At 36.3% G+C, this 72,089-nt stretch overlaps 1 protein-coding gene across 1 annotated transcript; it reads left to right on the top strand.

Annotated features, from left to right (window-relative positions):
* Positions 1 to 17,556: 17,556 nt before the first annotated feature.
* LOC116162996 (protein TANC2) lies at positions 17,557 to 36,234 on the top strand. The gene is made up of 10 exons (XM_031476814.1): positions 17,557 to 17,742; positions 30,749 to 30,912; positions 30,973 to 31,195; positions 31,327 to 31,455; positions 31,756 to 32,091; positions 32,143 to 32,382; positions 32,438 to 34,642; positions 34,696 to 35,047; positions 35,095 to 35,290; positions 35,379 to 36,234. The coding sequence occupies exons 1-10, from the start codon at positions 17,622 to 17,624 to the stop codon at positions 35,661 to 35,663; spliced, it is 4,251 nt and encodes a 1,416-aa protein (XP_031332674.1). The 5' UTR covers positions 17,557 to 17,621; the 3' UTR covers positions 35,664 to 36,234.
* The last annotated feature ends 35,855 nt before the right edge of the window (positions 36,235 to 72,089 follow it).

Below are 72,089 nucleotides of genomic sequence, written 5' to 3'. Positions count from 1 at the left end.
TAGTGGTTATTTATGGTCAACTTCCCAGTCTCCCATCAGGCCCAGGGACTCTGAAATTGGCAATAATCCAATAATAAATTGCTTTTCAAAGATAGCTGAAAAGTGTCAGGATTTTTATGATTTTGTATCTTTTTTTCTGAAAGTCTGAGACATTGCTCTGGTGTTTCAGGATAAATTGAATCCAATGACAGCAACTTGTCGGTGCATTTTTTTCCATTTTTGAGGAATGGGTCAATTTTTTCTCATTTTTACGTTATTTTTAGCACGAGTTTTTGTGTGTTTTACTTTGAATTTTTTGCATTTTTACGGTATTTCTCTTGGCGAGCTTATAAAACTTTAACAAAGTTTTACTTTTCATGCAGTCTTAGATTTCTAGAATACAATGCAATATTTGTCTTTTCTCGGTAGTTGCGGGTATTTTTACCTGTTCAGAAATGAAGCCTAAAACCTCCATTATAAGCTAAATGCATAGTTAATGTTTTCTTGGAACGTGCTTAAGTCATCCGCAAACGAATGGCCACTAAGGGATTAAATTTCTTTGGGATACGGTAAGCGAGTCGGTAACTTATATACCTTTCTACGACTGACCTGCAGAGGATGGAAATGAACCAACAATAAAATTCCTGTGTTATCTTACTTAATTGCTTCCTAAAATAATTTTGCGGTCTTATTCAGTTTCATCAATAAATTATTAAAATGTTTGCGAAATTTTTAAGTCATAATTACATTTTTTATTTTGCATTTTCGCTGATTTTTAACGTCATTAAAATCTTAGCCCTAGTCACTAGTATCTCGGTATCGCCTACTTTATAGCTTAAAATATGCTCTGCAACAAAGGGTAGTACCGAGTGTAAAACCAGTGTTGGACAGTTATAAAATATAGAGAAGACATCCAGTGATTCACTGGCATCTCCATAAAACATCCAGTAACATCTACTCCTCGGGCGCGGTTCGATATCGATAAGACAATACCAGGTCTAAAACCTAGCTGGAGCATGGATCTATTGACATATAAACCGACAAATGAGGCCATAAACGGCACCTATTTTAGAACGACTGAGTGAAATAGTTGCAATATTTGTTCGTAAAATAATAAACACTTAAAAATTACAATTGGGTTTTCCGTGTTTTTTCAAAAACCTTGAAAATGAACTCAAGCACATTATAAAAATTATTGGTACTCATTTTTTTGTCAAGAGAAATCGTTGTGCCTAGCAAACACGATTTTAAAATGAACGGCGTTTGAAAAGTTTCGAATGACCGCCACGTTGCTGTGACGTCACTACGCACGTTGGCGCTCAGCCGTAGCATTGCTTACAATCGATTCAGAGAAAGAAAACGTCGTTTTGACGGAAAAAAGCGTCGAATAATTATTGCATTTGTGCCTGGGTGTGATAGCAGAAGTCATTGCGAACCTAATAAATTGTATATAAACGTCCCAACAGGAAATATACGAAAAAAGTTCGACGTGATACCGCGAGTTAGACATCCCATTTGTATTGTTGTGAAGACGATTCTAATTAATTAAAGTACATAATGTCGATTTACTTTCAGTCAGTTATCGACGAAAATCCATCGATACATAATATTGTAATTATAATTCAGAATATAGTTTACTTGGAACTCTGTTCTGGGCATATCTGTGCCCTTACAGTGCACACATTTTTCTCTAGTTTCACTTCCACATATCTAACACCGAGTCCAACACCCTAATTTTCTCGTTGAAATCCGTAAGGCGCATACTTTATTAGGTACCTACACTATACCTTGCACTATACACACAAAACTTGATGTTATACTTCCTATGAACCATAACAGATTTGCTTCTGGGTTTTGACTCCACTCAAACGAGTGGCATGGAAAAACTCACTTTTCGAGAAACAGGCGGCGACCATAACACTTCAACCTTTGGCAGACTATCTAACTGCCCCTTTACGAACCAGTCAGAATTCAGTTTATGGCAGATTGCCATAATAAGTCGAATCGAACTCCTATCAGTGTCATGCACTAATATAACTCCCGATCGGCAACCCGCGTAGTGACGTAAGCGACGCTCGGCCAATATCGGCATGTCGTCGGTTGCATGACAAAATTTGAAAGTTTTACGATATTATATGTTGTTTATTGATTAGGAATTAGGAAAAAATGTTTTGTATATGAGATGTTTAATTACAGGTTATAAACTTTACAGTAAGACACAAAAAAGTTACAATTTTTTTTTCAGGAAGACCCTATTCAGCTTAATAGGTAACTATTCTCACCGGTTTTCACTGTTGAGGACACCAAGTACTGATGTACCTATGTGGAGAAAATTCCAAAAAATAATGTTTTGTTTTGATAAAATCCGATGTAGAAAGCTACAAAACAAGACGAGGAAATAGTTATTAAATATTAATGCCAACACGTAATTAAATACCCATATATGATATACGACAGATGCATTTACACTACAATTTGCATAATACGTATTTAATTATTTTGTGTGAACTGGAAAAGAACCGAAAAATAATAAATTTAATAACAGCTAGACAACCTCATATTCCGTACAAGGTATTACGGCAAGGAAAATAAAGTCTTGTAATTATTGAAACTTGTTAAATCGGTCTGCATCCGGTAGACTCTGGCGCAGAAAGCAATTTTATTTCAGATTCATGAAACCAGTAAGAGAAATATCCATACATATGTGACACAACACATACATACCCTTTGACATACGCCATCAAAAGTTAGCTCGCAGTCTATATTATAATTACCGAATCTGCGTGATACCCTCGGTGATAATAACGGGCGATCAAAAATGAGTTGCTTTGGAAATTCAAGTTCAATACGATTTACCATGTAAACCGAGATGTAAACAAAAATTCCAAAGGTGACTCGACAGCAACTCATTTTTGATCACGTAGTATCTACTTCTTAGTGCAGCGGAGAGCCGGCGCTATATCGCTTATTTGAGGTAGTTTTTTTTTCACAGTAGAAAGAATTGGGAGCCACATCATTTTGTTTAGAGATGTTTGAACCTTCAGAATCTCGCTTTACGACATTTTCTCGTGGTCCTGACAAAAGTTATAGGCCGCTAAAGTTGAACTTTACTCATTTTCGCGCGTGCGACTAGAAGACCACCGAAAGTATTTATTTTCTCAGCAACTAAGCGATATACATCAATAATTCCTTTTGTAAATGAAAGTACATTTATAGCAGAATCTGAAGCACTCATATTTACCTACCTTGTTATGCACAGTTTTTAGAAAAATGACGGTCAACTTCCAAAATTCGTGTAGCAGATGAAAAGTGCGCCCTTTGAACTATCTTAACTTTTTATTTCACGATATCGATTTCCAATATTTATAGCTCATTCGATGCTCCAAAGCATTGTGATTATTTTATTCTCTATAACATTACCGTGAATTTTTCATAATAAAAAAGTTACGGTCAATTAAGTGAAAACCTACCGAGCTCGCCGAGTCGGAAGTCACGAGTGAGACGGAGAAGGAAGGATAGTCAGCGGTGTTCGCGCAACAAGGAGCGTCTTTATAACTAAGCAAGTATCAGTGAAGAAGAGTACCTACGCGAGACGTTGTTATAATGTAGCCGAAGCTGCGGCCGCCGTAGTGCAATATTCGCTCCCCACAAAGTCAAGAAAGAGGTACGAAAAGGCATACAAACCTTTTAATGACTGGCGCAACACTAAAGGAATAATTACTTCCACACATATTCCATTAATTGTTATAGTAATAAAAAACCATTATCCTTTGTGTAGGTACCTATGTTAATACAGTGCGATCAATATTGAGTTGCTGCGCCGCTTCAATAAATTATGACGTTAGTAATCATTTGCCGCAACAGGCCTGGTGCACCAATACTAAAACATAACCTTAAAGTAAACTTTTGACGTTTAACCATATTTAACCTAAATCAACGATTTAACCACCTTGTAAGTTTCCAAATTATGTGGAACTACACGAATAGCAAATTACTACAAAAATTGAAACGATTTTATTTCTTTTACAACTCGTTAATATCGAAGTAATTGGATAAATTACATGCACACTATAACAACTGTTCGAAGTGCTCGCCACCATTATTAAGACAGGGATTCACTCTTTTCTTCATGTTTTCGAAGCCGGCATGTAAGTGCTGTTGCGTAATGTTTCAAACGGCAGCTTCTATACCTGCTCGGAATTCGGCAATGGTGTGTAAACGATTTCGAATACGTTGCCATCTCGTAAATTTGCATGCAATAATTTAGACGGCTTTGCAAGTCTGGACGATGAGTTCTTGTAACACGGTTACTTTAAAGGATAGAAGTACAATTTTCTCCAGGCAATAGCGTCACACGTTCCGTATGAGATGCCCGTTAGTGGGACAAATTGTCGCAGCTGCTTTTTCCGACTTTGCTCAAGACGAGCAAGAACATCTTTTACAACCTCCTTATTAGCAATCACTAAGCGGCCAGGTGACTTCCCAGAAGCAAGACTTCCTGTATGTTAAACCGCTCAAGTAGACGATGAGCATTTCGGCGTATATTGTTGTAATCCTCGTCATGGTTGACAATCGTTTATCGAAACTCCTGTATACACAAACGTATCGAGTACTCCCAAACTCCACTTTCGTCTTTAGTCCCATTACGGAAACAGGACAGCAAACGCATCTTATTCTCTTCTAAAGTAAAAGGCTTGTCGGAGTAAACCTATTGCCTATTACACGCTACAACTAAAAAAACGTTTGTTTGTAATTTACAAGTAATTTACCCACCTTGTAAATATTCGAAAGAAACTGGTAGTCTTGAAAAAAGCCGTTTTGAAAGGGACGAAAGTATTCGAATAAGAATCACAAATCATGGTTTTGGTTTGTAAAATTATAGGTTATGTTTTGTATTGGTACACATATACCTGGTTGCGGCAAATGATTACTAATGTGATATTTTATAAGAGCGGCGCAGCATATGATTATTGATCTCCCTGTATTTAAAAATATCCACATAGTCTGCATTATAATTATCCAATCGTTGATTGAATAACTTATTCATTGAATCATCTAATTGTTATTTTGCATGTACTAGGACTGTAATGGGGGTCAGGCAAAAATATTACAGTACTAGTCAGGTAAATAATCAACTTTCTAATGTCAAAATAGCCCTGAAATTTAGATTTTCTTGACGGTTTCAGGTAAATAACTATTAATTAAGGGTAGTCGTGATTTAATTTTTTTAGGCAACCCATTTGCAATGTGTTTGTTTGCTAAAAATGTATTTCACTTGGTAAACAGATATAAGCGAAGAATTTCCTTTAGTTTCGTCCATCATTTCCTACAATTTCCCAGATACTTCATCGAAATTTCCTATCGAATTCAATATATGAGGGGCAAGAATTTCTCTCCTAATCAACCCGGTACGCATTTGTATTCTCTTGCGTGACCGGTGGTCAATTCAGGGAAGTTATGTTTTGCTTTTATGGCAACAGCGTTTGTTTTGATCATGGGGATTATACACCATGATTTTGATCTTATGATTCAGTTACAAAACTTCCATAATTAATTATGATACACTCTGCATAATTTTGGCCGTCTTTTTTTGTGAAATATTTCTACACTTGGGAGCCACTTTTAACGAATATTCTCTGACGAGGAGCGCTATGTAGGTATAACTGAGCAGCTTCTGCTTACTATACGAAAACTCGCAAAACAAAGGGTGCTGTGAGAAATAGACTGGAGCATCATTAATTGTCATATACATATAATCAGACAATAGATCCGAAAATTGTCTGGTAATTTTGCGAACGCAGGTAGGTAACTCGTATTTGTTGCTTTGATCGCCAACAAATCGTATCTGCAGTGCAACAAATTACCAAAACAATTTTCGATTGCTTGTTGTATTATATATTGACAATTAGTGATTGCTCCCATATATAAACCATTCATGTTTCCGGCCTGTAACCAACATAATTGCTTAAATCGAACCTTAAATATGTAATAAATTATTATTCCGCGCATATCGAGTAACTACGTTCCTCTGTTTAATTTTTCTTACATTCTTTTGAACTTTCGCCCTTAACTATAATGTTCATATGTTCCATTTCAAATATACCCAAACAGCACACATTGGCGTCAGTCTCAGATTGCATATGTTTTACATCCGGATCTAAAAATGGACTTCTGATAGGCAATATTGGTAACTCGTATTAAATCTTTTCATAAATAAATACACATACAATGGCGTAACCAGCTGTACATTATTAAACAAACAATGACTCGGAAGAGTTACGCAAAAAAACAATAGCTTGGAGCACTCTATTCTGTTTCCAATAAACAGAAATATGCCAAAATCTAATGCAAATGTATATTGTGACCTGAAATTCAAATGATGGTTAGTACGAAAATGACTATCTGTAAATTACACTAACAAGCCCCTTAGCCAGTTGCGTACCATGTGCAGTTAAAAAACGACATAACTTGTTCCGTTTTTAATTAACAACCCGCATTCTCACGATTTACCACTATTGTAGCGGATTTCAAACCCATATATGATAACCCAGTGTCTACTTCCTTCAAATTAAAAAGGATTGATCTGTAAATTAGTCTAGGCGATGAGACTGTAAAATTGGCAAACGGACATTTTTGAGGTGAAAAAGAAAAAAAATGGTGGCTGGAATATGTTCAGTTAGGTGTCAAAAACAACATATTAAAAATCCCACCCTCCAGACCCTGTGCTAATGGCTCCAGCCACCCCACCATCCCCCAAAAACCGTGTTTTCGCTCTTTTTGGCTGATATCTCGCGATCTATGAGGTCTATATGAAATATTTTTAGCTGAAAATATTTCTCGGGAAATTTCATACAAGGTAGATACTCAGAAGTTAGCCTAGGTGTACCTCTTAGCCAAGGAAATTCATAAAAGCGGCGAAAATCATCAATTTTCGTGGCTTTTTGCAAATATATCGCGACCTTTAGGGCTAGATGAAATATTTTTAGCTGAAAATGCTGCTCGTGAAATTTTTACAAGGTAGATACTCAGAAGTTAGCCTAGGTGTACCTCTTAGCCTAGAAAATTCATAAAAGAAGGCGAAAATCATTATTTTCGTGTTTTTTTTTGCGGTTTTTTTGCAAAAATATCGCGACCGTCAGGGCTAGATGAAATATGTTTAGCTGAAAATGCTCTTCGTGCAATTTCATACGAGATAGGTAACTGAAGAGTTGGCGTAAAGTCACCTTTCACCTTCAACTTTCATGTGTGAGGAAATATTCATTGTAAAACAAAGTATTTCTATGTACCATTTATTCACGTAAAAACAGTATTTTCATATTAAAATATTCACACATTCATTTATACCTCAACGTAATCATTATCCTTATACTTATCCAAATCAATTCGTACTTTTTCGATCAGACTTCTTAATCAAAAGTTATAGACTAGAAACCAATTTGAAAAAAATTCAAAGGGCTGTAACTTTTGAACTAGTAGCCCAATCTTGGAACTGTTTGAAATTATGGATTCTACAGGCCACATTCTATAAGAAAATTTTTTTTTCCGGGTCGATCTGAGACAATTTTTTTTTCGGGGCTCAAAAAAAGGCAGTGTATAACCTTCCTTTTTTACCAAAAATCGACTACACCAAAATTTCTCGGGAAAACACTTTTTCTTATTAATTTTGGTGCGTAGAATCCAAAACAATTCGTACTTTTTCGAACAGACTTCTCAATCAAAAGTTATAGACTAGATGCAGATTCCACTTCTTCAGGCTCTTCGACGTCCTCTAGTGGTAGTGGGTCGTCTGAGATTACCGACTCGTAGTTCTCGTCTTCCGCTTTACCTGATGGGTACCCTGAAGAGACGACGTGGCATTTAGGCACGATGCTCCATGACACTGGACGCAGAGTTCATTACACTTCAGACCTACAACAAGAAGCATTATGTCAAAAAAATGTTTATAATTATGTATACGATTATAATATTCTCTCGTGTGTCCTAAGTGTCCGGTAGAGAAGGTTTACCTGATTTCCTGCAACTGTTTCAGAAAATCAGGTAAACGAAGAGCATTTTCAGCTAAACATATATCATCTAGCCCTGAAGGTCGCGATATATTTGCAAAAAACCGCAAAAAAACACGAAAATTGATGATTTTCGCCTCCTTTTATGAATTTCCTAGGCTAAGAGGTACACCTAGGCTAACTTCTGAGTATCTACCTTGTAAGAAATTTCACGAGGAGCATTTTCAGCTAAAAATATTTCATCTAGCCCTAAAGGTCGCGATATATTTGCAAAAAGCCACGAAAATTGATGATTTTCGCCTCTTTTATGAATTTCCTAGGCTAAGAGGTACACCTAGGCTAACTTCTGAGTATCTACCTTGTATGAAATTTCCCGGAAATATTTTCAGCTAAAAATATTTCATATAGACCTCATAGATCGCGAGATATCAGCCAAAAAGAGCGAAAACACGGTTTTTGGGGGATGGTGGGGTGGCTGGAGCCTTTAGCACAGGGTCTGGGGGGTGGGATTTTTGGTATGTTGTTTCTGACACCTAACTGAACATATTCCACCATTTTTTTCTTTTCCACCTCAAAATGTCCAGTTTGATGTCTTTATCGCCTAGACTAAATACTGACAACTATTACATAATAAATAGTCTTATGATTTATTCATATACATTTAGGTACTGCAACAACGAGTGCAACAATAATTAGATATTATCGACAGTGCTATAATGTTTAAACAATATTGTTTACAGAATTTGCATGTATAATCAAATTAAAATTACCGGAGTAATAATTTATCTTTTTTTAATTTTTGTAAGTCTCCTTCACCTCTAGGCTCGGGTTCTAGATTTCAGGGTCGTTTTTTCTGCTGTGGTCAAATTTCTGGAACATTGTCTTTTTTCTGCTGTGGTCAAATTTCTGGAACATTGTCTTACACTCGGTCTTATACCATGTTTTGTGTACATTATGTAAGGAAACAGAGACTCCGGATAACTTATGAACAGAATGCATATTGCGGAATGGCCTTTGTATCATTGCATTTACCTTTAATAGAAGAATTTTTTCGCGTTTTTTTCGGGTTACCAAGGTGTGCGAGAACCTGGTGTTACAATGGCAACGCTATAATGAAAACCTCCCAAACAGTTTTTAGGTAGAGCTTTCCAAAACCGCACCCCATATTCAATATTGTAAACAAGTGTGGAGAACTGCCTATTAGTAGGTACACAAGAAATGAAAGGGTTATCTGTAAAGATTTCACACGGATTTAGTCTTTGATGAGGTTTTTGTTTAGTAGTATGGGAATGTATATTTAATTTACTTCACATTATCTTCATTTAAATTCGATTAAGATGGTATAATCTCGGTAATGCCATTGTTTTATTTAAAAACTACGGTTGTTTGCCTGCAAAAAATGTTATTATTTATATTTTTACATAAATGTAAATATTAAGGAAATGATAACTAAGGACTGTTTTTAACGACCGGCAGGTGTTAACGTGGGTTGTCTGTGGGTGACGTGTGGGTTGATTATCAGGAGTGGTGCGGTGCTTTCGCAAAGCAGTCCGTAGCCATTGGTTTTAATTACCTACTCCTCTAATTTGAAGTTAGTACCATTTCATAATGAAGAACACTCAAGATTTTGATCTAGGTATTTGGCATCAATATTTTTTGATAAATATACGTAACGTGGCTTACATGAATAAATGAATGAATGGTGGAATGAACTCGCCTTTCTTATGAATAAATTGCTAGATATGTGTGGGTTTAAGATGTCCAAGAAATTCAAACTTTTATTAATTGGTGTATCTGAGCTTCAGTACGTAATAAATAAGTAGACAGTTTATTACCGCATATTTCAACATATCGAAGATGATATGTGATTTGTATAATAAACACGTGTGACGAACTTAATAATCGATCTCATCTATTCCGAAACCTATCGAATCAATGTGAATAGTATTTTACTATGCAAACTGTTTATCAACAGTAGCTAAAACCCGTTAGATTACTTTTCTAGTTTATTACTTCCTTTAGGTGATTACAACTTGTTCTCGATTATAGGTTTTGTTTTAATGAACGCACAATATGCGTTAGAACAACTTTTTCATTCATGTAGCACTTTGCATAAATGTCGAAATCCGTTAGAGGAAAATATCCGACGCGAGTATAAAAATAAAACTGCAAAGTAGAAAGTTGCCAATAAAACAATAGTGCAAATTGATGAACTGTGTGATTAGAAACTTACTTCTTTAATTCTAAATCAATTTCAGGCAAAAATACATTTTACTATCTCAATAGAGCGTGAAGATGGGCGAGAGCAAGTGTACCTACCCAATGAAGCATATCTGTTCATGTTTGTTAGATAATTAATTACTTACCTACAAAAGGCCAAGTGAAGTGATTAAGTACCTTTATAGGTATTTAGGCATCTTCGTCAATATTACGCTTTTAGTTTTGTAACATATTTTATTTTAACCTAACGTTAAATAATATGCGAAAATAACACGTAGAAAACTAAACAACAATATTACCTAATGGTTTAATATTTTAAAGGTACTATTCGGAGGAACGTAAATAACCAATACCTAAAATACATGGTGTTCCACTTCATATCTCCAGATGATCATGAAATATTTAGCTGTGCGGCAAAATGTGTAAAAAAATTGTCAAATAACTCTTTATTTGAAACATCGTTTGAAACATTTTTCATATCATAATTATGAAAATAATACACTCATCCACTGTTTGTGGAATAAGAGTATATTGAGAGCAAACGGAAATCTGTTTGACAAATTAGTCAGTATTTACCCGAGTAACCGTTCGTTATACCCAGTTTCCAAGAAGGATCTGAATATGGTTTGCTTTGGGAACTGTACATTATTGCTTTTACAAGAACTGCATAATTTTACAAAAGGGTGCATTCTCGAGGCATGACTCAGTTTTGGGGCATTCTGCATAATCCGTTTCTTGTTTCATGCGCCACGATGCCGCCTTTATATTACATTGTCCCACCTTAGGTACGTGTGGAGACATTTCATTCCATAATTTTCCAGTATATTTGTCTCCTGGATTATTTAGTTCCCATGTCATGACTATATCGACATAGTGCATTTTCCAACCATGCAGAAGAAACAATCAGCCTTTGGAGGTGCCTCTGACACGGCCTCCTATAAATCCGAGAATAAATCCTACTGTTCGTCAGGATATCGTTACCAACGTTTCGGTTTCCAGAAAAACGTGCAGCTTGTTTTTTTTTTAATTTTATTTATTGTCCCGCTTGCTCTGGGCCAGCTCCATCAAGTTAGCCCCCGCAATTTAAAAAAATGTGTAATGATCAAGTGCTAGGGTTGTGCTAAATTGTGCTGATTCAATTTTAATTTGTGCTGATCTGGAAAATCATTTTTCCTTAAACTGAAACGCGGGGGCCAATTTGACTCTCAGCCCCCCGGTTTTTTTAACGCACAAATTCCATTACTATTTTCACGAGTTGCGCTCGATGCATATTGGATTGTGCCGGTCAAATATTCGAAAATAGTCTTCCGGCACATGGTAGTTCTTACACTCAAATCTCGGGGGCCAACTTGACTCTCAGCCCCCACGTTTTGTACAAATATGGAATAAGAAATAAGGTCAATCATTGTAATACATAGTAATATTCTACATTCGGTCTTGAATTCTCGGCGAGGCGATTAAGCGATTACCTGATCTAGAAGAGCAATCGGACTCTAATGGCCAATTGCACCGCCAAAATTAAGTATCACTTAAAGTTAAGCACAACTTAAATGTCATAGAAACGATTGTATTAATAATCGTTGCCATAGATTTTAAGTTCGACTTAACTATAAGCAAGGCTTAATTTTGGTGGTGCAAATGGGCATACTCCTCAATTTATTTTAGGGGAAGACTACCACATTTTCCTTGATGAGGATGTGGCATCCCAACCTGACATATTCATCTTCACAGATGGATCTAAAACAATGGAAGGAACAGACACTGGTATTTACTACAAAGAACTGAACTTCAAATTACTCAACCACTAGGCAAGCTTCTTACTGTATTCCAGTCCGAGTTGGTAGGATTAACGCTTAGTGCAAGAAAAGTTCTTATGCGTAACATAAAGAACAAAACTATAAGAATCTCCAGTGCCAGTAGGTCTGCCCTGCAGGCATTTGATCGCTGTAAAATTACCTCTATGTGGGTTTCCGAATGTCACCATGCACTAGGGCATGCTGGAATGGAAGGTAATGAGAAAGCCGATTGGTTAGCCCGACCGACCTCAAAACAGGTGTTTTATGGTCCAGAGCCGGCTCTTCCACTTAAGCTGCAACTTAAACAACTTAATAACTCAGGACACCTAAACCCAGTACAGGGCTAGATGGAACATGATTGTCGCGATACGATAGAAGCCTTCAAAGGACCATCTCGTAACCTGGGGAGTTTTTGTACAGGGCTATCAAGAAAGAACGTGAGGTTACTCGTGGGAAACTTTCTGGGCACTGTAAACAAAACAAACACATGCACCGCATGGGTTTGATAGAATCACCATCTTGTAGAGGAAGTTACACGAACGATGAGACGGCACACGCACACCACATACTTTGTTGAATGCCTCGCTCTAGTCCAACTCAGACGATCCATGTTAAGAGTGTCCTGACCGGACATGGTTACGATGATTAGAGCCGCCTCCCCTTCCAGCATCCTTAGGTTCATCTCACGTGCGGGATGGCTTGAGTGACGTTGAGGGGTCGAACGACTCTAGTCAGAGAGGTAGTACAAAGGGCCCGAATTTGAGGCGTAGGTACGCGTGGACCCTGTCTACCTTCCTATCGTAATCAAGAATCGGTCACAAAAAGAATTTGATATCATCAAACATACATTCATTTTATTTCGTTCTTGGCCGTAGACGTAGAGGAGAATCTACGGGTACCTCTAGAGCGCACAGTTCGTGGAGGCTGAGAGTCAAGATGAGTGATGACCGCCAACATTTGTGTGCAGGAGCTATGGGGTACCGTACGACGATTTTCAAAAGTTTGAACGGCACAATTCAGTAAGCATCGAGCACAAGTGATTGCCATTATTGCTTATTCCATATCTGTAAAAAACGTGGGGGCTAGGAGTCAAGTTGGCCCTCGAGATTTGAGTGCAGGAACTACCGTGTACCGTAAGACTATTTTTGAATATTTGTCCGGCACAATCCAATGCATCGAGCACAACTCGTTAAAGTAGTAATGGAATTTGTACGTTAAAAACTCGGTTAAAAACACCGGGGAGCTGGGAGTCAAATTGGCCTCCGCGTTTCAATTAAAAAAAAATTGATTTTCCAGATCAGCATAAATTAAAATTGGATCAGCACAATTTAGCACAACACTAGCACTATTTAATAATTTTCATTACAGATTTTTTTTAATTGCGGTGGCTAACTTGATGGAGTTCTCTGGACCCTCAATAGACTTGTGCACAATTACAGAGTGAACCGCATAATGCTTTTTAGAGGTGCCCTTGCAGAAGGCTGGACTGTATTTACCGTTTTTTCTACTTCGATTTTGTTTTGTGCTTCATTTGAACTGTATCCTATTGCTATGCGTAAACTTAGGGCCGGTTGTATAAAGTGTAGTTGACTAAAGGTTGAAATTGAACTGGCGCGGCGCGGCGGTCGTGTGAAAAATTCTTTTGCATGAGCAACGATGACAGTTGGCGCAAACTCTGCGCAAACGGTATTCAAAGTACGGTACGGACAAAGATTCAAGCATTAAACTTAATATAAGGTAGAATGCTAGAAGAAGACTGACATTTTTTCTGCGTTTATTACTAAAAAAGTTATTGTAAACAAACCAAAAAAACCATTCCATAATTTTACACTTTTGCCGTTTAGTAACGATCCTAGAGATCGTTTATAATTTTGTCTGTCGTCTGTCTGTTGGTCTGTCCGTCTGTTCCTTTGTCTGTCTGTTCCTCTATCTGTTCGTGTGAACGATAACTTTGTTAGAAATGTCCGATCGCTTTGACATCTCCGTTAGTTATGAACTGAATTCCAATCCCAAAAATTGAGCCTAATCGATCAACATTCACAGTCCCTTTTCGCATCTCGACTATTTCTAAACCGAAACTATTTTATTTATGGAGGGATTTAAATGAAATTCGATACATAATCACATGGAATAAAAGCAAATGTAACGCCATTTCCAAAACTTGGTTTTGCGCATGCGCAGTGCCAACTTTCTTATTTATGGAGGGATTTAAATGAAATTCGATAGGTACATAATGACTTGGAATAAAAGCAAATGTAGCGCCATTTTCCAAATTTGGTTTTGTGGAGGATGTGCAGTGCCAACTTTCTTATTTGTGGAAGCAATTAAATGAAATTTCATGCATATACACAGATACACTTTAAATAAAAGCAAAACTAACATCAGGTTTAAAATTTGGTTTTGCACATGCTATAGCCATGTGTCCTTCTATTTGAATGTTTGTACATATGTGAATATTTGATTCTATGTGCAAACGTGCAATTAACGTAAATTCTAAAATGATTTTTTTGTGAATTTTAAAATTAAGGCTGATGTACCACTTCTTATGAGATGGTGATTAATCACTAGCAACTAACGAACTTTTTTTAGTTAATTCTTAAACTTAATTACGATCAATTAGTGTACTTGTTTAGCTAATCAAAAGTTATTTTTTCGTAGTTAAGTATACGGACGCATCACACTATATTCATGCTTTATGAAATTTATTAAATTTCTCCTAATACCCTCTTCCTTCGCTCGTACAAAAAAGGAATTTAAGTGACATGAATTGAACGTTAAATGGAACTTAATCTTCCTAAAATGTTAATCCTATTCAGCTTACCCAGATGATAGTGGACACTTGGACAGGTAATATTCTGTCTTACTATATCCACAAAATTCTGAAAACCTTTCAGTATCTATTGATGTAGAAAGCAACTATGCAAATTTTTGTTAAAAAAATATCCGAACTTCTTAATACGATTTGTAAGGGATGATAACCTCGATTGTGGCCTCCTCATGAGAATTATTTCTCCAGACGTTACAGAAAGTAAAAATCACGATGGGAGACATATTTCAATTTTTATTAAATGAGAAATGAATCTCGTTGCTGTACTACATCGAATTTGAATTACTGGATGGCGAATTCTGATTAACTACGTATTAAATTCTACGTTTACTGAATGTACTGAAAAGTGAAAACGAATGAGATGGGAATTACCTACCTACGAATATCTTAGAAAATGGTAAAATACAGTCTGTCGTGACAATGCTTAACACCCAAGGATGCTGAGAACTGAGAAGCATCTAATTATTTATCCTAGTAGCATTCCTTTATTTATCGCGACCTACTTGTTTGTTTACGAGGTGCTATTATTACATATAGGTTTGATTTTAACATTTATGTGACTTTTAATTCAAGAAGGAAGATAAAAATTATTAACGTTAAAGAAAATGATATTTGGTTTGTCTTAAAATTGGCGTTGTCGTTTTAATGATTATCGTTTTGTTTTAGGCAACAGGGTATTTAGTCACTTTCTTAGATAAGAACTCTTAATACAAAAACCCTAACACGAGGAGTGGTATAGAATAGAGGAAATCAAGCTACCCTACAACCTCGCCTACAACTTTCCTCGTAAAAGACAATCTGACTGGATTATACCAATGCGAAAAAAAAATCTATAAAAGTCATGTATGCAAACATCGAATCCGAGAGTTTAGTTTTTAGGTTTTCCTTTTTTCAAATTCGAATCACGGATTGTTCGCTTCTATCGCGAGTCTCAAGCGCGTTTTGTTAATAAGAATTAGGTACCTAATTTACTAATAAATCACTAAAGAAAATGACCGCTACTTAATATCACACTAATTTAATTAATACTTTGGATGCAGCACCAAGTGTCATTTTTTCTGCAATTTCATAGAATGAATTACCCCACGTAATTGTTTATCGGCTGATTTCGACTTTTCTTCTACTTCTACCACTAATGAAAACCGTGGGATTTATCTTTAACTTCGAGCTGACATAAATTAGTGCACTGAACCCTTCCTTATTGTTTGGTGTTTTTTGGTTTGCAATACATTCGTTGGTTCGTTAAAATTGAACTTTGATACGTCTAACTAAAATGCTCTTCATTCGATACATAAATGGGTTGAACTTGCATTGATTCTGATTATGTAATTTAGGAAAGCGCATGAAAGTAAATTAAGTTATTGCTATATGGCGCTACTTTCCTTTCTGTAATAACCATTTTTTTTGTCGATCAATAACATTGGGGAAAGAGTTTGCATAAAAGAATTATACAAGAAATGTAAAACTTTCATATCGGGACCTTGAATTTAATTGGAATAATTAGTCTTTATGTAATAGTTATGCATTGATAAACCCTATCATTAAAATTACTTAATTTTCCAACGCAAAATTATTGACGTTTGTTCAGTTCTCTACAAACAGTGGTAAAACAGAGATTTTGCAAGACACGAAGTTAGATTATCGTAATAAAAGGTTATAAACTGATTAGGTCACGTCTGAATTATGTTTTATGATCAGGGAAATAGGTAGATAATACAACGGAAAGAATGTACACCTGTTCACCCAGCATGAGTTATTGTGCTGGATTGTTTTAAATTTGGCGTTATGGGTTCCTTCAAGCTATTCGATACTGCAGGATTTTACGAAAATTACGTGCAGTTCTCATATGCATATATGGCTAGCCTTGGCTGTTAATAGTTTATAACTATCAGGTATAACCAATTGAAATTTAGATATAGACAGGCACTTAAAATTCACGACATAAATCTTTTTGTAATTGTTGCTTATTTGAAGGTAATTATGATGGAGTTAACCTTATTTCCGTAATAGATGTTAAAATTAATTATAGAACTAGCATTAAAATTTGTGTCGTTAAATTGTTTTGCTCTGCTTTGTCCTAAAAACCAGTGGGTTTCATTTTCTTCTTTATACTTTATGGAAATTCAATTTACATTAATACCCAGCTAACTGTTGCAGTGTAGCGTTGAACTTTCGTTTTGGATGCGAAGTACGATCGCTTTGATGCTGGGAACGAACCTTTTAAATGAATGAACTTTGTTATTTAATTTTGTTTTTCATGATTTCATTTCGAAATCGTTGCACTACCCTATAAGTAGGTTACGGTTTCAAGATTAAATGATTGAGGCACTTTTTGCAATATTTACCCCTCGATTTACCCACACTTTTTTTCGGTACACTAATTTTAGTATATGTCGCCTCTCTGCCACAGGTACTTCAACTTTATTGTTTGCTGCAATATATTTCATTCAACATAAATTAGACAACTTTATCTTGGGCACGATATTAATTATTATTTATTACTATTATTGTTAGCATTATCTCCTATACTGTGCGGTCAAAAATGAGTTGCTGTCGAGTCACCTTGGAACTTTTGTTTACATGGGAAATCGTATTTAACTTGAACTTCCAAAGGCGACTCGACAGCAACTCATTTTTGATCGCCCGTTATAAGAAGTTAATATTTGATTATATTGTACTCAATTTTACGTTTTGTTTGTACCCTGTGCTTCATATCATGTTTTGTTTGCAGATTTGGCCGCTATTAGAAGATTGCTAGATCTTGGTCAAAATGCAGAAAATTGTCCAAGTTGTAATATGCCATTTGACAAAGGCAAGAAGAGAAGACTAATCGATAATTGCGGACACGAACGCTGCTATTCCTGCATGTTTACAAATGAAGTGTGTCCGTTGTGTACAATTGAAGTGACAGATACCGGTGAGGCGATTATAATTAAACAATAAATTATTTCAAAATAAACACAACCATCCCATTCACATTTATCGTAAACAAAGATTTAAAGAAATTGTTGATGCGGCTAGCACTGAGAAAGATCGATTGTCACTAATCGAGTCGATATTTAATAATGGATTTATTTATTTCCTTTATTTATTTTAGCTTGTTCTCTTTTGACACTATACTGACACATATATGCAATGCAATTTAATACGTAGATTTATAGTACCTATTATATATCTTCTTGCTTCTGGCGTATTTCGGTAGCACTTTTTGCCGCAAATAAGTTGGTTATTGTGCACCAAGGCAATACATTTTGCAGTTTCCGCGACAAATGAATAAATAAATACTGAATTTTGGAGTAGGAATTTTCTTAATATTAGAAATTGTAGAAGGGCACACCCAAAGACTTAGAAGCATCTTTCTATCTGTTACAGTTCGGGATAAAAAAAATTAAATAAAACATCTAGTTGGGAGGTTCCATTTTTGACTCCCGTTTAACCACTACATTATTTTTTGTATTTTTAATTGTCTGTCTTCCAGCAGTGAAAACAATCGAATAAATATCATAGAAGTAATCAAATGAGCACGATAATCGATTATTTAATTATAGATTTTAGAACTTATTATCGCCCACTTTAGATACAGGACGAGTAGCTACATACCAGAATATTAATCAGTGGCGTTTAAGAAATAACTAAATAACAACATCTCATTTATTATGGAGAACGTTTCTTAATCTTGAATTTTTACCATCTGGTCCGGGCCCATTCCGTCCGGACAAGTATGATATCAAGTTTTGTGCGCACACTTATCCGGATGGAATCGGTCCGGAACGGATTTTTTCTTATGAATACTCTTCGGTCCTGGCCGATTCCGTCCGGGCAAAGTGTGCTTCAAGCTTTAAAACATTCTATTTTGATGAATTTTTAATGCTTCCGGATTGGAGGGAGTGCATCAAAGGTGGACAAGGGCTCCAAACGGATTAAAAATTGAAACCTGTAATCCGAATCAAAACACCGAGATACCGTGTTTGCGAAGGAACAGTCAGGAAACTCGACCAAGTGGTTCATGAGAGCGCACAATCGTGTCGGTAAGGGGGGAATTGGCAAAAAAAACTTACACGACTGCAGTAGCACCTCGTAATTCGCGGTTGTTCGATTTCGTTGTAATTGCAGGTAACGTCGTTAAACTGCCCTTCTTACGTTCATGTCCTATACTTTTTGATGTAGCAAAATAATTCGGTGTCAAATTTGCCATGGCTATCTTTTGGTTTTACCTAAACTTACCGAAACCTGAAAATGGAAAAACTGACCTTAGAGATTTTTACATAGAGTTCAGTGGCGTAGTTGCCCCTTGAAGTTGCTATGGTCTTTCACATACATAGTTTGTGTGTGAGGTCCAAGTTCGTGTGAAATCTTCAAATTTTTTTTATCCTCCCCGACTGTGATGGGGGGGAATTAAAGTTTTCAACTAAAGGAACTATTTTCTACCAACTACCGCTTTTTTCTCTTACCTTCTCGTGACCATATCTTTTTTTCCTATTAGATATCAAAAAATACTCCAAACCCAGGAATTGTGCATATTGTAGATAGACTTATTGCTTAATCTGCAATTTTGTCCATTGAATAATTGACACATTTCACTATAACTACGAACAGGTTCAATTTGCAACTGTTTACGACTGGCATCCTTCAAAATGTCAAATGTTGGACATTTTTTGTCACTACACTAAAAATAAATGTTTTTTTTCACTACTAGCGTCTGATGACATTTATTAACCTTTTTTCCACTTGTAAAGCAGGCTTTCTCGGTATTTGTTCAAAGTGGTTAATAATGTGGACATTATTAACCAGTAGTCAATAATGAGAACTGTCACGCTGTCACTTTTAGAAAACACAACCCGAAATTTCGCTCAATAAACGTTTGGACAAGTAAAGTAAAATGAAGAATTGCCACCATCCGCCATTTCCAGAGAAATTACATACCTAAAATTATCACATTTTGAAAAAATTCGAACGAAATTACTCTTTGAAAATATCTCAATGACAGTACTTCTACGTACCTGATTGACATGTTAAATTAATAAACAAAAAATTCTGTCCAACCGTTCCCTTCCTTATCAATATAATATGTTAATTTAGAGGATTTCAAGTGCTAGTAGTAAAAAAATAGTATATATACCACGGTAGAGAAGTCTATTATTGCCTTCGCACCTTACACCCCTCGGCGCAAGCGCCTCGAGATGTAATCTTGGTGCTCAGGCAATAATACTGTACTTCTCTACCTTGATATATAATGTACTATTTCCATGTCGTAAAGTATATGAAAAGGGACTACCCTATGCTAAAAATATGAGGGGAGGGGGCTATTTAAAAATTATGGATGACGTCATAGATCCGTCAAATATGGCTCAAACATTTTCCACCTAATGTTACAAAATGGCAATGTACTAATCGACGTGTTTTTGAATTTTTTGCGTTTTTTTTTGGAACGCACTGTTTATTATAGCGTAGTTGTTATAGAGCTCGTTACAATTATAGAGAATTGATGTGGATTTATTCAACAGCTTCGGAAACACCAACTTTACAACTTTGATTGTGACTGATTGTGTAAGTTTTGGCCACGTCATAGTATAGTACAAAATTAACCTATGTTTAGCGTACCTAGTGGATATCCGAGACTAAACTTGAGCACTCAAAAGTCGTAGAAAGCTCGCTAATTTTCCATTTAGAGATATGTGATCAATAGAACTGTGTTAATCATTATTTCAATCGTGCAGTTGCACGAGTTTTTCCCGAGAAACATCGTACCTATACTATCAATTAATAGCAGTAATAGAGAATTTCACACAAACTTTACCATTTTAACACACAATAAGCTGCAACCGTGATTTATAGGAACTAAATTTTTAGCTCTTTCTAAGTCACCGTCGTACCTGAAGTCGCACTTCAAAGACAAAGTAAAATCGGTTTAGAAGTGAATATTCAGCAGACAAACATACTACCCAAAAACCTGATATGAAGATGCTTGTAACGTTAAATAACATTTATGTCAATGCACAATTAGAGACCTTATTTGCAAAGGTACATGGAATTTTAATTTGTCATTGTCGAGGTCATTGTGCTGTCATACTCTCTACAGCAGATAGGTAAAGTAGGACGTAGTACTTAAACTTGCTAAAACAATTTCGGGTTTCCTAATAAATCAAAGTCTTTGTAACTACCATTTACGGTACTGTGTTTGAAAGAAAGTTCCGTCATTACTTAAGGAATGTACGCTACTGCCTACTCTACCGGCGGTAAAGTATCACATATTTCATATCTCGCCACTAGTGTTCAGTTTTTCTCTTAACCAGTTTTTGAATTCAAAAGGAACATTAGACATTAAAAGTATACAAAAGAAACTATTATTAAGGAAGAAGTAGGGCTAACAAAAGAGAACGGTTAAATTGGAACACCCGTAGAGTGTAATTAGCCGCCAGATTTCTACTCATCCTATTCAAAAGATGCTCACATTATTCACCATTCTTTAAAAAGAATGAGACAACAAATCTTATCTTCCAAATTTCACATGGTTGAAGACCAGGTACAGGTTATAAATTTCACAATAAATATATATTGTGTATTAATCTTAGCGCATGTCATGGCGCTAAAATCATAGTGTCTATAGCCATTTTATTGTACTCCAGTTGTAAAGTGTTTCGGTGAAAATTTCATAACCTATCTTTGTGAACTCTTCGCACGCCAAAACTAAAATATCATGAAAATACGTGAATATTTGCTTATGTCTAAATATTTTACATGAGTCTATTAAATTATAAAAATAGGGAAATTATGTAAATTAGTAGCTACGTTTTAAAAGTTTTTAGCATTCAATAATTGTTCTGGTTGTAGATCACTGTGGTTTTCTCGTTGTGACCATCGACATAATATAATAAATGGACGGCGCGTGTCAATGCTAAGCGGATGCTACATGCGAGAGAGAAGGGAAAACTAAGGGGGCAAGCTGTCTCTTACGCTCTTACTGTTACGCATCTGATTGGTTGGTCAACAGAAGCGATCGCGATCGCATTCAAATTAAATTGAAAAAATGAATCAGATGCGTAACCGTAAGAGACAGCTTGCCCTCGTAGTTTTCCCTTCTCTCTCACCTGCAGTATACGCGCTTATCATTGACATGCGCACAAAAACACAACGAAAACACTTGTAAGTTTTGAAAAATACTGATTTTAATTTGTAAAAACGCATTCGTATGGAGCCAGCTAAAAGGCCGAATATAGACAGGTCTGGCTTGGAATAATTTTTGCAATGTTATAGCCAAGCCATTCGTTTTTGTCTCGGTTTTTGTGATAACTGTCAAACAAAGGCAGACGAATTGCATAATTCGTTTTCGATAACCGCCGAAAACTTTTCACACACACACACACACTCGGTTCACATCGGGTTTGATTCCAAATCCGAATCATCGAATATTTCGTCGCCTAACACTGCCTGTGCACAACTGAGAAAAATTTCAATATCAAGTAAATCACTCATTGCGAACAATACAATTTAAAATAAAAGACCAGCAAATTGGATGTTTTATTCTTGGTCTTTTATTTTAAATAATGAAATTCAAAATAGAAGAGTTCAATGACAAAATACAATTTAAATTTAAAAGTGAATAGCTATTTATATAACAAGAGCGCGAAGTTCAATTTCGAGCATTGAGACTGAAGGTAGACAGAGTCAAATGCGCTAAATAACTTCGCGCTGGCGTTATATCATTGAGTAATTTATTATCCTTCACTCAACGGTTATATACAATATACTGCACCGATTGTTAATTAAATTTGCTGTTTAAGTTCAACCTTGTCATGTGTGCGAAATGCTCACTGTTGATGTTTTCGAGCACGTTGCTGGGTACCGCTCACTAGAGCGAACCGCACTGCAGCACAGCGGAGCGCATTTCCGTGCCTATACGCACATAGAGCGCGCTGCACCGAAGCGACGCGGCACACCACTCTGTCTCTGTTATACTAATCTTCATTTAACAATTGTGTCCTCTCATGAGGAAGTGTGTTTATAATTTCCGCTTTATGCGAAGAAACAGAAAAAGGTCGCTTCGTTGCGCTGCCGATCGCTGCTCTTCCGACAAGTGTGCGCACTCTCATTTAAAACTATGTTAAATAGTTATTTATGCATCAAGGGCATTAAGGCGATATTTATGCCGAGGGCATAAAAATCCGTTCCGCTGCGCTTCGCTCTAATGAACGGTGCCCTTTAACTATTAATTAGCCGTTTAAAAATCTAATACTTCGTGCTTCGAAATTCGTCAGAAAATGACAGGTTTTTTGACAATTGTAGAAAAATAATATTGTTTTTATACGTAGGATGTCAAATGTGACATTTCGCTAATCATATTCAAACAGCGAAGTATCGTTTCGTTGCTAGGGGCAGAGCAGCGAAAAACAGGCAGAGAAATTTTACTTCTCTGTCTCCTTTCCACTTCTCTGTCTCTTTTGATTTCTATATACCTGTTTTGACTAGCCGTACGTAAAACTTCCGACTTGTCAGCGAAAACTCACTTCTCGTCCTTGGTAAACAATATAGGTACTATTTTACTTGCCGAAAACGTAACCTAAGCGATGCTAAACCGAGTGCTAAACAAACCGTAAGTATACCAGGTGAATATTAAAACCGAACATAGGCGAAATACAGGGAAGAAATCGAAAACAAAATTAACACCGTCAACCATGAGGTTTCCAGTGAGAATATCAACGAGGTACTAGAAGACTTTACACGAATAATTCAAGAATCAGCTATCAAACATGTAAAGAAAACCTCTGCACTTGTACATCATACCCCTGTACCTTGGTGGAACGCAGAATGCGATGAAGCCGTAAAACGAAGCAAGCATCAGTTTAATTATTATAAACGTCACAAAACAAAAGAAAATCTCATTCTTTTTAAGAAGGCCAGAGCAAGAGCTAGATATATCATTAAGAAGAGTAAAAAAGAGTCTTGGCAAAAATTTACTTTAAAAATTAACCACCAAACTCCAATATCTACCGTTTGGAAAAAAATACGGAGAATACAAGGAAATAAAAGCTACGACGCCATACGCGCTCTCATACAAAATGACAAGTTAATATCAAACAAAACTGAAATAGCAGAATGCCTATCAGTCACATATCAAAAACGGTCTAGCAACGAAAATCTGTGCCCCTACGTCATTCAACACAAAACAACGACCGAAACAACAGAAATAATAGCAACAGAAGAGAACCAAACTACCATCAACGAAACAATAACACTTAACGAAGTAAATGATGCCCTAGAGAATACCAGAAATTCAGCAGCGGGACCAGACGATATACCTTCAATATTTCTAAAGAATCTACCAGAAAATGCCAAATTATTTCTAATGAACTTTTTCAACTCTCTGTTAGGTAAACAACTATTTCCGGGCAAATGGCGAGAAGCAATTATTATCCCGATCCTGAAGCCAGGAAAAGATAAATTAAACCCTGATTCATATAGACCAATATCGCTGACATGCACGTGCAAATTATTAGAAAAAATAATTACTCGACGTCTGACATGGACCCTCGAAAGCAGAAGTTTAATTGCACCTGAACAATACGGATTTCGAAGAAACAGATCTACAATCGACACGCTGGTTGACATTGAAGCGGAAATACATGAAGCATTCATAAACGATCAGAAATGCTTAGCAATTGGACTTGACATTGATAAAGCGTATGACATCGCCTGGAGACATTTAGCTCTCTCAAGTTTATCTAGATGGGACATCAGGGGAAACATCCTTATGTTTATCAAAAACTTTTTAAAATCAAGAACATTTCGTGTCAGAACGAACGGAACCTATTCAACAAGCAAGACCCAAGAAAATGGCTTTCCCCAAGGATCAGTTCTAAGCGCCACCCTGTTTCTAATTTCTATCAACAGTGTAGTGGACAATGTGAAATCCCCAATCAAAGTTAGACTTTATGCAGACGACCTAATTATATACATGAAAGGGAAAAATACACATACAATCCAAGAGTGTATGCAAAACTGCCTGAATAACCTCGAGGAATGGTCCAACAAAACCGGATTCCAGTTTTCCGCTATGAAAACGAAATGTATCTTATTCTCAAAGGGTAATTCAAACCAGCCAAATCCCACACTGACATACAAAAACCAAACCATACAATATACAGATCAAATAAAAATTCTGGGGGTAACATTTGATCAAAAACTTAACTGGAAACCCCACATTTCGAACTTAAAGGTAGCATGCAATAAGGCACTCAACATCATGAAATCTTTATCTAACACAAGCTGGGGAGCAGACAGTGATTCTCTTATGATGATCTATAAAGCGTTCATCCGATCAAGATTGGATTATGGAGCCCTTTCATACGATTCAGCAAAGACATATGTAACAAAAGCTCTAGAAGTAATTCAAAATAAAGCGTTACGGATGGCTCAAGGCGCTTACCATACCAGTCCAATAGAAAGTCTACATAGCATCGCCAACGAACCGCCACTTGCAATTAGGAGACAACAGCTTAGTCTAACGTACGCAGCAAAAACTGCAACTCTTCCATCAAAACCTTCATTCACCAATACATTTTCAAACAGATTCCAAAATTCATATGCTAGAAGACCATCACTAACAAGACCATTTTACCAACGCATTAACGAGTACTCAAACAACCTCCAAGTCAACTTCAAAAACATCCAAACGCTAGAATTTGAGAACTGCCCGCCATGGTCCCACCAGTATCCCCAAATCGATACTAGCCTTACAGAAATTCCGAAGATAGACACCAACAACATCATAATACGCCAACGCTTCACCGAAATAATTTCCAAATTAAGGGGATATAAAACAGTATTTACGGATGCATCAAAAACTAGTCACGGAGTAGGAGCCGCTCTGGTATCCGACCAGGATATCGAACGATACAAAATGCCCTCCATCAGCAGCATATACACGGCAGAATTATTCGCCATCCATAGCGCTGTAAAATATGTAAACAGACAATATCATCGAAAATTCGTTTTAATCTCAGACTCTCTTAGTGCAATAACGAGCTTACAAAAGTTATATCCAAGTCATCCAATTATTAAATCTATTAAAAATGAACTTAGAATATCAAGAGAATCCAACAAAGAAATCTGTTTTGTATGGGTTCCATCCCATATAGGAATAGAGGGAAATGAAAGAGCAGACATGGAAGCTAAAAACGCGATTGAACCCAATAACGACACAAATAATATAAGTGTAATCATACATAGTGACCTTAAATTCTTCATTAAACAACAAGTATTACGGGAGTGGCAAAATAAACACAGTGCGTCAATTTCAAAATTACGGGAAATTAAACCAAATGTAAACGTAATATTACCATCACCATCTACCCGGAAAGCCCAAGTTATAATCAATAGACTAAGAATAGGACATACAAAAATGACTCACGAATATTTGTTAAATAAAAGTGACAAACCCAAATGCGACGTATGTGATGTGGACCTCACAGTCAGTCACATCTTCACCTCATGTAACAAGTATACTATCCAGCGTTCCCAACACCACATTCAAGGATCCCTTCGAGAAATATTAGGAGAGAAGTGCAACTTCGGAAACGTTACAAACTATCTAAAATCTATCAATGTCATTCACCAATTATAGTCATTTCATTACAGAAGCATAATATCAGCGCAAATAACCCTACGCGGTTGATGCGCTAATAATAATAAAAAAAAAAATAACATGGGAAAAACGATTTTTGCAGGTCGTTGTTCCCCATGTTAAGAGGGTTTATAATGACACCAATCAAAAGAAGATTTTTTTTCTCATCTAATGATATACGAATTAGTTTATTTTCATATATAATACCATAAGTAGTCGAAGTATTGTCGAATATTTTTGAGCTGCTGTCACGAAAGCTAGTTACGCTGATTAATACCACGAGCGCTTGCGCGAGTGGTATTAAAAAGCGTAACTAGCATGAGTGGAGCAGCAGCTCAAAAATAATCTACAAATACTTAGACTACGAATGGTATTCGGAGGACTATTCAATGAATCAAAAGAAAAATTAAGCATAATTACCCACGCGAATGTATTTCCATGACAACAATAAACGTCAAAATAAATTACGGAAGTTGCTTTTCATTTTGCTATTGATTCTATTCGAACTTTTGTGCTCCAAGCTAATTCGGGATGAGTGATTAAATTAAAAGATGTGGTGATAAGTCGGTTGTCGAAATTGATTAACAAACTAAGAAGAATGTTCCGGTTAATACGACAAAATTTCGCTACATTTCACTGGTGGAAGTTTGACAAATGTCATTGAATAATCGCATTGAATTGTCACTTATAATTGCACAAGAGGTTTGTATTTTACTGAGTAAATTTGGGTTGTTTAGGTAATGAAAATCTGTTGCCAAGTAATTAGACGAGAAAAACTGTCAACTAATAAAAATGCGACACCGAAGGTGGAGCATTTTTAGGTTGACAGTTTTTCGAGTTCAATTGCTAAAAGGCAACAGATTTGAATTGCAACACACAAATTTACTCGGTTTAAATACAAACCACGAGTGTAATTCGGCAGGACAATTTCACGAACAAGAAATTCACCAAACTAATCAATTATTGACAGACGTCATACTAGTCATATGGGAAAGGATAATGCGATATTTGGTTCGAAAATGAATAAGTGAAAAAACCACTAGTGCATTTGTCGCTGGAAAAGTTGCAGGTAACTTTTGCCGCTGTCAAAGTGACAATTGCACTGCGGCTTATGCGATTTTTTATACATGAGTTGAATTGTCAGGAATATTTCTCATTATTTTATCAAAAATTCGGGAATATATCCAATTAGCAAAATCATGTTAAGCCATGGAAATTTCCTAAAGAATTCAAATAGGTTTTCACACAGACGGAATGGGACGTTCATTTAAATGCACGGAAAACAAATATCGCGTACTGAGAAAATATTTCCGCCTCGATTTCCGCTGTAAACGTTGTTTATTATAAATACTTTTTCCTCAGTGAACCGCATTTTACAAAAAAATATAAACTGATATTGATTTCGACGTTTGAATCTGCTTTTTGTCTTACCAGTCATGGTTTAACAAGATTTTGGTAAGTGGATTTATTGCCGAGTTTTTGATAAAATAGTGAGAAATACACCGGAAAATGAACTAATTCGTATATCATTAGACGAGGAAAAAATCTTCTTTCGATATATACTCTCTATCTCTAAGTTAACATGGGGAGCAACTATCTACAAAAAACCTTTTTCCCATGGTAATTCCCTATGTTCGGTTTGAGAATCACCCGGTACCTATTAGGCCAGTAAATGAACGTGGAATACGGCGATACTGTGTAATTTTCCGCGTCTCTACCGAATCGCATGAAAATTTGGATTTAGGTTCTGCTTACCATCCACTTCAAAGTTGAACTTGAGCCCAGGGTTGCTATTACTTGGGGGGTGAATGCCACCCCTTCTCGGGGGCGAAAAGAGATACGTTCAAAATAAGTCCGGAAATTGATAAATTGAGTAATTCTAAGCAACTTTTGTTCTATAGAGTTTTTTCACTAAGTCAATAGTATTAGAGTTATTTGCGAGTGAAAATGTTCATTTTTCAACAAAAAAACCACGTTTTCAGACGGTTTTTCGCAAACAACTCTAAAAGTAAGTATTGTATCGAAAAAAGTATTCTTAGCAAAAATATAGCTTATAAAAAAACAAACAAAATGGTCTATATATGTAGTCTGTAGACCCAGTAGAAACAAAGTTGTAGCTGATGAAAAGTAGGTTCTCATTCGTCAAATTCCAAATCGAGTATTTCAACGTGAAATAACCAAAAAATGAAGCACTTTTCGGAGAAAACTTATGAATACTTTATTAAAGTGTTTGAAAAAACCTTTCATGTTGTTTTTAAGAAAAGTTCCTAGCATCAAAACTAAGTGAGTTACGCTCAAAATAAAGTTGGTCCTTTTTTTTTTGAAAAAAAAATTGAGGAAATCACCCCCTATAATTAGCACCCTAATTGTAATTAAGCGTTACCGCTTTACAGTTTACTTTATTTATGTATGGTGGATATGATCTGTAAGTTTGACCGGAGCAAAGTGGTTAGTTTTGAAAAAAATGTAGTTTTGAAGTAAAAAAAAATTTTGAAATTTTGAAAAATTGCCTTTTTTTGCCAAATAATTATTAGTGTATTAGTTTAGTTTACACAGTAGGCAATTTTTAAAAATTTCAAAATTTTTTTTTTTACTTCAAAACTACATTTTTTTCAAAACTAACCACTTTACTCCGGTCAAACTTACAGATCATATCAACCATACATAAATAAAGTAAACTGTAAAGCGGTAACGCTTAATTACAATTAGGGTGCTAATTATAGGGGGTGATTTCCTCAATTTTTTTACCAAAAAAAAAGGACCAACTTTATTTTGAGCGCAACTCACTTAGTTTTGATGCTAGGAACTTTTCTTAAAAACAAAATGAAAGGTTTTTTCAAACACTTTAATAAAGTATTCATAAGTTTTCTCCGAAAAGTGCTTCATTTTTTGGTTATTTCACGTTGAAGTACTCGATTTGGAATTTGACGAATGAGAACCTACTTTTCATCAGCTACAACTTTGTTTCTACTGGGTCTACAGACTTCATATATAGACCATTTTGTTTGTTTTTTTATAAGCTATATTTTTGCTAAGAATACTTTTTTCGATACAATACTTACTTTTAGAGTTGTTTGCGAAAAACCGTCTGAAAACGTGGTTTTTTTGTTGAAAAATGAACATTTTCACTCGCAAATAACTCTAATACTATTGACTTAGTGAAAAAACTCTATAGAACAAAAGTTGCTTAGAATTACTCAATTTCCGGACTTATTTTGAACGTATCTTTTTTCCGCCCCGAGAAGGGGTGGCATTAACCCCCCAAGTAAAAGCAACCCTGGGCTCAAGTTCAACTTTGAAGTGGATGGTAAGTAGAACCTAAATCCAAATTTTGAAGCAAATCCGTCGAGGCGCGAAAAATTACACGGCAAAACGGTCATTTACTGGCCTATATGTGTAAACGACAAATTGCTTTTGTGAACCTTGATCCCGAATAGAAACCGAATGACACCGATTCGTGTCGAGTTACATGTTTCTATTAGGTACCGAACACACGCCGGTTTATGCTCGGGTTTACGCTTTTCGGAAGCCGACCGAAAACGAATGAACACGCACCGAATCGAATCGAACCGTATAAGTGTGAAACAACAAACAAGCCTTAATCAGCCAAATTTGTTAAGGTTTGGGAGGTAATCTGGTGCTCAACGTAATAATTACAAGTACTTGCGGAGGTTTATTGAACAGCTGTTAACCTTTAGGTAGAATTGATAACGAAACAGTTTCCTGTCGTAATATAGATGTTACTCGGATGTTACCGAGGGTGTTATTGTTAAAGTAGAGTTGCGATTGCTGCTTAATTAAATATATTAAAATTGTGATCAATTGGCATCAATTAATTTCGTCATGAATTATGTACACAGAAAGATTAAGACACCAATTTGGAAATTGTGTTACAAATATTACCTATCGGTCGCTAATTGATATCCCTATTAACACGGCACGTGGATTGCCCGTTTAATTAGCCTACCGCCATAAGTAAAAGATAAAATATGTTAAGGTCTTTAACCTCTAAAATTATTACATAATATGTATAATAGGCACGTCAATAATTGTCCACTTCATGTAGTTGTATTATTAAGAAATTACCCTCATCCGTGGATTGCGTAAGTATTCAGATGGTTTCTTTGTAAATTGACGGCATTTCAAATGTTATGTTGAATAAGAGTTTCCATTTAATAGATACTGTGCGAATCGATCATAATTATACACAAAACGATAATTAACTAATGTGTAAGATCGCATATACTTAGGTACACTGCATTTCCTTCATTACGTAGCAGATATAAAAATGGTTTATTTATAGTTGGCCCTTACCAGAAAGACATAATGGGTTGTCCAGGATTAAGAGGATCAGAAATCACGTTGTATGCAGACACTGTCTCTTGTGTGGAATTTGACCAAAATTCTGATCGAGTGCAACCAAGAACGAAAGTAAAGACGAATGGTCACTTCACAACGTACATGCAAGTTAGTAACTGTATACTTAATTTAATTAATCAAAAGTAACACAATCCCTTTTGAATTTAGAGTCGCAACGATTTAACATCCAGCGCCGAATTAGGACATCCTGAAAAATTACCCAAAGTGCGACCATCTAATCCTAGGAATCGCGTAGATAATGGTATAATGACTCAGAGTTGTCCTACTCCACCACAAGCACGCCGAAAATTTCTATTGAGTCCGAAAGCGCTGCGAAGTCCATTCGCTCAACGAGCAATCCGACAGAGTGGTGGAGATACGACTCTCTCAGGTAAAATAACCACAATTCAGCGTCAAATTTCTATTCTAGTAGGTAATTAGCAAATCACTTCACACTCAATGCCAGTAAATTTAGTTTCGATTTTAACTGATCATGGCAGTGACAATATCATATGTCCTTAGCTTCCATGAGCTCTTCTGCAACTTCTACTGAAAATCGTCATTGGCCAAGTGTAATATTAGGAAAAATTCGGTCCTTATGGTCCGCTGGCAGCTCGACGGCAAACATGGGACTCAATCAACTAGTTTCAGGCAGGATACTGTGTTTTTTCTGCTTGGTTTTTTGCATGAAAGGCACCGTTTATTTGTCTAGGTTTATCTGTCATTGATTATAAATATTGTTGCTTAATTTATAGTACCTATAAGCGTTCTAATTATTTTTTAACAGGAATACTTGTGCAGTGTGCTTTTCCATAGACGTACACTAGTGACGGATTTTTGCATGTAAAATTGCACTTACAACTGCAGCTCTTTGTTTTTATATGCACTTCATTAGCACTGCAGATTAATACAGATATACGTGACCGGTGGTTCATTTATAATACATTGCAGATGATGAAGGAGGAACAATAAAACCGATTGCTGTAAAAAAATCCACCGAAAATGACATGTACATGCGACTTGGTTTACTTTTGGGAGAAGAAGCGCGTCGACCCAGAAGGCCACCCACAAGAAATTCCCACGAATCTTGTACTTCCTTAGTAAGCTACGACAATGCTACAATGATTTCTTCTAACACTAGTCCAGTTTCGACATTAACTGGAAGTTCAGAAGACCAACATAGAACTAACCCAAATTCAGATAGTGTGGGTTCATTAATGTCAATGTCTATGTCCGGTCATAGTAATGGCAGTGCCAGTCCGATCAGTAGAAGGCATAGCGTAACAAGTAATATAACAACATACAAGCTAACTGTATTTACAACACTGGCATTTCTAGATTCCCAGTCTGGCAACCACTGTGATGACACAGGCTTATTTCCTCCAAGGAAAACCTGTATAAGGCGCTCAGCCCGAACGGGAAACATAAAGGGTCCTATTGATCCCAGGATACGCTTTGCCCAGTATCGAGCTCCTCAACTTACCTTGAAACCTCTGTTCTTCGAAGTTCCTCTACAGGAGCCAGATCCTTTGTTCTTGGGGCGGCACTGGCTTTTGAAAGAAGTTGAAGATATTGTTGGTAGGTTTGATTATTTACTACACAATAACGGTGGCTAATTTATTATTCATTCCAGGCTCTTCTAGTCCAGGTGTGCTATTAACAGGCAATCCAGGTACTGGGAAGACGGCCCTGATTCTTCAACTGGTAGAATACAGCTGTTTTGGTAGAAGAAAAGAACCTTCCTACCAAAAATCACAAACTCTTCAGTCACCTGATCGTCCGCTTAGCCCTCAAAGTATTTATTACCAAATTGATCTCGTTTCGGAAAGAATAAAGCAAATATCTTCAAAGGTGGTGGGATACCACTTTTGTCAAGCCGATAATAACAATACTTGCTTAGTACCTGATTTTATACATTCTCTAGCAGCACAATTATGCCAGTCCCCTCAGCTAAGTGCTTATAGGGATTACCTGTTGACTGAGCCGCACCTTCAAGGTGTGGTTTCCTTAAAAGAGTGCATAGCAAATCCAGATTTGGCACTTAATCGAGGAATCCTAGAACCCCTAGCTAGTTTAAAACGAATTGGAAAGATCGATGGTCAAAATCATGTTATTTTAATTGATGCTTTGTGTGATGCCGAATATCATAGACCCGACCACGGAGACACAATTACGTCCTTCTTGATTAAACACATACCCAGCTTTCCATCATGGTTGAAAGTTTTAGCAACTGTTCGAACACAACTGCAAGATATCACAAAGCAGTTACCGTTTACTCGAATAAGTTTAGATAAAGGAAACGACAATGTCCAAAAAGATTTGTTAGACTACATTAACTTCAGATTACAAAACAGTCCCAGTATTCAAACAAATATAACGTTAACAACTCCCGGAAAACTAGAAAGTGGAAATATTGCTCAACATAAATTTGCTCAGCATTTATTACATTTAAGTCAGGGATCATTTTTATTTGCAAAACTTACACTGGATTTATTAGAAAGAGGTCACTTAGTTGCTAAATCTTCCGGTTACAAAGTGCTTCCCGTAAATTTAGCACAAATTTATTCCTTGCATTTTAATTTAAGATTTCCTACATTACGATCCTTTGATAAAGTGACTCACATTTTGAGTGTCTGTTTAGCAGCACTCTATCCCCTTACACTTGTAGAAATTTATTACTCTGTCAATTCCTTATTAGTAGATAGGTTTTTGCCGTGGGAGGAATTTCTTCAAAGGTTTAAATTATTATCTGGCTTTCTTGTGAAGCGCTTAGACAACACATACATGTTTTTCCATCCGTCCTTTAGAGAGTGGCTGATAAGGCGTGATGACGCTGAGAGTACCAAGTTTTTGTGTGATTTACGATCTGGGCACTCTGGAATCGCCTTTCGACTTTCTCGAGTACAGGTCCCACTGGACCCAGAAAAGTCGTTAGAATTAGGACATCATATACTGAAGGCTCACGTCTATAGAAATATGTCATTTCAAGCGATCTCATCAAGAGAGCTTCAAGCCCATTGGGTTGCAGAAAGCTGTGAAAATGTGTCTGCGGCAATTTGTAACCTGCGAAATATATATAGTCCAAATGTTAAAGTTTCAAGATTGTTTTTATTGGCCGGTGCGTCGCCAAATTTTATCACAAATTATTTGGGAAATGCGCCAATTTTGTGTATATACGCTTGTGAGGGAATAGTTCCTATGGTGTCTCTACTGTTGGAGTTTGGAGCCGATGTGGAATTGAGCAATAGTCAAGGTTCCACTGCTTTATCGTTGGCTTCAGCAAAAGGCCATTGTGATGTCGTTAGGCAATTGATAGCAGCTGGTGCTAGTCCAGGACATACTGACACTGCAGGTCAATGTGCCTTAGTTCACGCTGCTAGAAATGGGTTTTTAAACGTAGTCGGCTACCTTTTGGCGTGTGATTGGATTGGAACGAACGCAGAACACGTAGAACTGTCAGAAGCAGCTCAACAGGCGTTGATAGCGGCGGCTGCGCAAGGTCACATAGATATACTTGAATATTTATTGGATATGGCAGAAGTGAATGTTGACGCTGTAGACAGTTTAACTGGTGAAACCGCTTTAACGATAGCAGCAACAAATGGATGTCACAATATTTGCACCGCATTAATCAATCGGGGGGCAAATATATCTGTTACCAATCGAAAAGAAATGACTCCACTCTTATTGTCTGTCAAAGAAGGACATTGGGCCATAGCTGAAAAGCTTATACAAAACCATGCATCAATAGAACAATGCGACTCCATTGGACGCACACCACTGATGTTGGCGGCTTCTGAATGTCATGTTGGTCTCATTGAATTGCTATTAGATAAAGGTATGAATGTAAAAACTTTAACGAAATCCTCATTCACTTCACATTTCTTTTAGGAGCAACATTAGAAAAACAAGATAAGGAAGGCTTAACAGCTATAGGTTGGTCGTGCTTGAGGGGTAAACTACAAGCAGTTCAAAGCTTACTAGACAGGAATGCCAATTTAAATCATTGTGATAAGACAGGTCGAACGCCTTTAGATTTGGCAGCTTTTCAGGGGAACCCCTCCATTGTGCAAACATTGCTAGAGCGTGGTGCATTGATAGAGCATGTCGACATTAATGGAATGCGACCACTCGATCGCGCCATAGGATGTCGAAATATTCAAGTTGTACAGTGTTTCCTGAAGAAAGGAGCAAAATTGGGCCCAGCAACATGGGCCATGGCAGCAGGCAAACCAGAAATAATGTATGACATTATTTACTAAGTGCTGTAAAAATTAATTCTTATTTTAGGCTTATACTTCTAAATAAACTATTAGAGGACGGCAATGTTTTATATCGCAAAAGTCGATTAAGAGAGGCAGCTCATAGATACCAGTATGCTTTAAAGAAGTTTCCAAATGATGATCAAATTGAAAGTAATACAGCTTTTTATCAATTACGAATAAATTTTTTACTTAATCAATCCAGATGTAAGCGAAAAATGAATGTAAGTCTTATTTCTGGTTCCTCTAATCTATGTACACAATTTTTCTTTAATTTTGCGGTGATCTACATTTCGGGCTTTTTATTTAAAGGAAATCGAGGAAGCGATGGAACTTGCCAATCAAGTGCTAAGGATGAAACCAGAATCCTATGAAGCCTATTATGCTCGATCCAAAGCAAAATTGGATTCAAAACTGTATGAATCTGCATTAGCTGACGTAAAGGAAGCTTTAAGGCTAACACCGACACAGAATTCTGAAGTTAAAAAGGTGTTATGCTATCTAAAAGATGAAATTAGTAGCAGAATAAGTACATCTGGACGAATGTCAAATTATTGTCGAGATTTTGCTGTATCAGTAGATACTCTTCATGAGTGATATGTATTACTTCAATTGTAGTATAAAAACTATCAATGCAAACTATGTGCCTTTTATAGACTGATTTGTTTTCAAAAGTAAACTATTTTGTGAATATAGGTAGTTGTATATATATGATAAACATAATTTATTTCGATGTTTCTTTTTTAAATTTATTTTTACATTCCCTTGGATTTATTATCCAACTCCACTATTTTGTTCGTAATTTAGTTACTTTAGTTACATACTACACTGATACAGATTATTTTTATTATAGCGCAAAAAACAGATTTAAAGTTGCACGAATAAAATGTAATAGATTGGCTTATAACTTCATAAACGTCCCAGGGTTAAATTTTTGTGCAATTTTATTATTTTTGGTTATAAAACTATTTCCAATTATGATTAATGCAAGTGTATCACAATTTATATTGTTTTCATGTGAATGAGTGTTTGCCAAAATTTAATAAGATTGAAGTATTAAGTATATTCAAATTATTTATCATTCTAAATTATTCCGTTTTGCTTACAGTATTGTTATTATTTATTTGTTTTTAACAGTGTAACTGTTATATATTGTGTGTATTTATTAAATGGAAATTTTGTACCCAAAATTTATTATTGGTGCTACTTGCTGATATCAGTTTTAAACTTATTATTAAAATGTTGATGAAATAGTCTTGTTTTATTTGTGACAACTGATGAAACCGTATTTTGGGTGTTGAGCAGACGACTAGGAGAAAGCCAGTATAATCCTATTTTGAAATAAACCGGCCCAGTCCAAAGTACACCAGATTGAGTGATGCTACCTCAACTCCAGATCTTCAGACAATTTCAGTTTTAAACAGCCTCTAAAAACAACAGGGGACGCGTTCCACAAATCCAGCTACAATGTGTTCCAGTTGGGCACCTCCGAAAACTCCTATAAACACTGTAGTCAACTAAGTAAGTTTGCAGGTAATCGGGCGCATACACTGCAAACTCACTTCCTATGATTTTTGACACCCCTGTACCCTGTACCTTTTCCGAAAAAACACGTTAAATATTGCTAGTATTTTAACAAGAAGCATGAGTGCTGGTGGCAACAAAAATCCCAGTTGAAGACGAGAATCTTTGCACCTGCACGAATGCTTACATAAAATTGTGTATACAGGGTGGCAATTTGAAAACTTACCACTCCCCATGTCTTAGTAAATAAATGAGATATTTAAAAAAATCAAAATCCGTTTCGGTAATTCGGAGGGGGAATCACAATGACATAGTTGGCGACGCACCCCCTGCGCCCCCAGCCACCCCAACTTTTAAATCTTAAATAGTGACCCCCCATGTGTGATACGTTGTTGGAAAGCTCTGAAAAAATGCTTTCCAACCATACCAAATAGCATTCCATTTAGGTTAGTAATTATCATGCAAATCAAAAAATAAACTAATATGATACATTTTTAAAAGTTGGCTTTTATTTCAATAAGTGTTCAAAATGGTTTCCGTTATTGGTAAGACAGTAGTATAATCTATTCTCAAACTCCCGTCGAACCTTTTCAAATGTTGGTTTTGCAATATTTCTACATTCTTGAACCGCGGGTGATTCAAAACTCCAGAGCACTTCTATTTGCAGACGACCTGAAACTTTTTAATAAAGTGAAATCTTCAAACGATTGTTTAAATATTCAAGCAGACATAAATGCAGTGATAAATTGGTGCAATAAAAACAAACTGAAGCTAAACATAGAAAAGTGCAAAGTATCGTACACAAGATCCAACAATCCCACGATTTTTAAATACGAAATAAATGGGCAGGATATCCAAAGAGTCACCTCGGTTAGAGATTTGGGCGTTTTATTCAATAGCAACTTAAATTTTCATCGGCACAACTAAAATTTTTAAATAGTGTGCACGGTATTAAAATCTCAAGTTTACAAATCCGACGCGAAGTGATCTGTGCTACCTTTGTGTACAAGATACTGAATAATCACCTAAATGCCCCAGAATTGCTTCAGGAAATTAAACACATGCCACATGTTAAATTAAGGAAAAACGATATCATCTTTTTAGTGACCACTCCGTCATCGCCACTATCGAGGAGCCTGTTGGCTTTAAATAAGAAGTGCCGTGAGAGAGACATCGATGTATTTCACGGCTCTTTGAATGAATTAATTAGTCATATAACATCGTAATTACTGTGTAGTTTTAGTTTTAAGTACAGCACCCCAGTGCCATGTAATTGGAATAATTGTATTCTGTATGGTATCTGGCTAAACAAATAAATAAATAAATAGCTCTTCATTCTAAAAATAACTGTGCTTTGCCATTTCGCGCGTCTTCTTACCCCGCCAGGTAGTTTGTACTATTCTCATAAAAACATAGCCACTGGAGGACGCAGTCGACTTATGTGGCGGGACGAATTATGAGAGTCTAAAATTTATACAGCGCTGTCTATCTAGTGTAGTATGATCTTTGATATCAGGCGCATTTGAAATTATTACTGGTCTTGTGTCTTAACAAAAGTGTTTTAAAGTTGTCACAGTTAAAATCTAGCAGAGGCTTGACAGACAGTGGCTAGCTGGGGGGGGGGGGGGGGCGGAGAGCCGGGCGCCACTTTAGTAGAGGCGGCAGCGTCATACTTGCCAATAATATCCCGGCGCGCTTTTGAAAATAGCTAAAAGTAGGAAACGATAAAAAAATCTTGTGAAAATACATTTACCTAAATTTTGATTTCGTACGCAACGACGATGACCATAGAGACGGACTTGAAAATGCTTTATCTGACAAAAACTGAGGCGAGTATACATGATGAAAAGACTTCTGGTATACATACAAAAGTTTAAATTTCTATTCTCAATCTTCAATATACTCCAATCTTTTGAACAATGTCTATCTGTTAAATTAAATTTGCCGCTTTCATTATTTCCCCCACCGATCTTGTACTTATATGACTATGATGCGCACCATGCGCTCGCTCTCTTTTTCGCTGCTGTATGTCAACCCACAATGTACTAATAAAGTAGTACTGCTCTTTTTGTTATTACGCTGCCTTTATTCACAACCCCAAACTTAACACTATCAAGCAATTCAAATATCATTATCGTCTCGTCTTTGAAATTCTTGTGTTTTTAGGTTCGACTCATGGTATACATCAGGGTTCGACTTCAGCAGCAATGTTGAGTATATCCTTTTTGCAGCATTACAAAAAAATTAAAAAAAATCCCTCGATCTAAAAGTAAGTACTCAAATCCAGAATAGAATAAGAATTTGATCTTTTTTTTAAAATAAACGATAGAGAACTCAAAATGTTCATCAGCTCCTAAAATATTGGGCGGCAAACCTTGATCACACCCCGGGCGCCAACCAGCTACGCTACGCCACTGTTGACAGATGGTAAAGATGTTCTTTATGCTTCGTGACGAAAGCGCACTTTCAATCTTTGGTGATTTGTATGTTAACAAATATGTGTTTTATAATTACCTCATTGGAGTTATCATTGGTTGCATAGTCACACTGGATACATTTTAAATTCTTGGTAGTTTCGTGTGTTAAAACGCTATTGTGTTGTGGATATGCAGTCTTCTACTTAGAGTGCAAAGTATATGTCTGTTAGATACCAATGATACTGTAATGTACTTAACCCCCAGGTTCTACGCTAACTTCACACTACAAGAACACGAAAATAAAGTCAACCCGGCAACGTTTAAAAATGGCCACCCGAAGGATGATTCCCTCCAAAACTATAAAACAAGATCCCGCTTACATTTGAAAAGTGGCAGTGATAAAACATCTAAGGCAGGGCCCCCTTACGCTAGTTGTAGACAACGCTTTCACCTGAAGGACAGTAGGGAAGGAACGTTAAATAAAACACTGAAATTGTGAAAAGTTTGTTTAATAATGATCGTAATTATTATGATTGTGAAAACCCGGAAATTTAGTTGATGTACGTTAATGTAAGCAAAGCCAGAAGGGTATCGTACTCTCGCAAAAGTCACTGCCAAGGGTAAAAAGAGTACGACGAAGAAAAACCTTGCAGTTTGATTAAAACAGTCCAAAAGTTAATTAACAAAATATTTTGTAAAAGTTTAAGCAGTAGTTAACAAAGATAGTAAATGCATATACACAATGTTGGTTACACTCAAGGTTAAAAGCAAGTTTTTGGGGACAATGGGTCAGGTAGTAGCAGGTACCAAGATTCTGAGAAAGGGTGAAATACACAGGATGTGACTCATCTTTGGTGCAATAAAGTCCTTTTGTTGAAAGCAAGATGGAAAATTACATGGCCTTGTAGGCAAATTTGACTAAAAACAAGATATGTGGAAATTATTGAATCGCCACTCATTTATCGCACATAGATTCTAAACTGAAGAGCTTTGATTAGCGTAATCCCGCTCCTGCAAGATGGGTAACCCGGCCCTGGTTTCGGGATTTCGAGCCTACAGTTGGATGTCGAAGACCATCACGGAATTAGGTGTCTTACTACAATTTTGACTACAGATTTTTTCCACCCCCGTGACTGCTTCATTCAGTCAGTACATACATAAAACAAATCGGTAATTTCCACATATTAAAATAAAATGATCAAAACTTATATGAAACTTCAGGGACAAGACCAAGTAATCAACATCAATAAACATAAATTAAGCAAACATTACACCAAAAATGTAAACAATTACAAACAATAGCATAACGGTATCACACATATGATTCTGCATTGCGGTTAAACCAAGTAAATTTCAAAAACAGAGATTCAAACACAACAAATATAAAATGCGGCATACAAAACACAAATACGATATAAAGAAATGCAAATATTACTATCTGCATTAAATAACACAAAATAACAACAAACATTTATGGAGCGAAACGTTCACGACCGCCATTCAAGACAAGATGCCAAACGTAACTCCCGTTCGTGCTTTCTAGGTGGCGCAGGCATTGAACTATATACTCTGTAACTGGAACGGCATCGAGCGCCAAAATCGCGTGCCGCAATGATTTTAGGCAACCAGCATAACGTAGGTATTCTCATCCTTGTCTGGCACGTTGTTTTATATTGCATATGCAGGACCGATCACACGTATTTGGTTAAAAATACAGATAAGTACATAAACTGGGAGGTTGGGGCCTTAGAAAGATAAAGATAAATGCTTGCCGATGCTTTTATAAGAGGCAATATCGATTTGTTAATGGAATATCTTAAAATATTTACTTAATAATGTGGTAAACTGCGCCATTTCTCACTCACACACTCACATACTTGATTCTTGAAGTTACAAGTGGAATGTCAATTAATGTCATTCATGGTGGCTCGACGCATTCCATTTACTTATTAACGTAAAATAAAGTTATAAACATTGGTTGTGTTCGTTTGTAACGTACCCTTTACATAATATATTAGCAAGGAGGTACCTAATATATTACAATTGGCGTCGAGATACAAGTAAATCTAAAAAAGCACTTTTTTTCAGAATAAAATGAGTTTAAAGAATCATGGTTACTTTAAGAGCAAAAATTCAATTTACTCGTAGTGGTCACCGCAGCGCAGCCCGATGGAGCCTTTGTTTTCGGAACTATACCTTGACACATCCAACGTAACTATAAAAAAAAACACAAGTTGTAGTGTTGGTGGTGCCATCGACAGTATAGAAGAATTGAGGACAAATACCCATTGGAACATCCACAGTTAGCGGCTTGAGTAGTGCATAAGTGCAAATTTCGTTGATGAGCAGCGAAAGGTTTCTGGCGCATCTAACCACGGTAATTGGACCACAGGGTTAATTGCGCTACTTATGTAACCCAGTTTTCTTCCAAGATTTGGTCAGAATTACACCTTCTACAAAAGGTCTCCCATATTTTCCGGAACTCACCTTTATAACATGACCCCAAACAAACTCAAGACCTGCAAATCCTGCAAACCAGAATATTTCGTAGGGAAATAAAAAAGTTTTTCAAATGTAACTGCTTCTACACCATTAAAGCATATGTGGATGGATATGGATGTAGAAAATGCAAACCGTGATATTTTCTACTCTAACTTTTGTGATATACCTGTGTGATATGTGTACCTATGCTTTTATATTTTATCTTTACACTTTGACGCCTCCTAATGTACGTTCATTGTAGGCCGAAGGAATCGGTAATAAATAAAAAAATCAATCCTTAAAGGTATTTTTCGCCCCATTAGTGAGCAGTATCAATAATAATGTTGAGTAAAAAATTAAATAATAAAGCATATTCAAATTAGTAAGTCAAAAGGGCTTTATATGTTTTGGTGGCTTTAACGCTTTTCTTCATATGATGCTCTCTAGCGAGTGGAATCATTGAATTAATATTAAACAGTGGGAAAGAAGAATTATCATTCATAAGGACAGTATAAATGAGTGTGAGGTACATTAGTAAAGAAATCTGAGCGGTGCAAATGCCGTCATGCGCAAAAATATTAAATGCGCGCGTCGAGGTTGAAAAATGTTATCAAAACGTACCCATGAAATTGAATATTTGAATTTTTATTATAAAAATGATTGCACGTATATGCAACATAATTCATGACAATTCTTGCAAATCTCTTAATAACTTATTTTAGACAAAAATAAGCAAAATGTAAGACGTAGTATAAACCATCCCATAAGCCCACATGAGTGGAACAAGGTAAGGGATACCTACCTCTACCCATCTCTCTCTCACAAAAATTCGCCACGGCCCCTGGCAACGGCTTATTACGGGCGATGCCGTTCCAGTTACAGAGTATATAGTTCAATGGGCGCAGGCAACTTTTTTCCCACCTAGAAATTGCATGGTTGCCAACTCCCCAAATGTATGTATCGTCGTAAGTTGTATATACAGGGTGGAACCTCTCAATACCATGGCACATAATATGCTCCTTATTGAAAGTAAATGGAAGGCTATATCTATAAGTATATGATTTAAGTTTGAAACGTATGAATTGATCACGTGATATTGGGAAAGTTATTAAAAAAATTAGTTTCCTTCAAATTTGATTACAACCGCGCCATCTGGGTTATGTAAGGCGTATTTATTTTCTCGCCTAGCAGGTAAAATGAAATTTTCTCGCTTCATGCCTCCAATTGTCTTCTTTATGGCCAATTGCACCGTCAAAATTAATGGCCGTATGCACCGACAAATTTAAGCGAGGCTTAGTTTAAGCGTAGCTTATAATCCATGATGGCAACGATTATTGGGACAATGGTTGCCGTGGATTTTAAGCAACGCCATCAGGCAACGCTTAAACCAAGCCTCGCTTAAATAACTTGAATGGCATGGCAACGATTTTAAGTTCGACTTATCTTTAAAAGGCTTTTGTTGATGAAACTGGGGCATTAATCTCTTAATACAGGCGATAATATGTCAGTTTCTCCTTGTGTAGGATGAAACAGGCTTTTTTTGTCCTTAAGGTGCGGTGTCGGGGCTGTTAGGTGTGACTGTACAAAAAACACCCACCACTGAAAATACTTCGCCGAAAAGTACCTAACTGCGCAAGAGCAGTTTAGCGAATGCCCAAAGGGAAGTTTATTGGACACGAATTCTGCCGACGGACTGTATCTCGGATACAGTTTCTCACACACGCACCCCACCGTGTAAAAGAGCTCTTAAATCGCAAATGCAAGCAGCCCGAGGTATGTATATTATTCGCCGATGCGCCGATTTGATGCGTGTGATTCGGGTATGGTGCACAAATCAACGCATATAGGTAGTGTATATGGTGCGGTGCGCCAATGCGATGCGTGATTCGCCGATTACGAGAGAAGTCGGTCGATTATCAAAGGAAACTGTACTAATTGGCGCATCGACGCGTCAACGTTGTTTAAAACGTGATTTGTTGCATTCACACTAGACTCCGTTCGTACATCGCACTCGAATCAAATCGTTGCATCGATTATGCGTAATGTATAGAGCACATGCACCACGACACTGCATCGACCAAACTAAATCGACGAATCGCATCAATTCACCAATGTACCTCGGGCTTAAGTGTTTAATATGTTTTTAAACTATTTGACCAACAGCAAAACTTATTCAATATCACCTGCAGACTTCACGTTAAATAGTGCTGCATAATTGGTCTCTTGGGTTTGTGATTAGGTCAGTTGACCTGATGCAAACACAATTGTCATCGTTTTCCGTGGTTGTCCTGAGATTCAACTGGCTCACTCATACGGGGCAGTTTGAATTTATCGGAAGAATCCTTTTACCATACGGCACCAAAACATTTTTTTTTCAAACAAACCAGACTCCGTGGATCGTGATACAGGCCTGTGAAGGGGTACCTGAAATAAATAACACGGAAGCGTCCCTATTGTATTCCCAGTCTTCCATAGTGTACCTACTCACTGTCGAAACTAATTATTAAATTACACCTAATTAACATGATTATTAAATTGCTACACACAAAAAAAACCAATTGTTTTGTGCAAATGACTGTGGGCACATTTCGAATAGCACTACAAAACTTATCTATACAGTGAGTTTTTTTTAAATGCGAACATAGGAGTTTGAATGCAATGTAATTTCCCTATGTTCGATTAAAAAAAAAACACATCAATCTATGAGGTGTGCGCGGTTCACATTCCCAAATCGCGCAACTTGTGTGACTATGAACAGCAACTATAGTCTTTATGATGAAGAGCACACGGTAAGATTTGTTTAAAGAAGCCATGTGAGGCCATAGCAACTTTAAGATACATTTTTCTTAAACTTACGATAACTTGACCTCACATGCCACGCACTGACACGACAACTGATTGTGAACCAACCTTCAATTATTTGTAGGTCATGTGCACCTGGTATTCCACTAATTTGATCTATTCAATACATAAGTGAAGAAAATAAGAAAATAAATAACGAAAACAATTACAATAAATGTTCGAAGTGTCCTCCTTGACATTCTAAGTAATAACCTAACCAACTTCGTAATTAAATTGGACGGCGGTATTTTTAAAAATGTGACAGCTGTCAATTGTATCTACTACTCATTTGAACTCCTCAATAGATTGATGTGTTTTTTTTAAAATCGAACATAGGGAAGTTACATTGCATACAAACTCCTATGTTCGCATTTAAAAAAAATTCACTGTATGTATACCTACCTACTGGCATCTATCTATTACGATTCAAATTGAAATAAAAACTTGGGAAGCGCTGTGGATAATAACAATAATTTAAAGAGGCAATTAATCACCGAAAGCTAAAGTAGGTCATGCTTCCCATTTCAGTAACCCTAACCCTATGGAAATTATGTGTGCAAGTCTATGTTTTAGATAAGAAAGAAATATAACAAGGGTTACTACCCACACTGTTTATCACATTCTGTATGAAACTAAGTCGATGTTGTAATAAAAAATTAAAAAGGTTAGGTGAGAGCAGTTAGGGCACGGTTAGTTATCTGTATCGGGCTGCAGAAAAATTGGCCTGATAAAGAAAAGTTCTCCTTTGGGACCCACAAGCTCTCATCGATAAACTGGTATTTCCTAGGGTATTTCGAATTTTATAGTATGCGAGGTTTCCTTAGTCATTATTAGGTTTGGGGAAATTGTTATGAATTATATGCTAAAGAAATTTTATAGTACTTTATTTCAAACCGTAATTTGTTCATGCACGACATAGAAAACTTGGTACCTTATTTACGTTTTTTCCTTTACATAATAAGGGTTTGTAGTTTGTACTTGAAATAGCGTACCTATAGTAAACTAACCCGCCTCGTTAAAAAGTTAGCATATTTTTCAAATACCATGTGCAGAAAAGGACATTTTTTAGTATCCCAACAAAATTAAAGATTTTACCCACCAATGGACCCAAACTTTGTGTAGGTACCACCTATACATAAACGAATTGCATACATTTTATTCCAGTTTATGGAAACTTTATTGAAACTAACTAAAACTGTATAGTATACATCATGAGCTCATGGATACTCTGATATTCAATGCAATTTCTTGAAATCCAGATAATAGTAAATAATGACATTTATTGAGCACACGTTATACAACGAACAGATATTACATTACATTACATTAGAATATTAGATAATGGGTGACTCAGTGGGTCGAAGTTCAGACCCGTTTATTCGGTTTGCTCTACCACTCAACCCCCCCCCCCCCTACCTAAACAATTCTCAACAAGACACTAAGACATAAAACAACCTAGAACAAGGAAAATAAATAAAAATAAAAACCATTCAATGTGAGTGCACAAAATATGAAAACCTAAAAAAAATGATAGCATTAATGATGGTAACGATGGAACTTAAATGCTGGCGTGCAAGGAGTACGAGGCGCAAGTGTTTTTTAAAAAGGCTCTCGGATAAATGTTCTGAGTGAGATGGTAATCCATTATACGTCTTTGCAATACTGTACCTAAAGGAGCGTTTAAATAGTGATGTTTTGTGAGTAGGTATAGTTATTAAAAACCGATCTCTAACATTGACATTATCGACGGCAGCTCTGTATGTCACCTTTTCAAATAAATATGACGGAGTTTTGGTTCGAAATATGCCATGGAACAAACAGGCTCCAAGTAAAGTTTTTGTGCAGTTCAATATTTTCATTTTGGAAAACGCGATAGATCACAATATCGGCTCTTGTTAGCGATACAAAATTCGGGAATTATATCGAAGCGCCTATGAGGAAGAGTTCATGATATATAAAAATTTGATGCGATTTGGTCGGATCGTTTCTTTTTAAGTAATAAATAATAAATAATAAATAATAAATAATAAATAATAAATAATAAATAATAAATAATAAATAATAAATAATAAATAATAAATAATAAATAATAAATAATAAATAATAAATAATAAATTGTTCAAGTTATAGTTTGTACAAACCAATTTATTTCGATGAGACCTTTTATTAGAATACCATGAAGGGTAGAACATGTGTTTACCCTCCCCATTTTCTAAAGCTTAACTTGGCACCACTAAAGACATGCGTATGCAAAATCTGAGACCAATTGGTTGTCGTATGTAAAAGTTATGCACGTTTTACTTTCAAAAACAGCATCTCAGGAAATAATTCGTGGGGAGGTCCCCTTTTTAGACAACGAAATTTAATGGCCGTTGGCACACCTTCAAGGTATAGGCTACCAGCTACCTACTGCAAAAAATTCCAGGACTCTAGGATCATTCCCCTAGAAGTAGTTCAAAACGGTAGAAGTGGGCCCGGATAGACGGACGGACGGACGGACAAAACGCAAACAATAGCACATTTTTTTTTCATTCTTAAAAATTGCGCTAAAAATAGTACCTAAATAGGTTTTACAAATCAGTGTACAACAGATGTTTTGTATGTGTTTAAATGAATGTTAAGCCAAGGCCAGTGTTTAGAGCAAGCAGATGTAACAAACTAAAACGTAATTTTTTAAGTTTGATAAAAGTGCAAAAAATACGAGTGCTACCAACAATACTCCAGATCCTTTAGTACAGGGTATTATGGAGAATTGATTCGTTGCCGAACTGAAATTGGTTGCTGTTTTCTCGGCAGGCGAGGTTTTTAGCGTATTTTCCTCAAAGTGAAGAATCGCTGCACTTTGTCGTCCGTCCGTTCGCTCGCCCGTCCGTCACACGTACGTCTTCTACAGTTCTACACTACTGAACCGATCTGGGCGATATAGAGCTCATTTAAAAGGGCTTGGTCCAATCCAAGGATTCTGTGCATACCGATATTTTTTCGTTTTGCACATGCGCAGTGTCAAAAGTGCAATGCTAACTTTTTTAATTATGGAGATATTTAAATGAAACATTATATGTAAACACTACGAATATAAGTAAAATTAACGACGTTTTCAAAATGTTGTTTTGCGCATTCGCAATGGCAACGTTATTATTTATGAAAGCAGTTAAATGAAATATCATATGAAGGCACTTTGAATGAAACTAAAACTAATACCGGTTTCAAAATTACTGTTTTGCGCGTGCTGTATATGTTTCATTTATGAAGGCATTCAATGAAATTTCTAATGTAGACAATGCGCAATGCTATTTACGAAAGCATTTAAAAAAAGTTTCATATGTAGGCATTTCGAATAAAAGTAAATCTAATGCCTATTTCAAAATTTGTTTGTATTTGTACACGCTCCACTATTTTTCATTAAACTGTATAGACTTCGACGAAAGGCGGCTCATTTGAAAGAGAATGGGGTAAGGATCTCGTGCCTACCGGTATTTTTTCCTGATCCTAGCATTAATATTATTAGGAGGAAAATACACCCTTGTCATTTATGTTTGCATAATGACTGTTTAAACTTGTTATTTCTTGTATTCTTTGCTCTTGTTTAAATACAGGTCAAGATCTGGACAGTGAGTTATGACTTCCTTTATAGTTAGGGCATGCATATGGTTCATCGCACCTTTTTCCATGATGTAGGCTCTTTCCACATATGCATTGAGGAAGGCTTGGACATTTTACCGAGGTATGGTCAAAACGGTTACAATTAAAACATCTTAATTAGTGGGTTAGGGATGTATGGTCGGACACGTAACCGGTAGAAACTAGAAAGCGGCCATGATCATTTTTGGGAAACTTGTGCTGTCAAACGTCAGTACGTGACTGGCTGAATCTATAAGCTCTCGATTCCTTTTAGTTCTTATTTCTCTAACTGCAATCACACCCTGGCTTTGTATGTTTTCTGTTATCTCTGCCATTGAGCAATTTACTCGTAGTACGTCTTTACGGAAGACAACGCCTTTTGATATATTTAGTATGGCATGTGGTAACACTGAAACGTCGAAAGTTGAAAATGTTGTGATTTTAATTAAGGTTTTCGATTGTTTATTACTTGTATTATAAGCCGTACCCGTACCTATATTACTTTCGAAAAGCCGCCTTCTTTTTTTTTGATCCTCAGGAACCGGGGAAATGATTCCACCGTCTCGCTGACTGGATCGCTTGTGCTTAACGAACGGAAAACATCATCCGTTGCAACTCTTTATTTTTCATTTATTTATTTATTGTCCTTCTCTTGTTCTGGACCCTCAACAGGCTTGTGTCCGATGACAGTGTGACCCGCATCATGCTTTTTAGAGGCGCCCCTCCAGAAGGTCTCAAGTTGTTCTATACTACTCCGGTATTTACCTTACGAATTAGGAAAACTACAGGAAAACCTAATTCGGAGTAGGCACCAGGATATGGAAACTGGCCTAATTTACATTTGGCAAGTTTACTGGCGGAAAGTACTGTCGGCCAGTAAACTTGCCACGTGTAAATGCGGGAAAAGTGCCAGTGAAATAGAAATAGGGTAGCAAGTTTACTGGCAGAAAGTACTTTCCGCCAGTGCCTGCCACAGATGACAAATTGTTACCTCAGTCCAGATTCGAACACCCGACATTCCGGTCGGTCATTTTAGTAATAAGGGCTTGAGGTGACTAGGAGGGTTCATCTTATAATTTTAACGCTACAACAATGTTTGAATAAATTTCAAGTGTGTCTAGCGCAGTTTTTAAAATGAAACAATAAGGTTGATATATGGTTGCTCAAAGAGGAGACCGTTTTCGAAATTTTTTTCATTTCTTTTTTATTCATTGTACGTCTTAACGTTTTTGAACAGCTGCAGTCATCTTTATTTTAATTGTTTGTAGTTATTTTGTATTTTTCAACAGATATTCTTTCATGCAAGGATAACACAAAAGTACTGCAAAACCTCAAATGAGACAGACGTACGAACGGACACACTTGACACCGTAAATAATTCAAAGAACGCTTTCAAAGCATTTTAATCAATGGCGGTAAATAACGATCAATTCTGTAAAGCCTCTAGCAATGTAACTCATTGACCTTGATGCAAAATAGGTAACCCTGAATTCATACGTTTAAATTTTATTTAATTTGTTTAATTTAATTTATTTTATTTATTTTATTTATTTTATTTATTTTATTTATTTTATTTATTTTATTTATTTTATTTATTTTATTTATTTAATTTATTTTATTTATTTTATTTATTTTATATTGCCTTTATATACACATTGACAAATATCTATGCCTGAATCCGGATTCGAACCAGGGACTCTTAGTACTGTTTGTTAAAAAAAACCCAATGAAAAAAACACTTTGAATCTTAATTATTGTTTAGCGAAAAGCAAATATTGTGTACTTATTCTCAAATGTTAAGTTTCCTGCTACTATTTAAACGATAGAGAAGCGTGAACTTCTAAAAGAGTTAGTGGATCCATTGTTCCAAGGTTTGAAGAATAACGGAATTACCTCTTTAACGCAGTAGTTTTATGTTTTTAGGTGTGTAATTGTATAATTATCCAATGCCCAACAGCGAAGTGAAATTTTGTCATTCTTGTACTTAGTCTAAAAAAAATCATTTTCCAGAAAATACAAATTCTGTACAAATCACTCATGCTTGTGGCGGAATATTCATTTCGGCACACACTACAAATGCTGATATAAAAAATGCATACGATCAATAACGTAAACAAAAGAGCTGCAATAATGGAGTGTTTCGGAAATAAACTAATATTGCCACTTCTTGAAATGGAGCCAACACAAAAGCACTCAAATGTCATCGCCAACCAAACCAATATCTTCCGTCTATAGTGTTACAAACTTATTTCGGTTAGAGATAATTTAAGGTTGAATACATTTACTTACATGTGCCGGAGGAAGTTAATTGTATCCATGGAACATTAATCAAACATGAGTAAAGTGTTGATGGCAGCATTAGAATGTCGATACGACCGAATTAATTTTTCTTTTCATGGGGCCAATACAATGTCAATTCACTCATTTCCATTGTTATCTGTAGCTAAGTTGGAAAGTTGTGAAATTCCAAGACTTATGTGGAACACATTTCTTATGCATACATGCAAGTAATAAAGAATAACGGAAATCTATAATGGGACAATGGGGTTATTTTTATGGAAATTGCGAAAAGAAGTTTTCTCAATTAATAATTTGCGGTGCGGCAGCGAGAATAATGTAATGATCCAGAATTACATAACGTTGGTTTGTCTCGTGCTTTGTTCTAATCGAGTGCAGTATTTACTGTTACCGTTACCTTCTTGTGATTGCTTACCATTAACCACTGTTAACTAAGGAGAAAGATCAACGCATTTCCTTGTTGAGGGTTCTAAGTGAGACGGCGCCATACGAATAGTGGGAGTTGATACCTGTAGAGTTAGTTTGACTGCAACGTCAGGCTCAGGCCGCTCAGGTATTAAGGCCAGTTCCAAGTGAACATATGCAATGAATTCGCATACAAAGAGAGTTTTTTTCTATGTTAATAAATTGTCTCTTGTAAAGTTCAAGGATATTTTTATTTCGAATTCGTGAATCGTATTCGCGAAAATCGTGCGCCGTAACACGTGTAAAATACTGTTATAAGTTCAGAAAATTTATTTGCAAGAAATAAGGTTTTTGGCTGCTGTGTTATTTGTTGTGAATAACAGTGTGGTGATCGTACTGAAATTTACATGGACTTACCTACTTATAATAAAGGTAGGTAACATATCACTTTAGTACTCGTTAAAAAGTTTCTGCATCGTTTATTAAGTTATAGGCTTTCAATAATTAAGATATTCTCAATTAAAAAATTACCGCTAATTTTATTGGAACAAATTAAATACCATTAAACGGCTCTAATGAATTTGACATCGATCTATTTTACGTGCATAGTTGCGATTAAGTAATTATAGGTATTACATAAATTGTTCTTTAAAAGGGTTTCACTTAGTAGGAGTTGTGCAACGCTAAACCCTTCATTTTCCTGCACTTTGAAGTCTACTATAGCTAGACGAACCTGTATGTTTTAATTACAGAAGACGTGTACTAAGAACTTTATTCTGAGGTTTACCATCTCCTTTTGGGTGGAACTGAAAGAGATTCTCACAAATCTTATTACGTGCACATGAACAATTCCTACCTTATGTTGGGGGGACTGGTATTATTACACTCTTGCGAGACTGCTTTCCGGAAAATCTTGTACTGTTCCTATTTTATGACTACTTGCTCCTCAAGCTTGTAAGTACGTTTATTCGGTTTATTAGTCCAATACTGCGGACTACTCCCACAATAACAAATAGGTTGACGTACCTATTTTCAAAATAAACTTCGTCACGTTTGGGTGTGAGAAACCTGGCATCATTTGTTGGTGCTTAACGGATTTTTTTGCCCGTTTGCATTGTGCGTTCGTATATTCGAAATATTTCTTGAGTTTGAATTTACTCCCCTTCACAATTCACGCAGTACGCACTGGCATTGTATGTGCGTGAAGTTTCCGATAAAAAATCTAGAAACGACTGCTATTGTTTGTTTTTTGTTAGCTATTGATTTTCTAAACAATAAAAAAGAGTAGAAGTTTCACAACACGACTCATGATTATATTTAAAAAAAATTGCAAATTTGGTAGGGTAAACTTACTGTTGCTCGACACACATTCGATTTTTCAAAGTGGAGTAACATTATTTCATTTCATTTGTTTAGCCGTTAAAAGCCGTAAAAGTTATATGAATTCTTATTTTTTTTTCTGCTGCTAAAAGATACAGAATCAGTATCGTAATTAGAGAGCGGAGATAGCTATTAAAAAATTGGGGAGGCGAACTTCATACTTGCTAACCCACCTTAGATTTTACAAACTTGTTTAATGATCTCATTTTTTATTGATTTGATGTCACTATATTTTGTTTCGCGAAATACTTATAATAAAAGAAACTGTGGACAGATCAACTTCACAGTAACCCGCTGCAAAATAAATGCTGTTCTGCTGTTATTAGTTTATTTGGTTGTTATTGATTGTGTTGATAAAGGCGTTTTGGGGGTAGCTACTCAATAGATCAAAAGATCGTGAAAAAAGTGGTACTTTTCCTGTTACTAACATTTTCGGCATAGCAATATTTTTTCCGACGTAGATAAACTGGTGACACTGTTAAAATGTAAGGTTGGTCAAAATAATGTTCGGTTAGCTCCGAGGTTAGCTCTTTGGATCAATACTAGGGAATGCAATCTCGCAGCAAAGTTTCGATCCCGGTATTTGCGGGATCATCTGATAGTAATCCGGCAAAATTTTAGACATTCGAAAATAAACAATTTGTGTGCAGTTAACCGAATATTCTCGAACAAAACACATTGTATTTCGCGGAAAGAAGGCCTGACATCCGCCTTCGTTTCTTGTGGCCGGTGAGTAATCTTTTATGACCCCTCCATGTCTATCTGGATTTCTAGAATATTCGCTGCAATATTTCCATACAGCCACTTTAGTACTAAAGTCTTTTATAAGCAATCGAGTCCGGTTCCTGCGTTTTCAACAGTAGCCGCAAATAAATTACATTTGCGCACTCACTCGCTGTTTAACAAAGTTAATTAAAAACAGATACAGGTTTGCGCGTAATTATTGCATGAACTGCAACAACAAACGTGTGAAATAATCAAATTCGCGCGGAGTTGCTAGTGTATGGTGGTAAGCTTGGTCGATAAATTCTGTAATCCCGCAAATTCCGCGGAATCTCGCTCCATTTACGTAGGGGATTAATGGATTAATACCGCAAAAAGGCTGGGGATCTCGGTATTTCGAAATTTTGCGATTGTGCACGAAACAGTAACCCAGCACGTGCACCCCTTTTTGAAGTACAGGGTATCCGTATTTCGTGCCAACTTTACACCACTTTTTTGAAAGTACTAGCGAACTGTTTTATGCCATGCCAGTACTTAGTGCTGCGTTAGTGCTTGATTGTGCATTAAAAAGTAACCCAACACGTTCATCTCTTTTTGAGATACCGAGCGCACCCGCTTTCTGTGCCAACTTCACACCACCTTTGGAAGCACTAACGCAATGTTTTTTGGTACGGATGAAAGCGCCATCACTGCACTAATTTTGGTAGACTTCTCAAAGGCGTTTGATACAGTTAACCATAATCTTCTTTTAAAAATATTGCCCTACATCGGTTTTGGGAATTCTGCAACGCAATTACTTAAAAATTACATCTTTGTTCGGTATCAGAAAGTGGTCATAGATAGAGTCTCCTCTAACCTGGTAGCAGTAAGTTGTGGTGTTCCTCAAGGATCAATACTCGGGCCACTATTATTTTCGATCTATACCCTTAACCTACAGTCCTCTTTAAAACTAGGCAGTATTCACATGTATGCTGATGAAAGTCAAATATATTTCAAAATCTTCCTAAAGAAATCAGTACAGTTGCAGACTCTATTAACAAAGATAGCCGCGTATATACAGCAGAAAACCATTGTCTCAATGTGAATACCGCAAAAACACAATTGATATTTTTCGGTACAAAGTCAAATCGAAATCTTGCCGAAGAAAAAATATCTATCCAATTTAAAGGTGATCGTTTGAAACCCTCGAGTGTAGTAAAAAAATCTTGGACTATACATGGACAACCAACTAAACTTCCAAACCCATGTAAACTCAAAAATTCACAAATCATATAATAATTTGCGGCGTTTATATTCATATAGGTATGTACTGAACATGGAAAACCAAAGAAAACTGCATCGACTAGGGCTTTATCATCACATATTAATCACGCATAAACCCCCATATTTGTTGGGATGTTTGGAACAATTTTTATGCTGATCCAAAAAATGCGTGGCAATCTTGAAGAGATTTTGTTCTGTGATTGTTACTGCAAGTACCTAGGATCTGGAATCACAGAAGAGGGATTTGATTATGAATTTGTTAAGCTCAACCCACAACTGTTGACGAAAGACATAGCTACAGCTGTATACGGTGAAAACACATATAGATAAACTGACTCCTGACGATCTTGCTTCCATTGCCATTCTTTACCCAAAAATACACATTAATTGTAAGCCAAAGAGTATTAAATATGTTGAATGGCGATCTCAAGCCATATGATAGCGCCGACAAGATCGTCGAGTGTGGAAGTGATGAAGAATTAGCGCAGTATCCGGTGGAATTCCTTAACCCTTTAACGCCAATGGGTTTACCACCATGTGGCATGTGCCCTAAATTTGAAAAATTGAAAAAAAAGGTTTTCGCCTCGGTTTTCGTTTTAAGGCGAGTAACTAGCGCATTTTTCATTAATTGATCAGTACATCCCGGAAGGTCATATAACGGACTATTTCTGTGTACAAAGGGAAATAGTTATGGTATAAGTATATTATATTCTTATAAATAAGAATCTTAGCATTGCGCAGTTTTCACATGCGCACATCTGATGTTTAAAATTTGCGATATGTTTGCATTTACTAGGAGAATCTTTGGTTAAAATCGAGGTTAAAATAAAAAAAATATCTCTATAAATAAGAAAGTTGCGATTTCAAAGAAATACCTCCATAAATAAGGAATTTGGCATTGCGCAGTCTACGCATGCACACATCTGATTTTTACTATATGCGATATGTTTGCTTTTACTAGAAGTATCTGTGGTTCAAATTTCACCAAAATATAGTAATAGATAAAAAAGTTGATATTGCGCAGCCTGCGCATGTTCACATTAATCATCAAGTTTTTCTTGGCTCAAGTGCCAAAGCTAGGTCTCGAATTAAGAAAAAACAAACTAAAGATATTCAAACGGAGTAGTTAAGGGCTCTTGCGAACGAACAGACGGACGGACAGAGAAAGTGGTTGCAATAGTGCACATAAGACAATTGACATTCCGCAGTCTATAGGCAAGGGAACATTGATCGTCAAGATTTTTCTTGCTTGAGGTGCCAGAGCTAGAACAGGTTCTTGTTTTTATGGTTCTAGTGGTTAGACCTATGTAAGAGCAAGAGCAAAAGGTCTGACACTAGACGCATAAAAACCAGATTTAAGGAACACAAAGCTAACAACCCCAATCAGCCATAGGCTCACACCATTGTTTAAATACACATACAACGTACCTTTAACAACTCTATTATACCAGGAAAAAACAAAACTGCTACACCATTCAGATACCTTTTTTAAACTAAGAATGTTGTAACATGTCGAGATACAGCACGCCAAAATACAAAACCAAAATATCATTAGCGACGTAACAGACTTCGCAGATGAACACATTTACAGGTTACTCTTCCATTCCAATAAAACAACTTAACCCACAACACTACGCTACTGACAACAAATAACACTTGCACCACCGTACCACGAAAATGACAGAACACCTAATGACATCTAACTATCAAAACACGCACCCTACACTCACGCACCACCTTTAACTTTATTATAAAAAGTCTTCACAGGCAGATTTACCAAACCTTTTTTTCTAATTCAACCTTCTATTACACACTCCACGTGTGAGAATTCGCTATACCAAAAAACTTTTTTACTTTAACATGTCACTTGTCTTTCATTTACAAATTTTATAATTGACTGTAAGAAACTTCGATCGCCATAGAAAAATAATAAATCTTTAGTTCACCATCAAAACGTCACAGTTTACCTTATCCTTATATTCAAGTCTTTGTACCTCGAGTACCTTTTATAAATGATGTCTTTTCTTTCAAGTCGAATTGTTAAATGTTTTTGTTCGAACATTTCAATAGATCCAAAAAAATATGTACTGTTTGGTTACCAGTTCATTATCTTCCTTTTTTACCCAAAAATATTCATTCAAAACGTCCTTCAGTATAGTATATTAAGATACAAGTGTATAATCAAGTCTTTAAAGCACGCACAACGAGTTTAATGGCACGACGCGTAACGGACAACAAAATGTTGCGTGGGAAAAAGTCGATCTTTTTTCAAGCAACATTTTATTGCGCATCAACAGTTTAAAGTCAGTGCAGTGTGCTTTAGTGTTTTTTTTAACCGTTATTATTATTATTAATTTGTTGTGTGCATATAATAATAAAAAGATGGATCATACTATATTGCTGTAAATGGCGGATGGAGACCATTTAACTTCTCTTCACGAGAAAAAGAGAAAATTCATGTCCTTCCCCCACGAACTTATAAATTAAGATGGACTGCTAATACTGAATTGACAAATGACACCTACATGGGGGCAGCCATGATGTGCACTCACTTGGCGCGAAATTCAAATCAACTAATAAACAAGCATTAACCTCACGTTTTCTAAATAAATTACTGTGACACATGTCATTTTTCAAGGCTGCAATAGTCTCAAAACTTGAGCACTAGGAAAATTCCCCTAGAAAATAACTAAAATGTGCACATCAGGGCCATTTCTACCTCTATGCAACTGTTTGATCAGCAGTCCATCTTAATTTATAAGTTCGTGCTTTCCGCACTGAATTTTCGCAACATTTCACAATGTTTCAACCCCATATTGCGGCCTGGCGCGTCAGTCTCATTTGAGGCTGAAAGAAGGGCGTCGCTCGCAACGTTGCTTTGTTGGGTTCGGTGCGTTTCCAGCCGAAGACGACCCAAGATACATCCTGTTCTTGCGCGGTTCATTTTGGAACAAGATTGTCTATAACTTAAATTTGCAAAATTCGAATTCTTCCATAGGTCTTTTGAAAAATTGGAATCATACACTGGAGCGCTCTTCACTTGATCTGTTAGTAAGCATCAATATTAAATTATTACTGGTATTACCATGATAGTATGTGTAGCCTTGACCTTTATTATTTCGAATAGTAAAAGACCAGAAAAGAGGTTTTTAAGACCCGTCTTCATATTTGAGTTAAGTTTATTTGATTCTATGCCAATACATTTGTTCCATGGAAACCGAGATGGAAACTAAGATGAAAGACCAACCCTTAATAGTGTCAGATATTGAAAGGATGGAGGATATTTCGTCGAACAGAGGCCATACGTATAAATGAATTTTACCAAAATTTCAAATCAATAGCACTTTCAATAGAATGGGTGCAAAATCTGATTAAAATTGCACAAAAAAGCTCATAATCTGCGTTTGAGTTCCGTAAAGGAACGATTACGTTTATGCAATGCAAAGCGATCCATAATTATGCCTTCTTTTAAATTAAATTCATCACAAACAACAAGATTTCACATGACTTAAAAAAATAATGTTGGGCCGCATTCAGTCGCTTTCACTCAGGAAATGTGGATGGAATGAAAAACGCCCGTCAGTTATTCGATTTATAATAAGAATGCAATTTTTTGGCCTTATCTCTTTAAATATTTACAGTTATCTTATCATAGACGACACCTAGAATAATTTAAACTTCAAAGGAACTTGTGTAAAGTTATTATTTACTTACACTACGATATTATGTGGATAACCAGCATGGGTCAAATCCAATTTTACAGAGTACGAATTATTAAATACCTAAATTGATGTAAAATGATCCTCTTGGGATGTTGGAACAAGCCTTTTGCAGTTTGACGAATATATTGTAGTTGTAGGCGCTTGAATTCTAATATATTTAGGAAAATAGGTACGAGAAAAGTTCACGTTATGATTACTATTGATTAGTAAATAGTAATGCACGTAAATACTTGAAGTTACAGTTCCGTTCCATATCTTAAGATTGACGCATGGTGCTTGTTATTTCTTTGAGGGTTGTTTGCATAAGGTCAATAGTCTGTTCGGTACAATGCAGATTCGATTTGGTTTTAACACCTCGTAAGGCTTAGATCAAAGAAAAAGGTGTAGGCGTCCTGCCACAGTGCATTATTTATGTATGACCGATAAGCGAAACTTCTATATGACGGTCTTTCATCATTATAACGTTTTCTCGACGTATCAATATTTCACTACTTCTAGGTTGAGCTCTAAAAGTTAATTTGGAAGCAAGACACGCCAAAAACATTTTTGTTATAAGGTAAAATTAAAACTAAAATTGAGACTTTTTTAGAATCAATAACATTTCTTCATTATTGTTAGCTAAACGGAATATGAAAGTGCACGGTAAGTTATCGTGCCAAGAAATATGTTACGAAAATCATGACACTTTACTTCCTAATGTTTCGCAACTTTCCCTGCGTGTAATACCGTTCCATCAATAAATTAGATGGTCATTTGACGTGATTAGGTAGATTAATGATTTGCCAGATAGCGAACCGGATAAATACCTCTTTGCAAAACACACCCAAGAAAGTGGTTTGATTCAGTCGAATATATACGTTGTACGTAAGAAAGTATTTTCAAATTATACACTGTCGTATTCGGTATTATACAAATTTCACTACGAAATTTATAGACGTTATTATGTAAAAGATAGAATGGAACCCTCGACGGAACCCGAAGCAATTTCACTATCTTACGCTTAATTAATTTCATTAATTGTTTTCTAATTTACTTGAGAAGTTCTACTGTTTTTCTAGTTTGCATTGCATACGAAATTGAACTCTCGGTTAATGAGCGGATTATCAGTTTATTATTATTTCCCATGCATTATAACCGAATATACATATGAGAGGAGCCGTTTAAAGTCTCGATCGGTACTACTCGAGGCACTACTACTCCCTGAGTCCCTGCCCACAAATTAGAATTTATAAAATCCTATTTAATTTTTACAAGATGAAAAAACAATTCATTTCCGGTTTGTTTTAAGAGTGACTACTAGTTTCATTGAAATACCTACGCTTTTAGGATATAATAAAAAATACAGCTTTATACTTGCGTGAATTCCGTCCGTCTGAGGATTTGAAATCTCTTCCCTTGGTCTATGGTCAAACTTTAGAGAGAGAGAAAGATCTTCATAAGTAAAAAAGTTGGCATGTTGCAGTCTGCGCATTTGATTTTGTTTGCCTTTGCTAATGACATTTGTAGTTTTAGATTTTTACTACATGTGATATATGTTTTTCTTTACTGGAAGCGTATATCTTCATCAATAAGGAAGTTAGCACTAGCTGCGCATGCGCACATCTAATGATTGCAATATCAGATATGTTTGCGTTTAACAGAACCTTCTGCGATTCAAATTTCAAAAAAATATCTCGACAAGTAAGATAGTTGATATTGCGCATCCTGCGCATGCGCACAATATTCTGATATTTACAATATGCGATACGTTTGCTTTTCCTAAAAGTATCTTGGGTTAAAATTTCAAAGAAATACCTCCATAAATAAGGAATTTGGCATTGCGCAGTCAACGCATGCGCACATCTGATTTTTACTACATGCGATATGTTTGCCTTTACTAGAAGTATCTGTGGTTAAAATTTTAACAAAATATATTAATAAAAAAGAAAGTTGACATTGCGCAGCTTGCGCATGCGCAGTTTAATCGTCAAGATTTTCCTTACCTCAGCAGGTGCCAAAGCAATACACTCTCGAATGCAAAAAGAACGAACTATATATCTTGAAAATGTGGAGATAAATAGCAACACTCATTTGTTCAATATTTTTGTATAGATCAGTTTTGATCAGTGTAGCATTGAGAGTTTCAATAGTTGTTTAACAAATTTGTCAATGTGTTTTTCTGACAAGTAAAAGAAAAAGTATTTTCATTTTAATCTCGTTTTTACTACGTTTTCGCACATATCTGTCTTCTCCAAAAGAAAACTGTAGTTATAGAGTAGTTAAGGTCGCGGGCAGACGATCAGACGGGCAGAGAAAGTGGCTGCAATAGCGCACCCAACTTATATATTTTAACGAAATTAACAAATTTACAATGGAGAGTTTTCATAAAAGTGAATCTAGTGAACGTTCTTCAATTTATGCATATGGTGGAGTGGAGAGTCTTCGTTTTATAAAAACAAGAAGTAAGAGCCATAACCTAACCTTAGTTTCTACCACGCGAATTTGGGGTGAACGGGGCGTCGGAATTGGGTACCGTCAAAGGGAATGTGGTAGCCCCCGATACGATCTTCCTGATGGCGGAGTCAAATCTTCAAACACGAATTGCGGGTAAACGGGACGTCGGGAGTGGGTACCGTCAAAGGGAATGTGGTCAAAGGGAATGTGGTAGCCCGCGACACATACTGATGGTGGAGTCTAATCTTCAAACGCGCATTGGAAGGGAACGGGACATCGGAAGTGGATACCGACAAAGGGAATATGGTAGCCCCCGACACGATTTTACTGAGGGTGGAGCAAAACTTTAAACGCGAATTGCGGGTGCACGCGAAAAGTGGGAAGCGGGTACCGACAAAGTGAATGTAGTAGCCTTCGACAAGATCTTTTATTGATGGTTGAGTCAAAAGTGGCTAATAGAATACTGATCTGCCACACAAAAATGCGCTGAAGTCCCTTCGATCTCACACGAGGACTTTGATAATTTTTACAAGTAAATATGCAAAAATCGCTAAAAATTTGCAAAAATGCGCAAAAAAGAGGCTGATTGTACAGGAATACTCATGAAAATCAATCTGATACCTACGAAACCCAAAGGGTAGGCAGGTACCATTGGCGAGGAAATCACGCATGTGCGTTGTTTAAGCCTAATAGAACGTGTTTTTATGAAATTTTGCCAAAACACGTTATTAATAATACAAAAAATAGTAATCGTGGTGACTTCAAATGAAATAAAGGTATTTTGTGACATTGGTGTTACATTTTTTATGCAAAGGGGAAAAAACCACAGCACATCGCAACGCACACCTTCTACTTACCTAATATGATACTTTGCTAACCATAATAAGAGCAAGAATGTATAACTATCAAATTCAATGGGAAGAGTAACCATCTAATAGCACGTGTTTAGTGGGCGGAAATACGTATATTACAAAGAAAGGTACAATGTGGTTTTTTAAAGGTGCACGTGCATGTGTATTTAACTATCGATTATCTAGTATAATTTGGCCGACTCCGATTTTATCTTCCTGCTATTATTAAGCACGCAAGATAAAGCCCTCGTTTAAAAGTCTCTTGAAACTATAATAACGAATGTAATAAAACATGAGTATGAAATTCTTATTTTCCATTAACTGGTATGACAAATATGTACCTATGTCGCATATAAACTGAAAACCGTCCCTCGTTGTAGTACATGAATATTAATTTTGGCGATTTCAAATGTAGGTAGTTAAATCCAAACTCCAAGTGGAATGGAAGTGTGCACTTTTTCAAATGGAATCATCAAGCTTTCTCTCGCAAAATAAAATCTCTCGTTACTTCGTTACTATTTTTTTATTTATTTTATTTATTCGTTTATAGGCTAGGCTAATAAATAGCTCAAGAATAATTTATTTTAGGAAAAATTAGTTCCCGGTCCAATAGATAAAGTGATTCGAAATCGGGGAAAAATAATTAAAACTTCTGAATTTTTCGCTGGCGAAATCGCAGGGATTGAAAAAGGTGGATTGTGGTACTTTGCGATTTGTGGCATTAATGTTGAGGGAAAATGTGTGAAGTAAAAGTTGTAGGTAATAAAAAGAGGAACTTTTGTATCTACACTTTTTTCACATAACCTCAAATTTTCCGAGAAACACCGGAAAAACAGAGGGAAAACTTTTTTTTTTTCCAACACCTACATTGTTTTATTGAATTTAGTCCCTAATTTTTGTGCATTAACAGGTAATTTTAATCCCTCATTTTTGTTTTCTTGTAACAATTCATGGAAAAATGGATTTAAATCGGTCGGTATTGGAAAAAATAGTTTAAGCAACACTGAATTAAACTAGTTTTTGTTCCCTTAAGAATATTAAAGCCCGAGGCTTGCCATCATCATCTCAGGAACAAAAACTCTTTTTAATCCCGTGTTACTTAATATACTATTTTTAGCGCATTTCCACAAAAAAAAAAAAAAAATGCGCTATTGTGGCCACTTTGTCCGTCCGTCCGTCCGTCCGTCCGCTAACTTTGCGACGCTACTAGTTCTTTATCTTAAGAGCTATTGTTCTACTTTTTTCGCTATTTGGTTCGTTAAGGTGTCGAGTCTTGTACCAAGGAAGGAATTTTTTCTGTACCGCTTACAAAAAAAGTTATTGTAAAAAAAACAAAAAACCGTTTTTTACATGTTCCATAATTTTACACTTTTGCCGTTTATTAACGATCCTAGAGATCGTTTATAATTTTGCATTGCTATCTGTCGCCTGCCGGTTGGTCTCTCCGTCTGTTCCTTTGTCTGTCTGTCCATCTATCTGTCCGTGTGAACGATAACTTTGTTTAGAAATGTTCGATCGCTTTTACATCTCCGTTAGTTATGAACTGAATTGCATGAAATTCAATATGGACATAGCTTTAGCCATATAATACGCAATGCCAAAAGTTGAATCGAATCGATTCAAAATTCACAGTGCCCTTTTCGCATCTCGACCATTTATAAACCGAATTGCAAACTTTTTTACTTATAAAAGTATTTGAATGAAATTTGATACATAGGCACTTGGAATAAAGGAAAATCAAACGCCAATTTCAAAATTTGGTTTTGCGCATGCGCAGTGCCAACTTTTTTATTTATGGAAGAATTTAAACGAAATTTGATACATAGGCACTTGGGATAAAGGAAAATCAAACGCCAATTTCAAAATTTGGTTTTGCGCATGCGCAGTGCCAACTTTTTTATTTATGGAAGAATTTAAACGAAATTTGATACATAGGCACTTGGAATAAAGGAAAATCAAACGCCAATTTCAAAATTTGGTTTTGCGCATGCGCAGTGCCAACTTTTTTATTTATGGAAGAATTTAAACGAAATTTGATACATAGGCACTTGGGATAAAGGAAAATCAAACGCCAATTTCAAAATTTGGTTTTGCGCATGCGCAGTGCCAACTTTTTTATTTATGGAAGAATTTAAATGAAATTTGATACATAGGCACTTGGAATAAAGGAAAATCTAACGCCAGTTTCAAAATTTGGTTTTGCGCATGCGCAGTGCCAACTTTTTTATTTATGGAAGAATTTAAACGAAATTTGATACATAGGCACATGAGATAAAGGAAAATCAAACGCCAGTTTCAAAATTTGGTTTTGCGCATGCGCAGTGCCAACTTTTTTATTTATGGAAGAATTTAAATGAAATGTGATACATAGGCACTTGGAATAAAGAATCATCGAGCGCCAGTCTCAAAATTTTCTTTTGCGCATGCGCAGTGCCAACTTTTTTTATCTATGGCACCATTTAACTGAAATTTGATACTTAGGCGCTTGGAACAAAGGAAAATCTAACATTAGTTTTAAAATTTAGGTTTGCGCATGCGCAGTTCCAACTTTCTTATTTAGAAAAGCATTGAAATGAAATTCTTCTCATAAACTGAAATTGAAGTAACACGTCAAAAATGGATTGCCCATGTGCAACGCTATCTTTCATATTTGTGGCCGGATTTTTACGATTTTAACAGAAGTTGCATCTTATAAATGGGAAATGAATGCAAGTGGAAATGCGCTTTATGTAAATCGTTTACGATTACTTTTTAACTTGTTCGTTTTCTATTCATATTTTTTCGAACAAAGTCATAGCGGTCTGAAATTTGGAGAAGACATAGCATATTTTTAGACAAAAGACAAAGGCGACTTTTTATGCCTATTTCCGAGAGTTTTACGATTTTCGAAAAACACCTCTTTTAGTGGCTGTCAAGGTGGAGTTGCAGAAACCATTGTTTGAAATGCAGTAATCTATGTCAAGTGCGTCATAATTTAGAAAACTGCACAAATGTAGAAGAAGTTTTTTGTAACTATTCTGAAGACTTTGATCAACATGATGTGACTAATGGAGAATCATGTTATCCATCGTTATATAGCAAAGTTTACGAATCTGAAGTACTCATTGAAGAAGAGCAGGAACGTGCAGCGGAGGCCGAAGTAAAAAAAGACGAAAATAAATGTTGAGGAAACTGTTAACTCATTACTGTTCATTATTAACGAGCCCTTAGCGAGTTTATAATTTTGCGCTGTCTGTCCGTCTGTTAGCACGATATCTCGAAATCGAATGAACCGATTACGATTAAATTTTGCAGATGGATTCTTTATCAAATTTGTAAATCGGAGTTCGTGAATTGGCAATGTATGTAGGTCAAAAAATAAGGAAGACAAAAATATAAATGTACATATAAAACGACTTACGACATTACATTACGCAGATAAAAAATCACAAAAACATAAACAAATTTGTTAAATAGATTTGCACTCACGGACGAATTCATCAATAGAATAGAAGGCATTTTCGATGAGATAATTTTTGATTTTTTTCTTGAAAGGCGCAAGTGACAAACAAGTGTGATTAGTTGGAAGACAGTTGTATAATGACTGTGGCATATATAGAATACCATGTTGTGTTGTGGACAGACGACAGTATTTAACTCCAATCATATCCTTTTTCCTGTATCAAAATTATGTATTTCCGTTTGTGGGCGCGTAGAAAAACTCTTGTAGAAAGGCAACGGGTGTACGTGTATCTACAAGGCCGTGTAATTTGTCAACCTTAGGGACAGGGCTACATGATGTGGGGTGGCGACATCTGGGCGTCATCCTCGAGCGTTGTTTACTAACGTGAAGGTTTTTCAGTTTTTTCCTATCTTCTACTACAGTTTGGGCCGGTTCTTTTGAAATTGATGTCGTCGGAAAGATGTTGTAAACGCGGCGGAATTTTGTTTTTTGTCCTAGGGGCGAAATTAACGACCTTTTTCAAGGTGCGCGCGCGCCTCTTCGAGAGGTAGTCAACTTCGGGCGCCTTTTACCTTCCTTTGCGAATTTTGTCACACGGTTTAACGTTTCGTAAATCTCGTATCGCTTTCTCGTGTCGCCAAGAGAACCTCGAGCAATGAGAAGTGCCCCAAAAATTAAGTACTATATTGTGGAAGATTTTTAGCGAAATCCACCAAAATGTGGGTGTAATATAAGCATGCACCGAAAAAAGAAATGTGGTAGCCTCCGACAAGATCTAACTGATGGAGCGAATACTTCAAGCGCGAATTTGGGGTGAACGGGTCGTCGGAAGTGGGTACCAACAAAGGGAATGTGGTAGCTCCCGAAACGATCCCCCTGATGGTAGAGTCAAATCTTCAAACGCGAATTGCGGGTGAACGAAACGTCGGAAGTGGGTACCGTCAAAGGGAATGTGGTAGCCCCCGACACGATCTTACTGATGGCGGAGTCAAATCTTCAAACGCGAATTGCGGAAGAACGGGACGTCGGAAGTGGGTACCGTCAAAGGGAATGTAGTAGCCTTCGACAAGATCTTTTATTGATGGTGGAGTCAACACGGGCTATTAAAACACTGATCTGCCACACAAAAATGCGCTGAAGTCCCTTCGATCTCACACGAGGAAATGCTCTATGGGGAATTTTTCGAATTGTTCTTTCGTCTGTGTGATACCTTTTTACTGGAATTTATCGAAAGAAATTCGCCTTATTACTTCTACGAGTTCGTATACGATTCTTTGTATCTTGTTTGTTTACGATAGATTACTATATTATTAAATGATTACGAAGAGTCTCTCGCAGAGTACAAGGAACGATTTCCATTTTTCATTCCTTTTTTAAAATAATTATTTACTCGATGACTTATTGAGACAAAGAAAAGCGCCATGGAAATGGACTTCTTTACATTTATAAAATTATTAAGTATGCTATTATTTTTTAGTTGAAGCACAGATATACGTATAATACATTACTTTATTTGAGGGTAAGTTTGTTACGTTTAACAGAAAATAGAATGTGCGCTGCGTATTCAAGGAGTCAAATTCAAGTATTAATATCCATCCAAGCATTCTTATTTTTATCAGATGGAGATTATTGAGTTTTGTATGAATTATTTGGTATAGTTAAAAAGCGTGTAAAATGCATAAAATATGACAGTTTGCATCATAAAGGCTGTGTCAAAAATTTAAAATTAATTAGATGTGTTGACAGCGAAACTGGGTTCCGACACAACAATAAAATTCTAACATTGACTTAAATCTCTAATACACTAGAAAAAGTCGATGCCCTCATTCAAATTCCGTAAATTCCAATGAAATCGCTACTCAAATTTCTGATAAAATTGAATAACATTCGGATTAAAAGAAATTAGAAAAATAAACTATATCTGGATTTCAAATTGGAATGCAAACAAACATATAATCAAAAATTACAAGAATTTATTCTGTACCCTGTAAGAAAAAAATTTACAGTGCCTTTTGAATTGAACACACCCCCGTATCAAGATTTTACGCAGAATTCTCTTATTAATAAGATAACAATTTTCCGATAAAATGCATTCTTATTACTAATAAATTACACCAACCTTTTAACAAAAGTAATCAAAGTGCCCATAAATTAAAACCAGACTGTCACTGATTTAAGAAAGCAAAATTGATAACGAAAATAAGCGATAAATTGCGTACATTTAACAATTTTAGGAAGTAATCTTTTACAAGGAAAAAATACACCACTTGGATGCAACTAAACATGCAATAATCGTTCCGTGCTTAAACGTAAAACCCCACCAGACTAATTAAATAATTTAAAACGAAAATTTGACTAACAATTAAAGACACATCCGTCTGGACCGAAATCTCAGTCCACATTGATTTTGTTTATACATCAACATATTTGAAATATGTAAATTTGTTTTTAATTTTTCGGTACGCATCAATAATCAGTTCAGGACAGAATTGGCGCGAGTTCTAAAATAGGACCCAATTCTCCACTTGTGTTGGAAATCAAAATTTACAACCATACCTCATAAGATAAGGGAGCTGCGTTACCTGGAATAACCTTAAAAACAAATTGTACAAGTATATCGTCAATCGGTGTTTCCACAACCTTTGAAAAATGTTTATATCCGCCAATATTTTGTTTGTTTGTTGCCTGAATGTTTTTGACTTTTTCTGTACAAATGTAATGTTGAAGGAAATAATATTGTTATTATCATATTTTTTGATGGTGATTAATTTTGACAAAAGTATTAACGTTTGTTGTGTTGAAAAGTGGATCAAAATCGCTACGTTGATCTATGAAAAGGTGTGCGAGTAATAAAATACGTAGCGATCAAGAATGAGTAACCGTCGAGTCACCTTTGGAATTTTTGTTTACATGGGAAATCGTACTTACTTCCAAAGGCGACTCGATAGTCACTCATTTTTGATCGCTAATTAAAAACTTAAAAATATTATAACGTGATAATCAAGGGATCGTCACGCCGGCTGTCGTAAATTGCTTACCCCTCTCAAATTCCTAGTTTAAATCAACAGCGTACAGCAAGTATATATATGTAATAAGTAATAACTTTAGTTGGTATGTCTCTGAATAATGGTTCCGCAACGCAGCTTTCAAAGTTAGTTGCGTTGCGTGTAATTGTTCTTGTAGGCATTTGTTTATGAACTGCAAGTTTTCCTAATTCATGTGTTAATACAATGGGATGTGAGAAGTTTAATGCTTAGAATTCTGAATACATAATAATATAAAATAGTGTAAGATTCTCGGTAAGATTATACTGTTTTCGGTTTTTTCCCTATTACCTACTCTTGCAGCTTTTTCCCATAGAATGAAACGGAACACAATACAGTGCGGGGGTCTTGGGGGAATGGAAAAATAAAAATTAGTTTATAGAACGTGTAGGATTGCGTTTTTTCGGTGAAACTCATTACGCGAATCCCAGAGGGAAACGAGTTAATATGCAAACGAATACGCACAAATATATGTACAAGCAGCTTTAAAATATTCCCAAATTTAGTAAGGGAATTAGCTGGTGTTTTATCATTGCAAGAAAAGTTGTACTGGTAAAAATGTGATGTAATATAAATTTCAAAACTTTTTGATTACTCTCATGTTAGCGCGTTGTAGGATAAATCTGTTTTCATGCTACAAATTATTGGCTGCACCATTATTTATATGTACAATAACGATACATTGCTGAGTGTATGGATATTTTGTTCCTATTAGTCTGGGAGATTAAGAAAAAAGTTCGCACTCGCCACTTGAGTGAAGGATTAGGATTCCTATTTAAATACTCAAAGCAAAGCTATGAAAATTGGCACATATAGTCCGGAGGATTAGCAAATAATCGTGCACTTTTGTATAGAAGCATGAATTTTTGTATACGACTTACCTATACCCCAACAGTCATTTTAAACATTAGAGCCACTCTGGTTCTCTGTCAGGGGGGGGCGTAGGGTGCCCATTTCAAAATGGCGGCTTTAGCAATGGTACCCATTCGGTAATACCTCTGCCAATTCGCAACCATTAGGGCTAGAACAAAATTAAAACACGGATTTTGTTGAGCACAAACTTAGTTAAAAAAAATGTTACATTGATATTTACCCTAAATGTATTGAATGTGGTTTTTTTGGGGGTTAAAGTTAACCTTTATTGTTTTTCCCACAAAAAGTCGAGAATCTAAGCTATCTTCACTCAAAATACTGTTTTTATTCAATTTTTTAGATGTATAGTTAAACTTATTAACATACATAAATTTAATTTAATTAATTAAATTAAATTGTAATGAAATTTTAATTTTATATTATTTGTTTTGTCCTATTCTTCGTATAGTAAAATGTTATATGTACCTAGTTTGAAAAGAAAATTGTAGCTTTAGAATAATTATTATTATAATTAATTAATTATACAATTAATTAATACTGTACTATAGCTATTATTCACGATCGTATCCACCACACTTGCAACGTGGAGTGCAAGGCAAGTTCAATTTCGTACACTTGCAGGATGTACATACGCTGCACTATCGGAAATATTAGTTCCAACCTCACTTCACCATACACGCCTTTCATTCTTCACTTAAATTTTACAGATTTCAAAATAATATTCAGATAAAACATTCTTCACTACATTTTTCATGTTAGCCATCCCGACGTATCGCCTGATGATGGACGAGAGAAAGTCCGAAATCGATAGCGACTAACATTTTCAATAAACAAAATTAGTGTAATACTTTCGACAACCATTAGACCACACTAATTAATATGGAGCCATTCATCAACAAAATCAAGGTTAACTTTGACCCCAAAAAAAAGCCACACTCAATACATTTAGGGTAAATATCAATATAACATTTTTTTTAGCTACGATGGTGCTCAACAAAATCCGTGTTTTAATTTTGTTCTAGCCCTAGTGGTTGCGAGTTGGCAGAGGTATTACCGAATGGATACCACTGCTAAAACGGACGTTTTGAAATGGGCACCCTACGCCCCCCCCCCCTGGCAGAGAGCCAGAGTGGCTCTAATGTTTAAAATGACTGTTGGCGTATAGGTCAGTCGTATACAAAAATTCATGCTTCTATACAAAAGTGCACGATTCTTCAAATATATCGCGTTTGTCGTCCGGACTAATACCTATGATCTTTAAGTTCCGACGTGGCCCCGCGGTAATTTGCCTCTGGAACCAACGTTAGGGGGCTGCATACACAACAACATGCGCGACGTGGTGATGAGATGAATGCTCCGTATATTGCATTAACCATTGACCCACCAACCTGAACAAGAACAAGTGTGCCTTATTGCCACTCTCCCGTCAAAAAATCGGTCAACCGTTCGGCTGCGCCATTTCAAGGGAAACTTTTACGCGGAGACCCTGCCCTCGTTGATGGCGCGTGTGGTTCTTCAGGTTTTCGGGAAGACGCCTATTCCAGACGACTTCAACGCTCTGTATATCACTCTTGCATACTTCGCGAATAAACGGGCCGAACATAGTGCCAGGAAATTGATCACAGTTGTTTTTTACGGTCGAGTTAAACAACCACAATTAATTACCTGTCCACCCTCCCTCGGGTTGATTACCCCCCATTTTGCGCATGGTGAGAGGCTAGATAGTCCAGTCATAAGCTGTAAATGACGTAGCTACTTAGCATACGGTCCTACCTGTGCTCCAGTGGTCGTCCTCAAATATTTTAAAAGTGTTTTAACAGCAATGGAGCGTAGTAGAGTCGAAAAAATTGGTTCAGTCATTAGCTATCAACATTTGTGTTGGCAACTCCCCGGGGGTTCCAGGATAAATGAGCGTGGCAAACCGTGGTAAATTTAAGAGGAAGGGTCAAAGAGCATACCGGGCGGTGCACGGTAAGTAGGAACATAGGGATTTAACTTGGGAATTAGTGTTATGCAATATCTTGCCCTCCTGTACATTTTACAGCAAAAACTGTAGAGTTTAAAGTGGTTCAGAATTACTCAGAAATATGTAAATTAAACTGAATTACTATTTTGCGTATGCATTTCATGCACATCGATTCACGCACCAGAAATATTAAAGTTGATGAAACAAACTAAGCTCAGTTCATCTACTAATTTGAGTCAGCCTTGGGTATAGCGGCACTGTCGGACAAATTTGATAACGATCAGTAGAACCGTGGCACGTTTCCCCACCTCTCTTTCATTTGTACTTTACCCTCACTCTTTTTTATTCTCCAATTAATTCGCGGGGTCAATCAAGGCGAATTAAATAGATTCGCGGTTTTACTTACGTTGGCGAGGGTGTTTTCGAAGACTTATTTGATTATTTCTGGGAAATTTGAAGAATTTTGTAGAATTGGACATTGATTTGATCAATTAATTAATTCTCATACGCGATTTAATTAAAATTTAAGAAATCGAACCCATTTGTGGGCGTGGTCAAGCGATTCTCGTTTTTATGGAATTGATCGGCGGATTTATTTGCACAATTTGATTTGAGTCTTAATTAAAATTGTAATCAATTGCGGTAATTCCAGGTAATTGATATCGATTGTAGTAAATGGCATCATAAGATGTTTTGGGATCACCAACATCTAATTTGATGTAGATGAAATATCTCGGAGTAATCGAAAAACAAAATGGCAGACGGCTAGAAATCTGAATTTCTAAAAATGGCAGTAAATTTCTTAGAACTTGTAATACACAAATGATCAAAAATATATTGAATAATAAATGTGACATTATTTGCTTCATTTCTTCTACGTAGAGTTTTGTGATGGGGGATATTGTAAAAATGTTACATCTCCAAAATTAATTTCTTCAGTTATGATTGCATCAAACTAAAAATAAAACTGAATACTGATGCGCAGAGACTGAAAATCCCTTCCAAGCAATGTGCCACATGAACTCCTTCGAGTTTTAAGCGAAGCGCTTATGCTTTCTGCCAATCGTTCCATCACTTGCTCGATCGTTCGCTCACTCGCTCGATCGTTCGCTGACTCGCTCGATCGTTCGCTCACTCGCCCGATCGTTCGCTCACTCGATAGACCAAAAAATAAGGATGGCCCTTTTGACCTCTCCGTTAGTTATGAATTGAATTGCATGAAATTCAAACTGGGCATAGCTTTAGCGATATAATGCCAATAGTTGAGCCTAATCGATTCTAAATTCAAAATGTACAGTGCCTTTTTAGCGCAGACGTTGGCACTGGGTACCGACAAAGGGAATATGGTAACTCCCGACAGGATCTTACTGATGGTCAAGTTAAATCTTCAAACGCGAATTGCGAGTGAACGGTACGTCGCAGGTGGGCACCGAGAAGGGAATATAGTAGCTCCCGACACAAGATCTTGCTGATGGAGTTAAAACTTCAAACGCGAATTGCGAATGAATGGGAAGTTGGAGGTGGGTACGGACAAAGGGAATATGGTAGCCCCCGACAAGACTGATGGTGGAGTCAAACCTGGTTAATAGAATACTGAAATATATGTGCCAATTCCCTTTGATCTCACACGAGGACTTCGATCATTTTTGATATCTCGGGAATTTATAAACGGAATTGCATGATATTCAAACTGGGCATAGCCAGTACCATATCCAACGTAATGTCATCGCTTTGGCACT

The sequence above is a fragment of the Photinus pyralis genome, unplaced genomic scaffold (genome assembly GCF_008802855.1).
Source record: "Photinus pyralis isolate 1611_PpyrPB1 unplaced genomic scaffold, Ppyr1.3 Ppyr1.4_LG2, whole genome shotgun sequence".
NCBI classification, from domain to species: Eukaryota; Metazoa; Arthropoda; class Insecta; order Coleoptera; family Lampyridae; genus Photinus; species Photinus pyralis.
The sequence above is the reverse complement of the archived record's forward strand: the minus strand, read 5'-3'. Positions and strand labels throughout refer to the sequence as shown.

Coding starts and splice junctions, on each gene's coding strand:
- LOC116162996 (XM_031476814.1), top strand. CDS start 17,622: ATGCCATTTGACAAAGGCAAGAAGAGAAGACTAATCGATAATTGCGGA. Junction 32,092..32,142: donor TAGAAGGCATAGCGTAACAA/GTAATATAACAA, acceptor TGGCATTTCTAG/ATTCCCAGTCTGGCAACCAC. Junction 35,048..35,094: donor GCAGGCAAACCAGAAATAAT/GTATGACATTAT, acceptor TTCTTATTTTAG/GCTTATACTTCTAAATAAAC.